Source organism: Miscanthus floridulus, chromosome 7 (genome assembly GCF_019320115.1).
Source record: "Miscanthus floridulus cultivar M001 chromosome 7, ASM1932011v1, whole genome shotgun sequence".
NCBI lineage: Eukaryota > Viridiplantae > Streptophyta > Magnoliopsida > Poales > Poaceae > Miscanthus > Miscanthus floridulus.
In genome coordinates, this window is record NC_089586.1 from 126,968,747 (window position 1) to 127,039,855 (window position 71,109).

The 71,109-nt window shown below is 47.1% G+C and overlaps 5 protein-coding genes and 2 pseudogenes across 6 annotated transcripts; 3 read left to right on the top strand and 4 right to left on the bottom strand.

Moving 5' to 3' along the window:
- Nucleotides 1–15,187: 15,187 nt before the first annotated feature.
- Nucleotides 15,188–18,112, bottom strand: LOC136466232 (pentatricopeptide repeat-containing protein At2g13600-like; annotated as a pseudogene).
- Nucleotides 18,113–27,901: 9,789 nt separating this feature from the next.
- Nucleotides 27,902–28,474, top strand: LOC136466233 (NDR1/HIN1-like protein 1). Its single transcript, XM_066464647.1, has one exon. The coding sequence runs from the start codon at nucleotides 27,914–27,916 to the stop codon at nucleotides 28,472–28,474; it is 561 nt and encodes a 186-aa protein (XP_066320744.1). The 5' UTR covers nucleotides 27,902–27,913.
- A 123-nt stretch (nucleotides 28,475–28,597) lies between these two features.
- On the top strand, nucleotides 28,598–31,602 carry LOC136464682 (uncharacterized). 2 transcript variants are annotated; one of them, XM_066463645.1, is made up of 4 exons: nucleotides 28,598–28,824; nucleotides 28,898–30,286; nucleotides 30,380–30,455; nucleotides 31,250–31,602. In XM_066463645.1, exons 2-4 carry the CDS (start codon nucleotides 28,989–28,991, stop codon nucleotides 31,253–31,255), a joined length of 1,380 nt encoding a protein of 459 aa, XP_066319742.1. In that variant the 5' UTR covers nucleotides 28,598–28,824; nucleotides 28,898–28,988; the 3' UTR covers nucleotides 31,256–31,602. The 2 variants fall into 2 exon arrangements, with proteins under 2 accessions (XP_066319742.1, XP_066319741.1); XM_066463644.1 differs by having other exon boundaries at nucleotides 28,598–28,820.
- A 4,345-nt stretch (nucleotides 31,603–35,947) lies between these two features.
- On the bottom strand, nucleotides 35,948–37,237 carry LOC136464684 (NADPH-dependent aldehyde reductase-like protein, chloroplastic). The gene has a single exon (XM_066463646.1). The coding sequence runs from the start codon at nucleotides 37,026–37,028 to the stop codon at nucleotides 36,207–36,209; it is 822 nt and encodes a 273-aa protein (XP_066319743.1). The 5' UTR covers nucleotides 37,029–37,237; the 3' UTR covers nucleotides 35,948–36,206.
- Nucleotides 37,238–46,206: 8,969 nt separating this feature from the next.
- On the bottom strand, nucleotides 46,207–48,164 carry LOC136464685 (putrescine hydroxycinnamoyltransferase 1-like; annotated as a pseudogene).
- A 16,922-nt stretch (nucleotides 48,165–65,086) lies between these two features.
- LOC136464686 (malonyl-coenzyme:anthocyanin 5-O-glucoside-6'''-O-malonyltransferase-like) lies at nucleotides 65,087–66,633 on the bottom strand. Its single transcript, XM_066463647.1, is given in 2 exon segments — nucleotides 65,087–65,308; nucleotides 65,310–66,633. Coding segments are annotated over 2 exon segments (1,410 nt in total). The 5' UTR covers nucleotides 66,630–66,633; the 3' UTR covers nucleotides 65,087–65,218.
- A 186-nt stretch (nucleotides 66,634–66,819) lies between these two features.
- On the top strand, nucleotides 66,820–68,068 carry LOC136464687 (protein CDI-like). The gene has a single exon (XM_066463650.1). The coding sequence runs from the start codon at nucleotides 66,959–66,961 to the stop codon at nucleotides 67,766–67,768; it is 810 nt and encodes a 269-aa protein (XP_066319747.1). The 5' UTR covers nucleotides 66,820–66,958; the 3' UTR covers nucleotides 67,769–68,068.
- The last annotated feature ends 3,041 nt before the right edge of the window (nucleotides 68,069–71,109 follow it).

Genomic DNA, 71,109 nt, shown 5'->3' on the forward strand with positions numbered 1-71,109 from the left:
CCTCTCAGGTCGAGGTCCAACGCCTGAAGGAGAAAGCCGAGGCCTCTCGGGTCGAGGCCCAGCACTAGGAAGAGAAAGCCGAGGGTGAGTCCCGTAGGCCCTAGCCCCTATTTGGCTTGTTTCCCTTTGCGCTTAACCCCATCCTGCCTGTCCTGGCACAGGGTTGGAGAAGGAGGTTTCCCGGGTCACTAAGGCTTTTGTCGTGGTGCAGGCGGTGCTCGATGCCGAGATCAAGGAGCACAACGCGCTACAGAGCGCCGCCCGTACCGCCTGCGAGGCCCTGGAGGTCGAGGGGGTCCAGTTGGGCAGCTCCCTTGGGAGCCACTTGATCGCATTGAGTGGCCAAGTGTGCGAGCGCCTCCGAGGGGCATTGCACATGGGCATCAAGCGCGCCCTAGCCGTCATCGCCTCGCACTACATCGGTGTCAACCTCGAGGCCATCAGCGATGGCTATGTCCTGCCCGATGATGACGAGGAGGCCGACGAGGAGGTCGCGAAGCTGATGAAGGTGGCTGAGGGCCCTGGCACGATGTTGGCCAAGCTGTTCGAAGAGGAGGTGGTCCCTCCCATGTCGTCCACCGATGCTGGAGGCCCTGAGCCTTGACCTAGGCCCAAGAGGCCATGTAAATAGAATAGGGATTATTTTTGTATCGTAACGCTTGTGGCCGTCGAGGCCTTTTTAAAGTACTCATGCTTCTTAATCGTTTTTATTGTATTTCTGAGCCTCTGCCCTCTGTCTCATCTCTGAACAGATCTCTTGCAAAAAACTTCCTCGGAGCCTAAGCTGCCCCTTGGGCGAAAGGTGGTGAGGGAGTGCCGTAGCCTAGAGGTGTAGGCCGTCTCGTGACTCGACCGGCCTTCTGGCCTTGAGACAGACTTTCGGTCCTTAGGTTTTTTACAACTGATTTGTCAGAGCGCGCTAGAGAGTTTGGCGTAGAAACTTTTTTGAAAAACGATTAAAAATGGTGCGTGGGACTTAGGGGGGGAGTCCGCCCTTCTAGCCCCCGAGGGAGGCTCGGTTCTGCAGAGGCAGAGCCGTGTCCTGTTCGAGCCCCACAGTGGGCACCTCTATAGAGGTAGAGCTGAGTCTCCCTTATGGTGTTATCGTAATGCCGAGACCCGCGATGGGCTCGGGGGGTTTCTCGAAAAATTAGAACAACTAAAGAACGCTTCTTAATTGTATTTCAAGAAACAATGTATACAATGCTTGGAAATTTAAGGGTAAAAGCGACGTAGCTATTCTATGTTCCAAGCGTTGGTGAGGATTTTGCCCTTCTCGTTGGCTAGCTTGTAGGTCCTGGGCTTCAGCACTTGGGCGATGATGTACGGTCCTTCCCATGGTGGGGTCAGCTTGTGGCGGCCCTTGTTGCTCTACCTCAGCCTCAGCACTAGGTCGCCCACCTTCAGGCCTCGGCTTCGAATACGCCGGGCTTGATAGCATCGTAGGGCTTGCTGGTACTTGGCTGAATGTAGTAGCGCAACGTCTCGAGCTTCCTCCAGTTGGTCGAGGGCATCCTCACGGGCGGTGCGGTTGCTCTGCTCGTTGTAGGCCTGAAGCCTTAGGGAACCGTATTCCAAGTCAGTGGGGAGGATAGCCTCGGCTCCATAGACCAAGAAGAATGGTGTGAACCCCGTGGCTTGGCTCGGAGTGTTCCTCAGGCTCCAGATGACCGACGAGAGTTTGGCGAGCCATTTCTTGCCAAACTTCTTCAACCAGTTGTAAATTCTTGGCTTGAGGCCTTGTAGGATCATGCCGTTGGCACGTTCTACTTTGCCATTTGTCCTAGGGTGTCCTACGGCCGACCAGGCCACACGGATGTGGTGGTCGTCGTAGAACATCAGGAATTTTTGGCCGGTGAATTGTGTCCCATTGTCGGTGATGATGGTGTTCAGAACCCTGAACCTGTGGGTGATATCTATGAAGAACAACACCGCTTGCTCGGATTTGATTCGATTGATCGGGCGAGCCTCAATCCATTTGGAGAACTTATCGATCGCTACCAGCAGATGGGTGTAGCCCCCGGGGGCCTTCTGCAGAGGCCCAACCATGTCGAGTCCCCACACGGCAAATGGCCATGTAATGGGGATGGTTTGGAGGGCTTGGGCCGGGAGATGTGTCTGTCGCGCGTAGTACTAGCATCCCTCGTAGGAGCGTACGAGCTTGGTGGCATCAGCAACTACCGTTGGCCAGTAGAATCCTTGGTGGAAGGCATTTCCGACAAGCGTCCGAGGCGCTGCATGGTGCCCATAGGCGCCCACGTGCAAGTCCCAAAGTAGGGCTTGGCCTGCCTCGGTGGTGATGCATCGTTGGAGAACGCTAGACGGGCTTTGTCTGTATAACTCGCCATTGCAGAGGATGTAAGTTTTGGCTCATCGCGCAAGCCGTCGGGCTTTGGTCCTGTCTACAGGAAGCTCTCCCTGAGCGAGCCAATCAAGGAATGAGACTCGCCAGTCCGTGCCCTGGTTGGCCTTAGGAGGCTCCGTGTCGACTTCCATGACCTTAGGCTTGGCCGAAGGAGTCTCGGCGGCAGAGGGGGCCTCGAGCCCTACGGTGGGTTCGACCGGTGGACCCTCTTCCGCTGCCGAGGCATAGTCGATGGAAGGCTTGTGGAGGTCTCTGGCGAAGACGTTCGGGGGGACCGGGGCCCGCGCCGACGCCATCTTTGCCAGTTCATCTGTGGCCTCGTTGAATTTCTGTGCGATGTGGTTGAGTTCGAGACCGTCGAACTTGTCTTCTAGGTGATGTACCAACTTGCAGTACACCTCCATTTTGGGGTCAAGGCAGTTCGACTCCTTCATCACTTGATCGACAATGAGCTGCGAGTCGCCCCAGACGTCGAGACGCCATACTCCAAGTTCGATGGCGATCTGCAAGTCGTTGACGAGGGCCTCGTACTCGGCTGCGTTGTTGGAGGCAGCGAAGTGGAGCCGAATTATGTAGCGCATGTGTACTCCGAGGGGCGAGATGAAGAGCAGACCCACGCCTGCCCCGGTCTTCATCAGGGACCCATCAAAGTACATGGTCCAGCACTCTGCCTAGACTTGAGCATGTGGCAGTTGGGTGTCGGTCCACTCAGCCACAAAGTCAGCCAAGACCTGAGACTTGATTGCCTTCCGAGGCGCGAAAGCCAGGGCCTCCCCCACGAGTTCGATGGCCCACTTGGCTATCCTACCCGAGGCCTCCCGGTTATGGATTATCTCTCCCAGGGGGAAAGACGACACCACAGTCACCGGGTGGGACTCGAAGTAGTGTCGCAGCTTGCGTCGAGCTAAGACTACGGCATAGATCAGCTTCTGGATGTGGGGGTAGCGTGTTTTGGTCTCAGAGAGCACTTCGCTGATGAAGTAAACGGGTCGTTGGATGGGTAGAGCATGCCCCTCTTCCTGCCTCTCCACTACTACGGCTGCACTGACCACTTGGGACGTAGCGGCGATGTAGAGTAAGAGGGCTTTGCCTTCGGCTGGCGGTATCAGGACAGGAGGATTGGTGAGCAGTGCCTTGAGCTTGACGAGGGCTTCTTCGGCCTCGGGGGTCCAAGAAAAGCGTTCCAATTTGCTCAAGAGATGGTACAGAGGCAAGCCTTTTTTGCCAAGGCGCGAGATAAAGCGGCTCAGGGCCGCAAGGCATCCCATAACCCTCTGCACTCCTTTGAGATCTTGGATTGGTCCCATGCTGGTTATGGCCAAGACCTTCTCTGGGTTGGCCTTGATGCCGCGTTCCGAGACTATGAATCCCAAGAGCATGCCTCAGGGAACCCCAAAGACACACTTTTCGGGGTTGAGCTTGATGCCCTTCTCTCTAAGGCATTTGAAGGCTATCTCTAGGTCATCGATGAGATTCCCGGTCTTTCTGGACTTGACAACGATGTCGTCCATAGGCCTCGATGGTTTGCCCGATGTGCTCGCCAAAGACCTGGGTCATGCACCGCTGGTATGTGGCCCCTGCGTTTCTGAGGCCAAAAGGCATAGTCACGTAGCAGTACATGCCGAATGGTGTGATAAAAGAAGTCACGAGCTAGTCGGACTCTTTCATCTTGATTTGATGGTAACCGGAATACGCATCAAGGAAAGATAGGGTTTCGCATCCCGCGGTGGAGTCAACAATTTGGTCGATTCGAGGTAATGGGAAAGGGACTTTTGGACAGGCTTTATTCAAACCGGTGTAGTCTACACACATCCTCCACTTCCCATTTTTCTTTTTGACTAACACAGGGTTAGCTAACCACTCTGGATGGGATACTTCCTTGATGAATCCGGCCGCCAAAAGCTTCTGCACCTCCTCGTTGATGGTCCTGCGCTTTTCCTCGTCGAATCGGCGTAGGCGCTGCTTCACTGGTCTAGAGCCGGCCTAGATGTCCAAGGCATGCTCAGCGACCTCCCTCGGTATGCGTGGCATGTCTGAGGGACTCCACGCGAATACATCGGCATTCGCGTGAAGAAAGTCGATGAGCACGGCTTCCTATTTGATGTCGAGGGTGGCGCTGATCCTCAGCGCTCGGTCGTCGGGGCAGGTGGGGTCGACCGAGACGAGCTTGATGGCCTCCACGGGCTCGAAAGTCCTGGTACGATGCTTGGGCTCGGGCAGCTCGCTGCCCAGTCGGTCGAGGTTGGCGATGAGGGTCTTAGCCTCCACGAGAGCCTCGGGTACTCGATGCATTCGACGTCGCAGTCGTATGCATGCTCGTACATGGACTCGATCGTGATGACGCCGTTGGGACCCGGCATCTTGAGCTTGAGGTAGGTGTAGTTGGGGACTGCCATGAACTTGGCGTAGCATGGCCGCCCCAGGATGGCATGGTAGGTTCCCTTGAATCCAACCACCTCAAAGGTAAGGACCTCCTTGCGGTAGTTAGAGGGGGTGCCGAAGCAAACGGGCAAGTCGATGCGCCCGAGGGGTCGCGTGCGTTTCCCCAGCACGATGCCATGGAAAGGCGCGGCATTACCCTTGAGCTACGACCGGTCGAGCTCCAGGAGCTCCAGGGTGTTGGCATAGAGGATGTTGAGGCCGCTGCCTCCGTCCATCAACACCTTGGTAAGTCAGGTGTTGTCGATGATCGAGTCGACAACAAGTGGGTATTGCTCGGGATTTGGGACATGATCAGGGTGGTCATCCCGATCAAAGGTGATCGCTTCCCGAGACTAGTCGAGGTATCGGGGAGTGGCCACCTTAACCGAGAAAACCTCCCGACATTCCCTCTTTCGCTGGCGCACCATGAGGCACGCTGAGGGCCCGTCGAAGATCATGAAGGCGTTGTGCACCTCGGGGAACCCGTCGTCCTTGTCATCGTCCCTATCACCGGCGCCCCTCTTCTTGGCATCGTCATCGGGGAGCCTGAGCTTGGCGTAGTAACGCTGGAGCATGGTGCACTCCTCGAGGGCGTGCTTCACCGGGCCCTGGTGGTAAGGGCAGGGCTGCTTCAGCATGTCGTCAAAGAGCCCAGGGTCTCTAGGGCCTCGGGGATTCTTGTGCTCCGCGGTCGTGACTAGACCGGCCTCGAGGACCTCCTATTTCCCCTGGCGACCCTTTTTCTTTTTCTTGGGGAGGTGGGGAGCCGAGGCCTCGGGGGCCTCGCCTCTCCGCTTCCCCTTGGCGTCGCTGTCGGGGAAGATGGTGCCGATGGCCTCTTCGCCCGAGGCGAAGTTGGTGGCGATGTCGAGGAGCGCGGCAGCCAAGGTTGGCATGATCCGGCCTAACTCTCGGACCAAGTCTCGACAGGTGGTGCCGGAGAGGAAAGCCTGGATGATTTCTGAGTCACCGACGCTGGGCAACTCGGTGCACTGCTTGGAGAAGCGTCGGATGAAATCTCAGAGAGACTCATCCGACTTCTAGCGACAACTCTTGAGGTCCCAGGAGTTCCCGGGACACACATATGTGCCCTGGAAATTCCCGATGAAAACCCTCACCAAGTCGCGCCAGTCATGGATCTGTGAAGGAGGAAGGTGTTCGAGCTAGGCTCGCGCCGAGTCTGACAAGAACAACGGGAGGTTGTGAATGATGAGCAGGTCATCGTCCGCGCCGCCTAGCTGACAAGCCAGGCGGTAATCGACCAGCCAAAGATCGGGATTAGTCTCGCTGCTGTATTTCGTGAGATTGGCCGGTTGGCAAAACTGGGCCGGGAACTAAGCGCCGTGGATGGCTCTGCTAAAGACTCGAGGACCAGGTGGCCCAGGGGAAGGACTGCGGTCCTCCTCGCTGTCGTAGCGATCACCTCGGTGCGGTTGGTAGCCTTGGGCGGGCCCCTCATTGTTGTGGCACCGTCGTCTGCCGACCACATTGTGGTCTCCTTGTCCCTCGCATTGGCCGCTAAGGCGCTCGTGCACCGAGAGGGTTCTGTTGGCCGTTGGTGCCCGAGCAGGCTCGGGATGAACCGAGGCCTCTCTATCCTGCCGAAGTGATGCCGTGGATAGTTTTGAGGCGCCCCCATGCCGTCGAGAGGCAGAGCTCTCGGCCTGCTGCACCACAGCGGTCTCGAGGAGGTCCCGGAGCTCGTCGTGGACCCGTCGCCCGGTTGTGGTAGAGGGCTCGGGCATCGTTCGAAGAAGCATCGCCGCTGCCATGATGTTCTGGCTAGCACGATTGAAGATAGGGGGCTGCTCGCCCCCTACGTCATTGTTGATGCGGTGGTGGACGTTGCGAGCCCTCCGCCGGGCTGCTTCGCGATCACCGTGACCTTGCTACTCTTGCTCGAGAGTGTTTTGGAGCTGCTGCAGAAGGAGTCGGTCTTGTTTGACCTTGGCCTGAAGTTCGCGAAGCTGCTCCAATTCAAGGCGTCGATGTTCCTCAGGGGCGAGGTTCTCATTCCGCGCCACAGGGTGCTCGTTCCATGGAGGTGCGGTGCCGCTCGCCCCCGCGGGGGGCGGGGAGCGAAAACCTGTCCCTTCATCCTCATCGCCCATGCTTGGCATCCCAAGCCCGACGTGGAAGCACTCATGAGTGGGGTCATAAGTGCCTTCGTCATCGGAGTCAGAGAAACCAAAGCAGTAGTCGCTCGTGGCCAGGAAGCGGCGCATGGCTTCAGGGTCGTGGAGCCCGGAGAAGTCCACTCCGGTCCACGCCTTGTCCTCCTCCGAGGAGTCAGCGTGGGTGTGGATCGAAGTCATGGCGTCGAAGTCGAGGATGAAGCACTGGTGGTGTCCTGAGGGCTCTGCATGAGTGGAAGCGTAAGCGGAAGCATAGGCGGCGGTGGCATTACGCAACCCGAAGGGGTACGGGGACGGTGCCATCGCTGGGTTCTGCTCTACCGGAGTCGACACCTCAGGACGTGGCGGGGCAGAGCTTGATGATAGGGCATTTCTACACACCACCGGCGTCTTTCCCTTGTCCAGGCTCAGGCTAGATAGGTCCCCAACCAGGGACCTGGTGCCAATAGCTGGGCATGGGATTCCGGCAGAGCGCGGTGCATGGCCCTGAACTTGCACGGTGTCATGGTGATCCCGCCCGCGTTGCTCTTGGCAGGAGTGATGAGGGCGGCGGCCCTAGCACCGCCTGCGCCTGGGCTGCTGGTGTGTGATGTCGTCGTCGGTCGGTGGGGCTCGGGGTGTGAGGAGTACCATGTCATACGCAGATCCTAGAGACATGAACTCTAGGCTCCCAAACTAGATCACCGTGCTGAGACGTAGCGGTCGTACGGGGTCTGCCATCCGGAACTTGTTGGGATGACGAAGCTGACACACAGTAGTTCCCCTACCTGGCGCGCCAACTGTCGGTGTTTTGGACCGGCGAGCCCTCAACCAACTAGTAAATTTGTATTGCATGTTCCCAATCCCGGATGGTGATGCAAAGAGACACAAGGTTTATACTGGTTCAGGCAATAGGTGGCCTATGTCTAGTCTAAGAGATCGATCTTGTATTCCTTGCACCGAGATGCTCGTAGTAGGGGGTTACAAGCAAGGCGAGAGAGGGACCTAGTCCCAGGTCTCTGCGCGGAGCGGCGTGGATTGCTTGAGATGTTGATCTCAGGCAGCGAGGAAGCGTGCGTGTTACAGAGTGTCGAGCGTGTATTCGTCTATCTCGTGAGCCTGTGAGCCCATTGCATGGGCGTAGGCCTAATCATAAGTGTCCGATTCTATTCGTCCCCCTAGAAACGGTCCCGGTCTCTCCCTTTTATAGTTGAAGGGGGACATGGGTGGTACATGGGGTTACTACGTAGCGTCGTGCGAACAGAGGCGGCATGCTCGAGCCCTGTAGCTTGTTGCTGTGGTGGTCGACGGAGTGGTTCTGTCCTTGATGCACTGGGGCGACGCGCCGGTCACATCCGATCCTGTGCGACGTGGGAGCTCTAGTGATAGCTTGAAGCAGGGCGTGGCGGTCGATGTGCCGGTCACTGTGTGTTGACCGCGTGAAGAGCCGAGTCTCAGTTGGTGCCGAGGCCGAGCCGTCGTGGGGGCTCGGTGGGCACGAATCCCGAGGTTGCCGAGACCCTGAAGTGGATTGCCAAGGCTTGGAGGGAGCAATTGGTCCTGTACACTGATTATGAGGCTATTGTGACCCGGACTTGACTCCCCATGCCGCGTTGTTCCTGGGGCAGGGGTTAGGTAGCATAGTGTAGTACGGGCGCCGATCGTGGGCACAGCACCAGAGCATAGTGGCCGGTAACCCCTGCCCCGTCCTGTCCTGGATGGTATGGCGTTGATGCGACTTCCCATCTCATCGGCCGCTCTGCAGTGTCGAACCGTCGTCCAGCTGATATCGCGGGAGTGGTTGTTCGCATTAATTAGACGCGACGCTCTATCAGGGATATCGGTCGAGGCAGAGGCGGCGGGTTATTGCTGAGCCGGCCTTGAGCGAGATGGAGAATCGACATCTCGTCCGAGGCTTTACGCGTGGGGCCTCGGGCGAGACGGAGAATCGGTTCCCCGTTCGAGGCCTTTCGTGCGAGGCCTCGAGCGAGGCGGAGATTCGGTAGGCCTTCCGAGGCCTTTCGTGCGAGGCGGAGATTCGGTAGGCCTTCCGAGGCCTTTCGTGTGAGGCCTCGAGCGAGGCGGAGATTCGGTAGCCCTTCCGAGGCTGGGGGTTAGCCAATGGTTCATCTTTTAGCTTTGATTTTGATGGGGTCTAAGCGATTATTTCGGTATACGCTTAGGGGACCCCGTTTTATGGTACCCGACACTCGGTGAATCTCGATCCCTAGAATGAACGAAGCTTCACCAAGATCTTTCATATCAAATTTTGAGGATAAAAACTTCTTTGTCTCCAGTAGTAGACTGACATCACTACTAGAAAGTAAGATAACATCCACATACAGGACAAGGAAAATAAACTTCCCATTCTTAAACTTTGCATAGACACAATTGTCCTCTACATTCTCTTTAAACCCAAAATTCTTTATTGTCTGATCAAACTTCAAGTACCACTGTCTTGAAGCTTGTTTTAATCCATAAATGGATTTCTTTAGGCGACATCCCATTCGTTCTTTTCCTTCCATGACAAAACCTTTCGGTTGTGCCATGTAAACATTTTTCTCCAAGTCCCAAACTTTATTGGCATTCATAGATTTCATTTCATCTTCCATGGCCTCAAGTCACTTTGATGAATGATCACTTCTCATGGCTTCTTCAAATGAGGTGGGATCATCCTCCATTTGAAATTTCTCAGTGTTGTATACTTCATAGTCAGTAGGAATAGCTGATTTTCTAACTCTTTGAAACCTTCTAGGGTCCTCCACATTTGGCACATCTTCTGTTTGATGCTGTTGTTGCTCCCCCTCATGTGTGGCAATAGGTTCTATAGGATCCTGAAGAACAAGTTTCTCATCATCATTCATTGTTGCCACAGGCGGAATAACAATAGGTGCTGGCACCACAGTATCTTGCACTATCGGTGCAGCGACAGCAGGTAGTGAGAAAAATGGCTCATGAATCATCGGACTGAGCGCATACACCCACTTCTCTTCAAGGTCAATTTCTCGAGCTACCATGCTCCCCCTCATCATTTCATCCTCTAAGAAGACAGCGTGTCTCGTTTCCACAAACTTTGTATGTCTGTCTGGACAGTAGAAACGAAAACCTTTTGACTTTTCTAGATAGCCAATGAAATGGCAACTTACTGTTTTGGGATCTAGCTTCCCAATGTTTAGGTTAAATACTTTAGCCTCAGCAGGACTCCCCCACACACGTAAGTGGTTTAATGAGGGTACTCTTCCTGTCCACAACTCAAACGGTGTTTTGGGCACCGACTTACTTGGTACTCTATTGAGAATATGAATGATGATTTTTAATGCCTCCATCCATAGGCTTAACGGTAAGGTGGAGTAACTTATCATACTACGCACCATATCCATCAGGGTACGATTGCGTCTTTTAGCTACTCCATTCTGCTGAGGTTCGCCCAGTGTAGAATACTGGGCTACTATGCCATTCTCCTATAAGAACCTTGCAAAAGGTCCAGGAACTTGGCCATATGGGGTATGCCGACCGTAGTACTCCCCCCACGGTCGTACCTGACTATCTTAATATTTAAATTGTGTTGGTTTTCAACTTCTGCCTTAAATATCTTAAATTTATCCAATGCTTCTGTTCTTTCTTTGATTGGATAAATATAGCCATAATGGGAGTAATCATCTGTGAATGTTATAAACGAATCATAACAATCCACACTCTTTACAGGAAACGGATCACAAATGTCTGTGTAAATAATCTGTAAAATTCCTACGCTTCGTTTGGCATCTTTCTTAATTTTCTTTACATACTTTTCTTTTATGCATTCTCTGCATTGTTCTAAATCTGAGAACTCTAATGGAGGAAGAATATCATTCTTAACTAGTCTTTCTATTCCCCCCTTGAAATATGGCCTAAACGATAGTGCCATAATTTCGACGACGCATCGTGAGCTCTCTTTCATGTTCTATTTATATCCGCAGACGAGGATACATTCTCATTGTCGCATACAACATTCCCATTATCGCATACAACATTCACATCATCATGTAGTGATAACAAATAAAGCTTATTTTATAAGATAGCAAGACCAACACATGCATTATTAAATGTTATCTTACATTTGCCATTTCTAAAATGGTAATCATATCCATCATTGTCCAAGCATGAAACACTAATCAAGTTTCTCTGTAAAGAGGGAACATAAAGTATATCTCTAAGTAAAAGTGTGAAGCCATCAGCAAGCTCTAGAGAAAGATCGTCAACGGCTTCAACATCTGCTCGGACTCCATTTGTAACTTTAACGTATCTTTCTCTTCTTTGTGTAGTCCTCGTTGAACGGAGTCCCTGTAAGGAATTAGCAACATGAACAGTTGCACCTGAGTCAGTCCACTAAGTAGATTTCGAATATTGTACATACAGGGATTCATTTATGAACATAATAATGTTCTCACATTTCTTTGCCATGATCATCTTTAAGTAATCAGGATAATCTTTCTTATAATGTCCCATCTTCTTGCAATAGAGACACTGGTCTTTCTCTACTGTGAACTTGTTCTGCTGAGGCTGACGCAGCATGGGACCCTTTCCCTTTGATTTTGAGGAGGAGTTAGCATTATTATTCTTTTTCTTGTTGTCTTTCACATAATTGATAGTGCCACCATTGACAGCTTTCATTCTCTCCTCTTGTACACACATAGCCATGAGTCTCTCTAAGTCTCACTTCTCGGGCTGTATGTTGTAGTTGACAACAAAAGTGTCAAATTCCTTTGGTAAGGAAGCAAAAATAAGATGGATAAGGAACTCTTCCATGAGAGCCAGATCCATTGGTTTTAGCTTGGAAGCCAAATTGCTCATCCTTAGTATGTGCTCTCTTATGCCACCATTTCTAGAGTACCTCTTTGTCACCAGCTGCTTTATTAGCTGGGTAGCATATGTCTTTGAAGAGCCAGTGAACTGACTCTTTATTCTATCGAGGTACTCGGTGACCGTGTTACACTCTGGGATTGAGCCCACAATTACAGGCTCAATCGTGTTCTTTATCACAGCCAAATATTTTTTTGTTGACAGTGACCAACTTCCTATGCTCAATGTCATAGGACATCTTTTGGGATACAAAATCTCTCTCTCTCTAGTTGCCCAAGCGGCATCAGCCTCGTTTGTCTCCTTCACCGGTGCCACAGGCTCAGTGGGACACGGTGAGGTGACTACCCAGTCCACCTCAGCCAAGATGAAGGCCAGGTCAATCTTTTTCTTCCACTCCATGTAGTTGTCACCTTTGAGAGTGGGGATCTCTTTGATACAACCCATCAAGTTGTATCTGCCTGAAAACACAATTCATATAGGGTGAGAACATAAATAATAACAACAATTGCATGCCTTGATTCCAACGTTGGTCAAAATTAAAATATACAACTGTTTATACATTAAATCTACATCACCGTTGGGCAGAAATAAAAATAATGCATAAAATCATTAAAATTACGATATTGTTATTAACAACATTGGTCAGAAAATAACAACATCATAATCATGTCAAAATCTCTTTTTCTCTAATTAAATATCATGTTGGTTCAAAATAACCGGAGCATAAACTATTTCTTTAGCAGCGGAAAAACTAATTCAATTTAATGAATTTTGCCCACAGGAAAAATCTCTTTTCTATTTTCTTTGAGCCATTTATCCATTTTCCAGGAAATAAAACTTTTACTGGAAAAGGAAAACAAAAAAGGAAATGGCTCAAACTGTTACAGTCTTCGGCCCAAAACAGCAAAAAAGGCCCGGTCCATAGCAGCAGCGCGCGGCCCAGCCACGGCCCAGTCCGCAGCAGCAGCGCGACGCGCGCCCGCTCCTCCGCGCCTAGGCCGCAACCTGGGCCTGGACCGGGAATGTCCTTCCTCGCCTGGGCTGAAAGCGGCCCAAGCTCTGCGTGGTATTCGCTGGAACAAAACAACGGCAACGGCGCCGAACCCCCAAACCCTAATCATTCGTCTCCCTCTCTTCCTCTCTCAGCCCCGCAGCGCAGAGAGCGAACGACCATGGCGCCGTCACCGGCCCCCTCGCCGGCGCTCGCGCTCCCCAACGGGTGAGCGCGCCGCCGTCGAGCGGCCTGACGGCGGTGCCCTACCGCACCCGTGAGGGCCGTGCCCTAGCGGCAGCGGCGCCTTCTTCTCCCGCGCCGGCGAAGCGGCAGCGCGCCTGTTCATCCCGTGCGACGGCGGTGTCGGCAGCGGCGAGGTAGGCCTCTGCCCTTCCCTTTCTTCTCCCCCTTCTGGATCTGGGTCTTGCGATTGGGGATTAGGGTTAGGGTTAGGGTTTGACTCACTGGAGTCACTATTCATCTTCCCCAGCAAGTTCTTCGTGGGTTTGAGCTCGGATTTAGGTTCTTCTTGAACCGAGTCCTTCTTCTTACTCCTTTCCTTCACCCTATTAGGGTTAGGGTTCGGTGACCCTCTGTCTTTCTGTTTCTTCCCCGATTAGGGTTAGGGTTTCAATCCGAACCGGATCGAACCCTCTATTACTCTTTGATTTTTTTCAATTCTCTACCCCATACTAGATCTACACACTGGCAATCCGGCTCTGGTACCATTGTTAATTATATAGGATCATTAGGAGCATAGATCTAGCCGGTAGAGTGGTTCTATTCGGGATAAAAGACGCAGCGTAACCTAATACATGTAGAACTAGAGAGACAGAGAGGGAAGGGACAAGAACGTGTCGAACCTGACACCGCAGAGGGAGATGATCCAGAAGCCGCCATCTCGTTCGTCGGTGAAGTCTGCGCACAGCAGCGACGTTCGGGGAAGAGGTCGATGAAGCCGTCGACGTCGGTGGAGCGGGGGCGCGGCTGGTGGCTTCTCGTCACTGGCTGCGCCCCTCTCTGATCGTGATTAGGGTTTAGGTTTCAGTGGGGAGCTCGGCTCAGGCCATGGTCTAAATCTCAAATCCATCTATCATTTGTGTGAGCCTCAGCCATTCTATTCTTCCTTCTGCTGTGCGCAAACAGGGATGGGAAGAGTGCCGACAGTGTGTCTCCTCGAACCCAACTGGATGTCCAGAAGCATGTTGTGACCTGTGAGGCCGCTGTTCAGTTGGAGAACCATTGCTGCATAATATTAGTAATAATGATCTTCAGGCAGGGGCATGCCAATCCAAGGACGCTCTAGTGCAACCCATTCAAACCACAGCCACCATAAGCGTTGAGCTCGCGCATAGCATTCAAGGTCCAGTATGCCAAGGGCGCCTATTTCTAATAGCTGACACATTGTTGTCCATGCCACCTTGCATTTTACCGGGGAGAGTTGCTGATCCCTCGAACAAAGGAAACGTCTCCATAGCTTATCCCATTCTTTGAGAAATCCTTTTATCTGGTTGAGGACAGTGAGCAGATAGGTTCCCTGGGATCTTAAAATTGATTCTGAAAAACCACCCTTCTCCTTTCCTGGGTAAGAAGAAGACCCTTTCAGTCAACCACCAAGAGTGCAGTTCTTATGGCTGCTAACACAAGAAAGGGTGCAGTGCAGAACGAACCTACGTAAAAGGAAGATTGTGGAGTCCCCAACATGTGAAGTATGCAACCAAGCAGATGAGACGGCTACCCATATAATTGCAGAGTGCCCTTTTGCCGATCAGTTCTGGAGAGTGCTTGGGATCACAATGCCAGTACCCAGTGCAGAGAGCTCCCGCTCTGTGCGGGGTCTGGGGAAGAGTGTCAGTGGCAAGCCTTACCCTCGCCTGTGCAATGCGAGGAGACCGCGACTCGAACCCGGGACCTTTCGGTCACAGGCGATAAGACTCTACCGCTTGCACCAGGCCGCCCTTCGCTTGGGATCATAATGCCATCTTGCCCAAATGGGATTCGGTCTATTCACTTCTTGAACTGTTCCCCACACATACCAGCAAAACATTTCAGCACTTTTGTTGCTTTATGCTGCTGGCAATTGTGGAAGCGATGAAACGCTGTAATCTTCAAAGAGGACAGGGCCAACCTGTGCAGAACGATGATCGCCTGCAAAGATGAAGCGGCGCTATGGATGCATTGCTTGCCCAAGCGAGACAAGGCGATAGGAGAAGACTGGTGTGCAATTTTTTGTTTGGCAATGTAAACTTCCACCCCGAAAAACACTCTCCTGAAATCTGTAATGTCCTCAAATACTGATAGGCTCTTTTGAGCCAAGATCAATGCCCCCCCGGTAATCATAAAAAAAAACTTGCTTTTGGCCCTATCCTGTAAGTACTATGGATTTATTAACCTCGCCAATATAGTATCAAGTTGTCAACACCTACTTCTGAAGTCATCTGACTTTCTCTTTTATCCACAGGCTTCAGAGCAGTAATTTATCAAGCCACCATCAGTTTCATCTATACTCGTTCTTTCCATCTCCATCTGAATTATTCTTATGGTGTATCTCATTCCTGAATGGATGTCGATTATCTCGTGCCAGAAACACATTCATTTTCCTTCCTATCTCAATCCAACTACAGTCGGGCCGCTTACTGACACCTCTGTCCTTCATGGATCTCCTCACTCTAAAAACTTCTGCCCATTTCCCCATCTCAGCGTACATATTCAAGAGGACATAGGGTCCAGAGTTCTCAGGATCAAAGCTCAAAACAATGTCCCAGCTGTCCATCCCCCCAACGCAACATTCTTATGCAGCCTGCAAGCACCTAGCAGAGAAGCCCAAAGCACAAAGTCAGGTTCCATTGTCATGTCCTTTATGAGCTCAGAGAAGCTCGACCGGCATGGCCAAGCAAGTCAACCATGCATGTGTAATGATCTCGGGATGGCGTTATCCCATGATCCTTAGTTATAGAATGGAAGCATCCCAGACCCTCCTCCGCCAATCCAGAGTGCCACAGGTTGAGAAGACCCCTATCATGATTCATGGTGACAGAGTCTTGGCTCTCATTGCTGCACAACATTCTCTCAAAAAGATGCAACGCATCTTTTGCACGACCATTCTGTGCATAACCAACAATCATCGCATTCCACGACACGTTTCTAGCTGCCATTCTCTCAAATAGTCAAAATACCATAGCACTATCATTTTTTGAAATAAAATACCATAGAACTATCATCGATGGAACCTGTTTTCAGGTACATGTCTATGAGGGAGTTCCCAACAAACACATCAGATTCTGGCCCAAAGTCAAAGCGAATATCTTCCTTGAGGGCATGCACATGAGCTTGCTGACCAAGCTGAAGGTCAGCAATATTCCCACTTGCGTTCAGAAAATTTCCATACGTGTAATGTGTTGGTTAGATGGAGTCTCTTTTCAGCTGGACAAAGAGCCTAATTGCTTCTTCCTCCTCACCATTCTGGGCATATGCTGCAATGAGCATATTCCTAGCAATGACATTCTTCTCGATCATCTGTGAGAACACCTACTTGTTAGATTGATCTCCACCAGTTGGTCCAACGGTCAATTGGGCTCTTGATCCGCGCCTTGATCGGGGGCGTCCAGCCGTTCTCCTGGCTGATGGGCCCCGTCGCGCAGCGCTATAAAGAGGAAGGTGGGGGCCGGGGCGCAAGGTACGAGGTTCACCGTAGCCGCCAGCGCCCCGTCGAGGTTCCTAGCCCTAGTCGGATCTAGAAGGGCGCGCTGTAAGCGACGGGAAGTCCACACCGTCTTCACCGTCGCCACTGGTCCGCGTCTACGCTGTTGCTACCGTCGACGACCTAGCGGGCGCCTGCACGGCTTCCCCTACACCGACACGTCGCGGCCACCTTGTTGGCGGCGCCACGTCCGCGACTGCACTCGACGAGGTACATTACCAAGTCTGCTTATCTAAGTTAAGAATTTCTCCACTGATCTGTATCTAGAGGTCCTACAAGTCTATCACACCTGAATACCTTCCTTGCAGACTTCGCATACCTAGTGAATATGGATGTTTTCGAGACAATACTCCTGGAAGGCATGGAATCAAAGATACACCTTGCGTCCTTGCTTCCCACGTCCTCCGGTCCTCCCACACTTCGCATACATGTCCACTAGGGCATTGTTCAACACCATGTTATCCCTAAGTCTGTCGCACTCAACGCCGGAGCCATGTATTGGCCATAGAGGGCTCCGCCCCCCCCCCCCCCTCCTTGCCCCGTAAAAAAATGAGGATATATGCTGTGGATGTGCAAGCTCCGCCATGCTAGCTAATGCAAAGCTACATGACTGTCCAAGCAAACAAGTTAGTCATACAATAGTAGAGATGTAGTAGTAATAATATGAGTATATCCGTGCCAGTAATAAATAATACACTTGCAGCAGAACAACCAGCTGCTCTTAAGTGGTAGTTCAAGGATGCTACAGTATAATGGGCCCCTCCTTACCTTTGATTCACGCTACGCCACTGGCACTTCACCGTATGGGCATGGACCTGCCGTCCTTCCCTCTGCGCAGCAAGGCCCACACATGCACTCATGACACTTGAGAGTGTCACCTCATCCGGAAAGAAACCAGCATCCAGCATCTCGACAAACAGCACGAGCGCCTCATCCACAGGACCGTTCTGCTCGTAGCAAGTGAAGTTGTTCAAGGAAGGCCTTATTTAGATCGTAAATTTTTACAATCTGGATACTGTAGCACATTTCGTTTGTATTTGACAAACTTTATCCGATCATGGACTAACTAGGCTCAAAAGATTCGTCTCATGATTTACAACCAAACTGTACAATTAATTATTTTTTTTACCTACATTTAATGCTCCATGTATGCGTCTAAAAATTGATGTGATAGAGAGAGTGAAAAAACTTAGAATTTGGAGGTGATCTAAACCAGGCCGAAATGAGGTTCAGCTCTGGCATTGCATCGAACACCCTGCGCGCATCCTCCGGGCGCTCGCACTTGGCGTACATGTCCACGAGCGCGCTCCTGATGTGCACGTCGTCCGCGTGCGGCGACCGGGCGATGAGGCGGTGCACCTGCTCCCCAGTCCACGGTCCTCGAGTCCTTCTCAGCGGTGCACGCGCTCAGGGCGCTGGCGAAGGAGTAGACATTGAGCATGAAGTGATCGGCGTGCATGGCGGCCAGGAAGCGAAGCGCGTCCCCGGCGTTGTATGAGCACTGGTCGGGGTCTGGCATGGCCTCGAAGAGAGCCAGCGCCTCGTCGGAGCAACCCCAAGGGAGACTTCAGAACGCACGCGTGAGCAGCTCGGGCGCCGGGGAGGTTCGGCGCGGAGCGGAGGAGGTTGGCCAGCGGCGACGACGCACGGAGGTGCGCGACGAGTTCTTGGCACATAGGCCGCTCCTCTTATAATTCATACTTTCTAGCTTATTTTTTAGTTGAATTAGTATTTTTCTCTCATAATAAATCAGTCAGAATAATATTTATTTGTTTTTTCAGCGAAGCGAACGGACCAATAGTCAGCTCGGTAGGTCACACTGATTGATAAGACAACACAGTTCTGAGTACAGAATGACTACATGCACTCAAGCTCCTTCCGTTTTTATTTACCGAACGTATTAGGTTTGTGCGTATATTTGATCATTATGAGTCTTTTAAATATATATAAATTCATAAGATAATATTTATGTTTTTAGATTCACTATAAAAAATTGTTTCATAATACATAATTCATAGTTTGTAAAACTACAGGAACTTTTTAAATTGAATGATCAAAAATAGTAATGTTTGACTTAGGACAAATCTGATGTGACCAGTGGCGAAACCAAAACTTTTTATAAGGGTTTTTATAAGGGGGGCTAGACAATACGTGACACCTCGTAAACATGATAAATATATTTGGAGAGTTGGGGATGGATCTTAGATAAATATTTGGGAAGATAGCTAGATTCCGTCAAGCCACAATCTTATGGTTTTAACACCTCGTGGCAATAATTTGGTTACGTCAGTGAAGGAGCTCATTAATCTAGTGACCGATGCATGGTACGAAAAATTAATAAACGACCTATTCTAGCCTGTGGATGTACGTCCACCGAATTTTACAAATCCCCCTTAGATCTGGTAGGGAGGATGTAGTAGCATGGCACTACAATTAGAATGGTTTCTTCTTTGTCCGATCTGCTTACCATTGTCAATGGTTGCATAAATTTGGGAAAATAGAGTGAATGAACAAGCAAGTGTAGTTGTCGATGAGGAGGTGTGGGCGAATTTGTGGAAGCTTAATGTCCCGACCAAGATAAAAAAAAATGGGAGGCGAGTCCTACATGGCTTGCTGCCATGTAGGGGTGTCCTTGTCAACAGGCACATCGAAAATTCAGGGACCTGCCCAGCGTGTAATGATGCTTGTGAGGATATCAAGCACCTTCTGCTTATGTGTAAGCGTGCAAGAGAGATTTGGGAGACAATTGGAGTATGGCAGGAGATTGAGAGGGAGGTAGGAGGTGACCGATCGGTGTCTATGGTAGTGGCTGAATTGATAAATAGATCAAGAACTCTCGCTTTCCTTAATCATTTGGGGTTGGCCGAATTGATCTTAAGAGGTGGCTGGTTCATATGGTGGGAGAGAAGGAAGTTAGTTCAGGGTGAAACCATCCAATCCCAAGGGAGAGCAACTTTATCCATTGTTACTTTGACAACAAATTATCAAAGAATTTTGAAGAAGACTGACAAGCATGCTGAGGGATGGAAGAAACCACCTGAAGGAATTTTGTTAATAAACATTGATGCTACCTATAGACCTCAAAGGGGTGACAGGGGTACAGGAGGGGTTTTGAGAGATACAAATGGCGTTTTCATAGCGGCAGCTCATAGCTTTTATCGAGCATGTGGTGGATGCACCAACTGCTGAAGTGCACGCTCTTAGAGAGGGGCTCCTACTAGCCCACCATGTTGGATGCAGCCGAATCATGATTGAGTCGGACTGCTTGGAGGTGGTAGAGACTATGAAGCAGCGGGAACACCAATTTATTAAGAATGTGAGATGCTTTGGCAGGATTTTTCTTTAATTTCCATTGAGCATTGTAATAGAGATATTAATAGAGTAGCGCATAATTTAGTAAGTTTAGCTATTCAGTCAAATCATTCTTGTATTTGGGTCGATGAACCCCCTAGATTCATACTTGAAGCCCTGGTGATCGATGTAACACTATTTTCGAATCAATAAAGTGCGTCAGGTGGCTTCCTAAAAAATATATATGTTTCAATAGCTTTTCAATGCTTTTACATATAAAGCATAATATTTATCATAAAAAAGAATGAAATAATAAAATTTTTACTATGCAATTGATTTTTTATAGGTACTTACAAAAACTCAATGTGCTTGGGGGGCGGGGGGGGGGGGGGGGGGGAGGAGGCACGGCCGGCCCCCTGGTTCTGGCAGTGAATGTGACATATAAAAAAGAACCGGAGGAGTATTACAGAGAACAGGTCACCTCTCCACATCAGCTAACTGATAAGTAAAAAACAACTCATTAGAACACCCGCAATAGTAGAGCAAGTTACTAGCTCTAAGATAAACTCTCCAATAATATTAACTTTTATCAATGTCTCATAATACGTTTAGAACTGCATGACAACCCCACGTGATCTTAAAATATATGTATAAGACTAGTTCTTGATTAAGAGCTAGCTTTTCTCGCTCTTCTTTTAAAATATGAAATAAAATGCTTAGAGCTTGCTCATAAGTCATTATTGGAGCTGCCCTTAAAGCGCACAAATCTTCCTTAAAGCACTGCACAAATCTTAGAACAAGGTGGACAACGAGGATCAGCATTAGGGATGGCAACGGGTCAGATAAGGTGCGTATGGGGTAAAAATCTGCCCACAATGACGCCCTCGATATTTAGCTACGCTTGTCCTTAATGCGACCCGCAAGTCCAATGTCACACCCGCACCCACATCCGCGGGTCCCCGGTTACCCGCGGTTGTGTTAGTAAGAAGCTAACATTTAACAAAAAAAAGTTATAGAATTGAAAGAAAATAACACATAATTATCAATTTATCATCACCAATGAATCAGAAGTTCACAGCAACTTAAATCTTGTCTAGTACATACTATGTAGACAATAGTCCATACAAATCATCCAGAGTTTTACATACGCTTGTGCCATATTGGAGAGGGAAAATAGAAAAACATATGTTTCGGGCCTTGCGGGTCACCCGCAGGCAAACTATGACACCCGCACATTAAGCCATGTTGTCTCGCCATGACACCGAGGCCTTGAAGCTCGACGCCATGGGCCATGGCTCCAAGACATGTTACCCATGGCGCCAAGACATGTTACCTCGATGGCTGAGCTCTAGGGTCCAAAGAAGGAAATAAGCCATCCTGGAATGTAAACACGATTTTTTTGTAAAAAAGGAAAAACAAAAAGTCACCAGGGATGCGGCCACGGGCGACCTCACGAAGCACCTAGGAGGTGAAGAGGGAGAGCACAGAGAGTCTGCAGTAGGCAATGCATGCAACAGTGACCGATATTGTGGGTGGCCTTCAGTCGAGAATTGTGCTTTGTTTAGGAGCTGGCCATCTTCACTCAGCCTTGCATCATCTTCACTCAAAAGTCATCGTAGAGGTCACGCCATGATCCATTCACCCATTCCTTCGTAGGGCTGCCGTCGCACCCTAACTACGCACGCATGCACCGGGACACATTTTTTCACCAACGAGCCCCACATCTGAGACTTTGACAACGCGGTCGGTGGTGACAACGTCCCCTTACATCACCGCCACCACCAACAGAGAGACTGCCCATACCCATCTCATGACCTGGTTTGCCCTCGTCCTTGCCAGATCTGCCTCGTCTCCACTGGATCGGGGCGGCATCGTTGATGGAGGCGAAGAGGAAGGGTGGGATGGTTGACGTCATGGTAAGACGAGGGTTGAGGAGCGGGTGGGCAGTGGGGAGTCGTGTGGATGCGGAGAGCCAGAGTAGCGATGAAGCATGGGTGCACGGACGAAGGCCAGAGTAGCGAGGTTACCGAGAGGCGAGAATGTACTGGTTAAATTTTCTCTTATCTTTTGTTGTTGCATTCGTAATAGGAAATATGAGCAAGTATGTATTACTACATGCATGTGCAAAACTCTTGGATGGACACATACAACCAACCAAACATGACCTTGTACCAGATCATACAATTCCATACAACCAACCAAACATAACCTTGTACCGGATCATACCATTCCATACAACCATCCAAAGAAAAATCATGTATCATCATGCACATGTAACCAAACAATGAACATGTAGCATACTATTCAAACTTGTCTTTTGCATAATCCATCAATCCAGGATGATCCATCCCATTCATTTATATACACCTAACCAAACACTACCTTACTTCCTTGGCGGTATAGGGCGTGGAAGAGGAGATGATGACTCATGGCGGTGGATGGCCAAGGGCAACACAAGATGGAGCGAGGGCAAGGATAGGGCACGATGAAGGAGCGAGTGATGAAGGAGATGGGGCTTCCTTTTTCATAGTGGGTTGATTTGGGCAAACGAGCGCGAGATTTCTGGAGGGAACAAATGCTGGGTGCAAGCGAAAGTGCCCAAAGGCCCCAGTCAGGAGAGCGAGGGAAAACGCCGGGTGGACGATTGTTTTTCTTCCTTTTTACTTGTAGAGATATGGAGATAAAGATGAAATCAATCCGTTGTAGTATGCTATTTTAAAACACCACTATAAAAATATCCTTCATTTTAGCATAAGCTACTTTTATTACTGTAGTCTTTTCCAACAACTCAATTCTAGGCTTTATAATAACATTGAGTCGAGTTCAAGCAAATGAACACTTGTCCCAGGTGGGATGACTTTGTCCCTGAAAAAAGAGGGGCGGAAGTCACAGTATATATAGGAAGCATCTCATAGTATATAGGAAGCAAATGAACACTTGTCCCCGTCCCTCGAACTAAATACTACCTAAGTGCTAAACATATTGTATGGATTTATTTGTAAATGTCTATTTCAGAAATGGTACAAATGATGGTCCTAAATAGTAAGTTTGTGTAAGATTGTTGTCACTATGGGTTCAAATTGAACAACTTATATATTTGTGCTTGGTTCTGAGACCTGACGCCATCTCAAAGTGGAATATCCCATTGGGATGTTCCCGTTCCTCGAACCAAACACTATCTAAGTGATAAACATATTGTATGGATTTTATTTTAAAATATTCTATTTCGAAGATGGTACAAATGATGGTCCTGAATAATAAGTTTACTATAAGATTGTTGTCACTATATGGGTTCTAGGGGTGGGGAATGTAACGACCCGAATTCGTTGCAACCTAGACAACCGTTTTGGTTTATCAAACGGAGACAGCCACCAACCATCCGTGAATACTTACAATGTGCAACGCAACACTCGACATCAAGAACCCACTGAAGCACCTTGTGAGAAAACCCGGATAACCATGGTTAGGCTCATGTCCGGAGTGGAAGAGAACATCTACGTGGAGTAGCAATCCTTCTATTGACATCATCAACACCACAATCATTTCTAAGGACGTACCTCAACGTGATGCCATGGTCATTGATAACATTCAGTTAATGACTTAGCCAATTCAGCAGAGACATGGAATACCAGACCGTCCGCCAACACACTGGACCATCTGATAAAAGTTAGGATAGAACAGAGCTAAGTGGAAATTAAGTTGTTTCTTATTTGTGGACTTGGACCCACATGTTAGCATGAGTTGGAGTACTTCACCAGCTGAAGGAACACTATCCCACCCACCCTCTCACTTATCCACTCATTTGCAAACACCCTCTCTCTCCCTCTCAAGAACAAGGAAGAGCCCTAGAACTAGAGAGAGAAAGCAATGAAGAGAGGATTGGAGGAGGACAGGAGGAGGAAGAAGAAAAGCATCAGCACCTTCCCATGGATTCCATCAACCTCTTCAACATAGTCACGGTGAGCTCAAGAGAGCAGCTCTCATTTTGTGGATTTTGCCCAAAGTAGTTAATATGTGGTTTTTTATGGAGGTTGGAAACGATGGAGACTTGGATGGAAGAAGAGTTGGATCTTCAATCTCTTGGCTATGGAAGCTCTTAATCTCAGAGCTAAGGATCTTTATCCCGATCTCAAGGTTTATCTCTTATCTCATGAGTTTTGGTTTAACCCCTTAGCCTTAGGCCACACTTAGTGAAACTATCTTACAACCTAGCCGTAGTGAGCCTAGTAAGCCACCTAAACTACCATAGGAATGTTTGGCACATGCAAGATGCACAACTCCATAAATCTAAGCTTGAAGTCTAGGATTTCCCTAGAGCATAGGTTCTGTCGCCCGTGTGACAGAGTGTTCGTCAAACCGACGGAGTATCCGTTAGGCCTAAGGAAACCACTAAGGAACCTTATCCCCCGTCAGCTTAGCACATCGGAGCATCCGTCAAACCATGCAGAGAGCGACACAAGCATTAGAGAGCACCTAACCGCACAACCGGAGCGTCCGTCACTCGTAGCAGAGTATCCGTTGAATTATAGAGAACAGTAACCCAGCAACCCAAGAGCACCTAGTTCATACCAGAGTGTCCATCGATTGATCGGAGTATCCGATGTGGACAGAGAACTCTAGATAAGTCTAAGTCCCAAAACCTATTGGAGTCTCCATGAGCTCCATGGAGCTTTCTTCGATCTGTATAGAGCAAGACCAGAGACAACACATCTCGATATCTAGCACAGCGGAATGTCCGTGGGTAGGACAAAGTGTCCGCCAGTCACTGGAAGACCGAGCTCGCTTAAGCAACCTACCCGAGTAATCAACCTACAACCAAGATAGCTTAGTCATACCCAATGCAGTAGTAGAGCCATAGTGATATGACTCTCCCTAGGTTCTAAAGTAGTAACCTAATCCTATCCACCCATGTTCCTCCTCACCGTTTCGATCGTCGATGAGTCTCTTAGTCGATCTCTCGTATTCTTTCAGGACCGTCTCAAGTAAGGAACATGTGTAAGTCTTCGTCGTCATCTCCTAAATGTCTAAATATCAACACCACTAGGCAGGCACCCCACTATTATGAAACCTACTTTGGATACTTATCAAGTTACATTATGAGTCATGCATTACACATAGTCTTGGATGATGATCACCTTCACACTACACCTAGAGTAGCTTAATAATATGTAGAAGCCTCTCATCTAAACAATGGGAATGGGGATGCTTAATGCTTATTGCTTAGTTGATTGGGCAACAACAGAAGTCGAGCATGAGAAGGGAACTCATACTCGCGCGTGTAGGATGCTACACCTGGATAATTAACTACTAAAACCAATGAGGGTACAACTTGACTTACCTGACTAATCTGGTTAAGGACTAATGTTCCTATTATGATAATCCTAATGATAACTTGGATATCTTGCTCATGCGAGGGTTAGGTCGTCATGAGTGTGGGATCTTAGACGACATAGCTTGTGGAGCTATAAGGACCGTGTATTGGGATACATAAGTTCGAGTAACCACTCGTACAGACCACATGTCACGGATAGGGTCGACAAGCCGAGTAACTAGTTGTGACCTGTTTATCCGTGAAACTGGCAAGGGGGATGTCATTGGTCGGGAATGTCCGGGACATTGACTAGGAACCTAGTCGAACCTTTCGTTGGACATTCGGGCCGGATTAGGGAAAGGTTGAAGACGTGAGGCAACCCTAATCTCCGGTGCATGAGATATGGAGGTTTGTCACGTTTCTCCGTGTGGGTACAGTTGTACACCTCTGTAGAGTCTTGAAAGCCTGAAGTCCCTCGAAACAGAACTATTCGGTTGTTCTTTCTTTTTATACCCATGATAGAATGGAAGATGGTTTATGAGCACCTTGCTATAATGATAAATACCTTTACTTATAATGTCGAGCATAGCATGTCATAATCTTAATGAACATCATTGCTTTTCGCACTTACACAAATGTCTGATAATTACCCTGTGCATCCACCAAATATTATGTGTTGGAATTAAGTCCTGCGAGTACGCAATGTACTCACGGTGCAGCCGTTAAGTTGTTTTGTAGGAACGATGTAGATCAATGTGAGTCGAGTCTCCATCACCGCTGCCTAGTAGCGTCAGGGAAGGGCGACCCGAGCATGCTACAAGTTAACTCCATAGTTTGTCCGAGTGACCTTGAGTGATCAACTCTAGAATGGATTCTGGATCTCACCTGATGGTTGGATTAGACCACGTAACTTATGTAAATTTTCTCCTGTACTTTTATCCAATATAATCCGTTTGAGCATTATTCATTAGCCTGTGCCTTTGGTATGTGAACTATTGTATGCCACTCAACCTGATCCTGAAGAGGAGTTGCTACGTACGCTCCTAGGGCCCGCGAGGTTGGTTTGCCTAAATTTAGCCAGTCAAGTGGATGACACTCGATTTAGGTGAGTTAACGTGGCGGGATCCCCCCGACTAGGAAAATACCCGATACTCAATCACCGAGTCTGAATTACCCAAACCCGTACCCGATGTACCTAAACCCAAAATACCCAATCATAATCCGAATTTAGTTCGGGTAATATTCCTCAGTATCGGAATTACTAGATATATCTCAAACCTTTGCTCTTCTATTCCTAATAAATATGAAGACATTAAGTGGTTTAGTGCAATGTAAATCTATTATTTGGAATGGCTCGATGTAGATCTATATTAACTGAATAATTGGTTTGTTGTTAATTAAGATGAAGACATGATGTAATTTGAAGGACCGGTGTTTATTGGTTTAAAATGCTACTAGAATTCTTTAAAAACGTTGGTTTTATCAATTTTAGGTATATCGGGTAAAACCCGCACCTAAATTTTTGGGTAATACTTTTTTCGATACCAAAATCTATAGCAATTTCTAATACCTGAATTTTCAATTACCCAAATTACCCAACATGAAATTTTCGGGTAACCCCGAATGCCCACCCTAATGGATTTTATCATGCTTTACCTTTTTTAAGAAGCCTCTTCAATGAGGGCAGAGAGTTCCTGCTATTCACTTAATAAGAATAACAAAATTGACCTTATGTATTGAGAAAATTGGGAACAAAAACCTTACAAAAATTTGGCCCAAAGAGCCTGGTTGGTTCGCTTCTAAAATTTTTCATGCCAGATTTAGCAAGCTATGATTGTGCATAGTATTTGGTTTATAAAAAAAACTTATATAACACTCCTATTTGACTCGTCAAATTTATAATAATTTTTTATTCAATTTTGACTAACTAAATCTTTGGCACGACCAATTTTAGAAATCATGATCCCCCCCCCCCCGACCCCGAGCACGATCGAACGGATCAACGAGAATCGAGAACCCCTCTCGCTCTTTCCCCACCGCTGCTCCTGCTCCGCGGCGGCGTCCCGCACGCCATCAGCGCCGGCTCACGCATCGCTCAGCGCCTGCCCCGCCGGCTCGCCGCGCCTCCGAGCGACGACCGGCACAGCGCGCCTCCGCTGCGCCGCCCTACGTCGCCGAGCAAAGGCGCCGAGTTCAGCAGCGCGTCGCCGAAAGGTGTCGCCATTGTGGGAACCCTACCGAGATCTCGGGTGAGCACGTGTTTTGACAGGGGATTTTGCAAGAAGTTATTCTGTTTCCTCGACCTATCTCTATCTGTTCTAGGTCTCCTTGTTTTTTCCTATTCCGTCCGGAAAGAGGAATCCGTTCTCTGCTGCAGTCCTACTCTTATGATTCCATCTCCGCTTTGAATTCGATCCGATGGTACATAAATCTTCAGTACCGGACTTATATTGAAGAGAGAATTATTTATTTGGCACTAAAACAAATCAGTCTTTCGTACGTAGCACTAAAAATTTTGAACTTTCTTATCTAGCATCGAGTTGAAATTTTCTTCTCTAAATAGCACTGCCGTTCATTTAGAGCAACATTTCGTTAGTTGACTGTATTGACCGTTACACTTTTCTTTAAGAAGGACAAAAAAATACCCTTCTACTTATCACGCAGCTCGTCTCCTCTCCGACCACGTGCGCACACAGTCCTAAGCTCGCTAGTAGCAAGGCAGCTGAGCTCCCAGTCCCCGTCCTAAGCACACAGTCTTAAGCGCACAGTCCCAGTCCAGCACATGTGCGCACAGTCCTAAGCTCGCTAGCCATCTGAGCTCCCAGTCCTAGTCTAGCACCGCAGCAGGACAGCAGGTCGTCGGTCTCGTCTCGCCATGAGCAAGGAGAAGCACCACCGCGACTGGATCCTCCGCCGCTGCTGCGGCGCCATCGCCGCCTGCATCCTCACGCTCGCCGTGGTCGGCTTCATCGTGCTCGTCATCTACCTGGCGCTGCACCCCTCCAAGCCGTCATTCTACCTCCAGGACGTGCAGCTCCGGTCCATCGACCTCAGCGACAAGACGCTGGACGCGTTCACGACGTACCGCGACGAGCCGGTGACGGTGCCGGTGTCGATGCCGTCGATCTACCAGGGCCACAAGGACGTGTCGGTGTGGTCCCCCGTGATGTCGGGCGACGCCGTGCCCGTGGCGCAGTACGTGGCGGACGCCATGAAGCAGGACATCGCGGCGGGCTACGTGCTGCTCCACGTCAAGGTGGAGGGCCGCGTCAAGTGGAAGGTCGGCATCTGGGTCTCCGGCGGCTACCACTTCTTCGTCACCTGCCCCGCGCTGCAAAGAAGGGCATTCATATCATTTTACCAGCCACTTGACGCTGTTACTATCCCAAATGAACGGCAGTGCTATCTAAGAAAGGAAATTTCAACTTGGTGCTAAATAAAAAAGTTCAAATTTTTTAGTGCCACAAATACAGAAGACTGATTTGTTTCGGTGTCAAATACATAATTCTCCCTATATTGAACTGTGCCTCCAGGACACAATCGATCGAGTCCTCTCAGGTGCGTTCGCCATCGTTTACAGTCGATACAAATTTCGCTAGCGGTTCCTTATTTCGCCTACATTTCCGGATCGAGATTTGACCTATCCCTATCTGTCTTCTCATTTCGGAATCCGTTCTGTGCTGCAATCCTGTAAGGATTTCGATTTCGTATCCGCTTCGAATTCCATCCAATGGTACATAAATCTTCAGCAATGTGTCTGCTGGACACAATCCAGTCACGAGGTCCGTTCGCCATCGTTTACAGTTCATATAAATTTCGCTAGCTCTGGTTCCTGACTTCGTTTGGATTATATTTTCAGGTTCGAGATTTGTGACATCGAATCTCCTCTAAACTGCTGAATCTCCCCCTGTAAAAGAGAGTGTTGGTGAACCAGATCTGTTGGATCCGGAATGTCACTGCTGGAGCATCAGAAGCGATCATCGGCTCAATGTTCCTTAACTGCCTGTAGCAGCACCAGCATCAAACGCCGTCGTTACCTCACAGCGCCTATATCAACTGATGCACCTGGTGCAGCGTCGTCTCCCTGGGCATCAATGAATGAAGACTTGGTTCGCCTGATTGCTTGGCGTGTGCTGGCCGGCGACTTGCTGGACTATGTCCACTTTCGCGCGGTTTGCACCCACTGGCGGTCTAGCACCGTTTGCCCGCGCGGCCACAGCATCATCGACCCGCGCTTCCACCCGTGTCGCTGGATGATGTTGCCGGAGGGCCACGGCCTGTACCCGGCCCATGGCAAGCTCCGCGGCTACATCCGCTTCTTCAACCTCGACACGGGGAGGTTCGTGCGAGCCAAGCTCCCGGTCTTTCAGGACCACTGCATCCTCGATTCGGTCAATGGCCTCCTGGTCATGCACCGGGACCAGGACACATTCATCCGTCTCTTCCATCCTTTCACTGGTGACGTTGTCGACCTCCCACCGCTTGTGACCCTTGTGCCGCATATTGTTAACCGAGACCTGCTCGGGGCTTCGCACCTGACACAACGCTTCGTCTACCTCAGAAGAGTCTGTGCTTCCTTCAATGTTAGTGCCACTGGAGTCATCACTGTCATGCTTGCACTTCATCGGATGGGCTCTGTAGCCTTTGCTACCACCCTGCATCAGCAATGGCACATTTCAACCTGGACATTACGTTGTGATAGGCCCTTGTCGTTCCAAGGCAAACTATACATGGTGCGATTGAGTTTTATACCTGAAGAGAACTCGGATATATTCCAAGTTGATCCTCCACAGGAGGACGGGGACCATGTCGCAGGCTTAGGTTCTTCATTGCCAGAACCCAAGTTGATCGCCACAATTCCAAGTGACAAGCTCGCCAAACCAATCTTCCTAGTAGAATGCAACTCGCAGATCCTTGTGGGTGGCTACACTGATAGATCGCGTTCGCATATGGTGGTTCATAGACTTGAAGATCTTAAATTGGAAAAGCTGATTCCGTTAAGAAGCATTGGAGATAAGGCTCTGTTCATTAATGATAGGTGTATATCTGTTTCCTCTAATGGGGCATTGCCTACTGTTGTCAGCGACACCATTGTTCTGCGCAGCATGAAAGATGGGTCACTTGTTCAGTACCACCTTAATACTAACACTTGGTCACGGGCTATGGACGGTTGCATCCGAAGGGGTCCGGTGTTTGGCCCCTGTAGCCTTATCTATCATATTTACACCTGTTGCCGACGTGAATATTGGTGAGGGGATCAGTATCTCTTTCTCTGTTTTTTTTTTCATCTTTGCATTGTTTTTGGTCTTTTGTTACAAGCTAGGCGATTCTCTCCTTTCAGGAACAAAGGGCAACTATACAACCAGAGCAAAGCTTGCAAGTGGAGAGCGAAGGGAAAGTGGCAGTGGCGCCTTGGGGTATAGTCTGCCTTGCTTAAATGTTTAAAGTTTCTTTAAGTTTCCTCTTTTGATGTGCTGGTGCTCAACACGTTTGCTGCTAATCTACTTATCACTCATGCTTAGTGGTATTAACTGCTACCGACTTTTGGTCTTTGTATGATGCTGGTACATTGATATTGTTCTTATCTCAAACCAGCAGAGCTTTTATAGCTTTATTATCACTATTTTCTTTAGATTTTAGGTCATTAGTGTAAGAGTCATAGTTGTTTTATCAGGATATATTTTGTCTCTTTTGTGAGTAATAATTGCCTACCCCAACTTGTTTGGGACTGAAAGGCTATGTTGTTGTTGTGAGTAATAATTGCAAGTAGTGATAATTTCTCATTTTTTTAAAGATAATGGAACCTTTTTTATTTTACTTTGAAATGTTTCTGTCAAAGGGCACTTATACTGTTGACTGTGCATTTATTATTAGTTGACATTCAACTAGAGAGTTCAGTTATGCATGCATGGAACACATTGTTTTGATTGCAGCTACAGACTACAGTTTTTCATGTGAAACTATCCTGTGCACATTTGTTGATCGTTGTCTGTTGCTCCTTTTATCGACTCCAGCTAACTGAATGTGCAATATCATTTTCCGTTTCTGGATGAATGATGTTTCACTTTAAGGGCTTGCTTGTTGCTTTATTTTCTTGTGTTGTATATTTTATCCATGGTTACTTTTCTGCATTCGTATTTGTACATATTGACTTGTTTTTTTTTTGTAATTACCCCTTTGACTTATCGAGCATTGTACTTTGATTCATCAGGCGTAAATGATTTACTATGAAGGTCATCATGATTCATTTGTTATTGCTCTTTGTTATTCGGAATGGTATCTTCAAATCTTTACCACAATCAAGAGGAGAGGAATCTTGCAATCAAGAGGAGAGGAATCTTTACCGCAATCAATTGCTGGATTCCATAATATCATGTAGACGACAAAGAAGAGACAGGCTTTTAGATTATGATGAAGTTGCACACTTGTTGCCAACAAATATGTGTAATAATTTGGTATGTATGCTAGCTTAGTGATGTATTTTCAATTATTTTGGCCATCTTATCCTGTGACGGATGTGCATAACATATCTATTGTCTATTGTCGGTTTGGAATGTCACGAGATCAAAGATTTGTATGAAATTTTGATGCATTTCTTAAGCTTTATTTGTTTTTAAGAAATGTTTAAGTTTGGAGTTACTTTGGAAAGCATGACTGTGTTGTTACCATCAGCCTGTTCGGCTGGGGCTGAAACGATCGTATACGATCATGGATTATTACTGCTGACTGGTTTGGTGTGAGAGAAAACTATTGTTCTGGCTGGAAATTTACGATCGTTTACGACCAAGCGAACAGGCTGCATGCATTTTGAAGGGAATGTAAACGCCACTAAAGGTGAAACTAACGATAAGGCATTAAGGCTTGGTTGCTCGAGTTAGACAATACAAATAAAATCTTGTTTTATGGAAAAGATATAATCCATTTTTTTTAGAAAAAGACAAGTATTTGTCTTTCTCCTTGAAAAAAAAAGAAGATGCTCTTTAACAGTTGGCAGGCTTGCCATGGAGTGCACAACATCGCAGGAGGATTATGTGACCTGAAAAAAATCCACATTATCTCTCTTAACTTTTACGAAAGTCTGTTTTTTCTCTTTGAATTTTAAAATTGGGTAAACCACCTCCCTAAACTTTTAAAACCGTTCGTTTTACGTCCCTGACCGGTTATAAGCGGTTTCAAAGACGGTTTTTTCTTTTTATTTTTTATATTATTTATTTTGGCTAAATCTTTAAAAAATCATAGTAAATCGTAGAAAAATCATAAAATGGAAAATCTAATTTTATTGGACCCCACATGATTAGATTTACAGAGTGAACATATAATATGGTATGCTTTAGTACAAAAGCATAGATCTAAATCTACAACAAAAAATTTGTACTAAAACATAACATATTATATATTCACTGTGTAGATCTAGTCGTATGGAGCCCAATAAAAATAGATTTTCTATTTTATGATGTTTCTGTGATTTGTTATAATTTTTCAAAGATTTAACCGAAATATATAAAAAAGAAAAAGACAAAATCGTCTTTGAAAACCGCTTATAACCAGTCAAGGAGGTAAAACAAACGGTTTTAAAAGTTCAGGAAGGTCGTTTACTGGTTTTAGAGTTCATGAAGGAAAAATAGACTTTTGCAAAAGTTAAGAGAGGTAATATGGATTTTTTCCTATGGACCAGCAGACGAAAAGCCCAACCAGACTCTATCGATAGAAATCTATCCAAACTGCAAGCGTTAAGCCCTACGTAGCGCTCGGCGTCTGGAACTGGGAAGCAAGGCCGCGACGGGTCTAGACTCTATAGAGGGCACTGTCTAGGGAACTGGAAGAAAGTTATGCACACAGGGCCTTGGCTCTTCTATATATGGATCGAGCGTCATGCTGGAGGAGTAGGATTCGTGTGAAGAAACCAAACACATCCCAATGGATCGATCGGATGGCTGTCTGGACTCCAATTCATGGCAATGGCGTGGCAGATCTACCGCAAGCGGGAACACTGGATATCGCCAGTCAGCTAGCCGAGAAGGTTGGTGCGGTTAGTCATGGCGCCAATCATTATTGGAGGAGAGGACGATTACGTCCGAATCAGATCGAAGCTTGAATGCTTGTGATGTCGATACCATAATGATCCTGTACGGGCGTCCATTCCGTTCGGATGGACCCGCACACGGAACGACTTGACCGGACGCGCCCACCGACTCCTTATCCCTCCCGTGACCCCTAGCGTCCACTCGTCCGCTCTCCCCCCACTCCTCCGCACCCACTCGCTGCTGCACCGTGCACCGTTCTCTGGGCCGCGCCCACGTGCCAGGTCGCCACCGCCCCTCCCTCTCTCCCTTCCTCCCTCCATGCGACCCCCACCGGAGACGAGGACGACGGTGGCGGCTCCGACGAGATAGGTCGGGTTCTTCTCTAGATCTGAGCCCTCCTCCTCCTCCTCCTCTGGATCTGAGGAACGCGGCGGTGGTTAGGGTTTCGACAAGCTCTGGGGTTCTATTCCCTCCTTCCTCCGGCGAGCTCGAAGGTGATGGGTTAGGGGCTGTTTTGTACGCTTTTTTTTTTTTGCTGTTTCTCCTGTATTGCAATGGGTTTTTTGGGATATTGCAACAGATGATTTTTTGAATGTTGCAATGGGATTTTTTGGTCGTTGTAACAAACGTTTTTGCGATGTTGCAGTACTACTGCTTGAGATGTTGCACTACATAATTTTTTATGTTGCAGCACATATTTTTCGATGTCGCAGTACATATTTTTTCGATGTTGCAGTACATATTTTTTGTTGTTGCAGTACATATTTTCGATGTTGCAGTGTATGTTTTTCAATGTTGCACTACATATTTTTGCAATATTACAATATTTATATCCCAATGTTGCACTATATAGTTTTTCCGTATGTTTGTAATGTTGCACTTGAAGTGTTTCATTCTCTTTTGGGACAGAGGTGCGTTGGGGGAACGGGGTGCGTTGGGGAAGGGGGGACAGGAACGCGGTGGGGAGCGGAGGACAGGGGCGGGTTTCGTTCTATTCCCTTTTATAGGTAGGGATGGGCGGGGTTCCATTCTATTTCGTACGTGTGGTGGGCGGGCTTTAGGAAGGACCGACGTCCATACGCACTCGCGCGCCGGACGTCGATAAGTCCCTCCTAGACTTTTGTCACCTTGACATGCCGAAGGAGGAATTAGTTATCCCGGTTAAGTATGAAAAGGGTCCCATACTTTTGTAAGGGTGTGTGGGCCATGTGGCCTCATGGGCTAAGAGTCAGAGTTTGATGACGAGAGGGAACTCGCCAGGATATGGGCTGCTACTGGAGAAGAAAAGGATCTGGTCGCCGTAGAAGAGGAAGAACCGAATGAAGAAGGCAAATACATTTGTTATCTCGAGTTCCCCTAAAAAAAGATCTGGAGTGTTTTTTTTTCCTTTTACCGATGGAAAAGCTTTTGTTTACCGATAGATGTAACATTCTTTCTTCACCGATGGAACAAATTTTGCCCATGGATGAAATTTTTGTTCTTATATGCTGAACGAACACTGATGGGATATTTCCATTTTCATCAACGACGGAACAATTTTTTTTTTTTACCATGGAAGGAACATTTTTTTCCGCAAGTGGTACAATTAATTTTGTTCACCGGAGGAACAGTACTAGCTAGGATCATCCAGGTGGTCGCTTAAACGCATGTGGTTGCCTTAAGTGGCGTTTTTTTAATATCCTTATAATAAGTGTTTTTTTTTTGTTTTACCTTTAAGTGGCGTTTCTTGTTGCATATATGATTTCTCTGCTCATATTTGTGTCTTCTGGCCAATAGTCATGGACTGCAAGGCCGTTTAACATTTAAATGATGGCGTGGTAAAACTGTGTGAGCCAAACATCATTCCTAGACGTTCAATTTTAAGCGCCTCGTCAGATGCGCATATCGGATAGACGTGACAGATCGGGGCTGCATCTAAACAAGTGCTAAGGAGTAAAGACATGTTTATTTGTGATTGTTTGCATGCGTTCGAAATCGAATGCCTGAAAGCTAAGGATTTGCCACTTGCCACGACTAGGGAACTTTTTTAGGTGCAAAGCAAACGTCTTGAAATCCGTCTAGCTACACATCAGAAGGTCTTTATTCTCTTGATGATTTTGGTGTTGCTGAACTTTAAACATGTATGGTAGTTGGGTTTGGGTCCCCGGCCCTAAGCTACTTTCCTCGCTTTCAGTACGTGTCGATGGTTCACTTCTCCCAAACGGGAGCCAAATTGCTAGCATGAAATGAATTTTATTGGCTTGGATGAACGCGCTATCGAGTGCCAAATCGCTAGTCTCGCATGTCTCTCAAGAAATGCTCTCTCATAGCTCACACGCCTCTTCACTCCGGTTCTGTTTTTTTTATTATTTCTAGAGCTCAAGTCGCTAGCGTTTTGCTCCTCTCCATTGAGGACACCCTTAACGTCTTCCTCTGAGGACCTGTTCGTTTGATCCAAAACCAAGAGAATCGGAAGGATAGAGGAGAATTAAACCCTCTACGAGTCATCTCCCTCAACCCTCTCCAATCCCCTTCAATCACTTTGATTTTGACAACAACCGACCAAGGCCTGAGTTGGTTTCCTATCACATCCTCCAGCTCGTGAGGGTCCGATATTGACGTATTATATTTTCTTTCGCCAGCAGGACAATGTCGTTGTTGCACTTTTGCTTTATAATCCTCAACCTCAATCACACACTGAAAGGCACACAAATGTAATGCACAGTGTTAGCTTAATTATAGAGGAGTTCAAAGGAATGGCTCAAACGATGAGTGAATGGAAGATTTTCCAAAAAAAGAGAGAGACCGCAACCAAGTAACAAATGCTTTAACTTCATTAGCTAGACGATGCAAACATTCTGTGGCCTGGCAAGAACTAGCTTCTGCGTGTGCTTGGAACCTTCTCGAGGCCGATTGTAATTATGTCTAGTTAATAAAGCTTTCTCTTTGCTAAAAAAAATAATGCACACTATAAAAGTCTTCTCACACCTTTTTTTATTGAGGAAAAGGAGTTCGTACAATTGTCTTGTCCGGCGCCATGGTTAGTGACACTGCGAACGAAGCACAGCAGAGTTTTGTTTAGGGCGAACATGATGCATACTGTATGCATGAAACCCGTACGTCCAGCTCCCAGTCCCACACAAGCTAGCTAGGCTCCTTAAACCGTTACACGTAGCCGCCGTTGACTCGGATGACCTGCCCGTTGATCCACCCGGCGGCATCGGTGCAAAGGAATCCCACCACGGGCGCCACGTCCGCCGGCTCGGCGACCCTCCCCATGGGGCACTCGCGGGCGGCGGCGGCCACGCGCTCCTCCGACTTGCCCGCGTAGAACATGGGAGTGGCGACGGGCCCCGGCGCGACGGCGTTGGCCGTGATCCCCGTCCCGCCGAGCTCCTTGGCCAGCACCTTGGTCATGGCCTCCACGGCCGCCTTGGTGGCCACGTACGCGCCGTACCCTGGCCTCAGCGACGCCACGTTGGAGGACGAGAAGGTGACGATGCGGCCCGCGCCGCCGCGCGACAGCCGCCGCGCCGCCTCCCGGCAGCACAGGAACGTGCCCCGCGCGTTCACGCCGAACGCGCGGTCCCACTGCTCGGGCGACGTGTCGGCGATCCGCGGGTACGACGCGTCCTGCACCCCCGCCGCGGCAACCAGCACGTGCAGGTCCGGGCCGAACGCCGCCTCCGCCGCGTCGAACAGCTGCGCCACCTGCGTCGGGTCCGACACGTCCACGGACACCGCCACGGCGCGCGGCGGCGGCCTGGAGTCGTTGTCGGCGGGGGCGGGGGCGGACGAGGAGTTGAGAGACGCCACGAGCTGGTCCGCGGGGGCCGAGTCGCCGATGTAGCCGACGACGACGCGGGCGCCGAGCGACGCCAGGTGCGTGGCCACCGCGGAGCCGATGCCCCCGGAGCCTCCCGTCACGATGGCCACCCGGCCTGCAAGAGGCTCGTGCGCTGGATTCATCTGTGCCTGTGGGAACATGTTATCTACCAGGCTACGTCCCAGTTACTGCCTTTGGCTGTGTGTGTAAGTGGTCCGAACTCAGAAGCGTCCATCGAGCCGCTTTTATAAGCAGAATGCAACTCATCATTTGCACTATAGTTTCTTGAACTTGTACAGCGCCCACCAAGCTAATAAAGCTAAAAACTTCAACTTCCCTAGCTACAAAATGGAGACTTTGGGTTCAACAAATTTTATCCACGCGAGCCAAACATCTGGAGTATTACTTAATTGTACTTCTAGATCTTCAAGTAGAAGAAGAAGAAAAAGAAGAAGACGGCGACATTCATGGCAAGGAGATGCCCTATCTCCCTAGGCCGACGTTTTACGGCAGATGCTCAATGCTGCTTCGAGTGAAATTGTGTCTTCGAGGTTTGAGCACCCAGTTGTTCAGGGAGCACCTTGTCCGGTTTCACTACTGGAAACAGGGTCTTTGCCGAGTGTTAAAAATCGGGCACTCGGCAAAGACCTTCTTTGCCGAGTGCCGCACTCGGCAAAGAATTGCACTCGGCAAAAAATGGCACTCGGCAAAGGATTTCTTTACCGAGTGCCAGGCTCTCATCAAAAGTGTGGCACTCGGCATAGGCTGCCCCGTGTAACGGTGTTCGGCCACGTCCTTCTTTGCCGACTGCCTGCTGTTAGGCACTCGGCAAAGATTTTTTTTGAAAATACTTTGCTGAGTGCCCCTGACACGGCGCTCGGCAAAGATTCAATATTTTTTTTGAAATGTCTTTGCCGAGTGCCCCTGTGAAGGCACTCGGCAAAGAGAAAATTTCTAAAAAAAATTCAAAGACCCCCTTTGCCGAGTGCCTTATTCTTGGCACTCGGTAAAGTTTTTTTTGTTTTTGGCCTCCAATTTTTTTGTGCAGCTCTTTTAAAGTACCAGGAACTCCTCGTTAGAATTTGGAGATTTTTTGTGGCTTTTTGATATATTTAGTTATTTTATTTCGTTTACTTGAATTTTTTCGAAAAATATAAATTTGAAGTGGTACGAATAATGGAATTTAATGATTCAAAAAATGATAGTCATGTTACTGAGTGTAGTGTGAGGCCGTATCCAGGAACGGACCCGAAATTTCGGACATCTTGTTCACGAAACATGACCGCGAACTTGCGTGCGAAGTGTTTTTAAATTCTATAAAAAGCAAACGAAGTCTGAAAATCATGAAACTTGTTGAGAGGTCGTGATATCGTATGTGGAGGCTATGATAAAAATTTCAGAAGATTTCGTGCACGTTATCACGTACGATGCTTATAAACCAGGACATACAAATGCTTGAGCGATTACGTTTAGGCAATGACAATGAAGACAACATTCCTCCTTCGGATAGTGTTGATGAGTTGAACAATGTTGATAGTGATGACGAGACCTATGATCCAGCTAATCTCAATCATGAAGATTATTTCTAATACATGTAATACTATGTTTTTTGTAATTATGTTTTATTCATTTTTGCATATATTTCTAATACATGTATTACTATGTTTTTTGTAATTATGTTTTGTTCATTTTTGCATCTATTTCTAATTACGTCTTGTTTTTCTTTTTTATTGCAGGTGATTGGACAAAGATGGCGGGCGATCGTCATAGATCCGTGAACTCGATTTATCAAAGACCACGTCGGCTGCAGGAGGAGGCGGAGGGGGCGGCGGAGGGATCAGACAGGAGGAGGAGGACCGCCAGCCGTAGGAGGGGGCCGTCTCCTCCCACGCCGCGTGAGGAGGAGCTAGAGGAGGAGGTGGCGCCCGTGGACGAGTCGGACGAGGAGCTGGTTCGGCAGACGGACGAGGAGGAGGAGGTGGTGACAGGCACGGGTTCTGCTTCCTCCGACTCCTCTTCGAGTGTCTACTTGCGAGGTCCCGCGAGCCTCCTATAGGTTTCGCTTCCTCACCAACACCCAGTGATTCGCCCCGAAGGGCAAAAGTAAGTAACTTTATATATTATCACCACTACTTCATATGATATGATGAAAAAACTAATAATTTTTCTTAATCACTTGTGTAGGAACTGGGTGGTTGTGTCGGGTGGTAGCGTACGGCTAGTCAATGGCATCCTGGGTCTTCTGTGCAGGCAACACTTCCCCCGCATTGTCACGTACGCATCGAAGACGGAGCCGGCCTACTCGTTTGGCCACTACGCCATCGCCCTCGATGCGGAGTACCCCAACAAGGCGGCACGGGTGAAGGCAGAGTTTTGGGTAAGTCTCCCTCGCACAACATTGCTCAATACGTCGCATTCATTGGACTTTTCTTGAAATAATGAATGGATACATCGCTTTTGTATGCGGACTTATTACAGATGCGAGGAGGGATTTAAGGCCAGGGCGAAGCAGGTGACTACCAAAGCCTATAAAAAACTCGTCACCGGCATGCATCACGTGGTGCGCATCCAGGCCATCGTAACCTACTACGGGTCGAAGCTTGGAGAGAGGAAAACCAAGAAAGACGCAAGAGAGATGCAGCTGACCCGGGAGCAGTACCTTGAGGTAAATGAAGAACATCAATATTGATTCGTCTTGAGATTAAGTTGGTTGAATTTGATCTTCTTATATGTCCAATACTTGATGATGTGTAGATGATTCTCTGGTGGTGCCAAGCATATCCCGAGTGCTGGGCGATGATGATGGAGAGGTGGTTCATGGAGAAGTACCTCAAGATGCACAGGGATGCCCGGGACAGTCGTTTGCAGATGCAAGGTCCAGCACACCATCAAGGCAACCGCAGCCTCGCCGGATACAAACAAACATGGGTACGCGAATTCATTTATCTATTGTGACGCTCAGTTCTGTCTGATTTCTAATCATCGTGCTGTCTTTCTCGCGGTCGGCGTCACATAGTGGCCCGGCTTGCTAGGACTTCCAGGCATGGTGTATGGCCCATAAGGGCAAGGCGATGTCCGACGTCTCCTTCAACCTAGAGGACCCCCCCCGAGGCATACACGAACCCCGAGCGTCTACTCCCGCATCAGTGAGTACACTGAGGTGGTGAGGTCGCTCCATGGGTCAGACCACGATCCGAGCACCCAGGGCTTCGATGGAGAGGCCGTCATGAGGGCGGGGCAAGGCAAGAAGCATGGGCGGTTCTGGCTTGGCGACGGCATCATCGACACGACCTCTACTCCCTCTCTCTCCCAGATTCGAGCACGGAGCACAAGCGAGAGCCCGACCATTCGCACATGGCCGACCGCTGCACAGCACCGGGTCGACGCACTCGAGGTTATTCCTATTTTACTCGTCATACATTGATCTTTACACATCTTAATTAACTTTGCATTACTGAAACATTAGAGTGAAATATTGCAGGCCCGGCTGGAACAAGAAATGAGGCAACGTCAGGAGCTGGAGGCCGGGCAGCAGAGAATGGCGGCCCAGCTGGAGGCTGAGCGGGCCAAGCGGTAGGCCCAGGCGCAGAGGCTGACGGATATTACAGAGTTTCTACAAGGGCTTAGGCAACGTGTGGGCTTCTCTCTGCCAGCTGGGCTGTTGGTTCCACCTCCGCCTCCGCGTCCTGCAGCTGCAGCTACTCCTATGAGTATGAAAGTTTTTTACTTTCGCTTGTGCTTTGCTTGTATGGCCTCTACCTTCCTAGATTAGCTATCCAAATAATCTTGTCTCACATGCAATCTTTTTTCTTCTTTGTGCAGTCTCCATCTGACGGTGGTTCGAATAATCCACCTCATGCACCTCCGAATGATGAGTCGCAGTGGCCGAGATGAGTGCACGTTGTATTTTTTTTATTTGTTGTTCACTTGGTGATGGACTTGTGATATACTTGTGATGCACTTGTGGACTTTGAAGGACTTGTGGATTTATTTGGATGGACTTGAGCACTTATTATTATATATGTGATATATATTGTGATGGATGTGATATGTGCGGATGGATGTGTGGATGGATGAGATATAGATGTGATGGATGAGATATATATGCGATGAATGAGATATATATGTGATATATGTTTGTATGAATTTATTTGTCATGATGGAATGTAAAAAAATTTAAAAATTATCGTTTTGGGACACTTTGTCGAGTGTTGCTCGGCAAAGGACCCCGTTGCCGAGTGCCATGGTCACAGCATTCGGCAAAGCTGAAAAAATGGGCGCTTGGAAAACCATTTTTTCAGCTTTGCCGAGTGTCATGACCATGGCACTCGGCAAAGATTTTTTTTTAAAAAAATCAAACTTTGCCGAGTGCCGGCCAGAGGGCACTCGGCAAAGAATTTTTTTAAAAAAAAAATTCAAACTTTGCCGAGCGTCGACCAGGGGGGCACTCGGCAAAAGGTTTTTAGAAAAAAAATAAAACATCTTTGCCGAGGGCCGGATAGAGGGCACTCGGCAAAGAATTTTTTTTTAAAAAAAATATAAAATCTTTGTCGAGTGCCTGCAGGGTTGGCGCTCGGCAAAGCGACCGTCAATGGGGCCGGCGCCGTGACGGTCGCTTTTCTTTGCCGAGTGACCCCGGGGCTCTCGGCAAAGTCTTTGCCGAGTGCCCGATAAAAGACACTCGGTAAAGAGGGCTTTGCCGATTAATTTTTTCCGTGTGTTCTTTGTCGAGTGTCGCACTCGGCAAAGGCTTTGCCGATTGCAATTTGGTCTTTACCAAGTGCCTCAGACACTCAGCAAAGAACCTGAATTCAATAGTGTTTTGCATTTTGCTGGCGATACTACAACCATTATTCTCAAAGGCTCAAAGCAAAAGAGGACCAACTTTTCTCTCTAATCATGCCTTCTGATCTAAAGCTACTGGCTTGTGCATTGACTTTACGTTCCTCGGCTCTAGAACGTCGTGACCTCTAGGCACGCGAGGCATGCATGTCGAGCCTTGTCGTGGCAAGACATGTCTTTGATTCGACCTAAGCACGACTTATGGTATGTCTTTGCGTCATGTTTGTCCAAACGCGGCCCTCAAAAGATCTTCATTAGTTTTCTTTGTCCGCTTATGGCATATACAAACATATATTTTATATGTAGTATTTCATGAGAGTTTCGATAATTTTTATAATTTATCAAAAAATTACATGAGAGTTAGTATAGTAAATACTAGAAGATTGCATTTGCCTATGTGCTATTTTCGTGCCATGTTGGCCTAAGCACAACCAAAAAACAGGCCAGGCTATACAACCCATCGTGCCAAGATTCTAGACATGACAGGATCGTTGCGTTCGTGCTATGTTGCAACACGATCCAAAATATTTCGTGTCGTAAGATCGTTGGCCTACCTTAAACGGCACAGCCTATTCGTAAGTTCCAACTCCATTCCTGCTATTTTTTTATAAATGCGACCCAGTAGGCAATTATAGTATAGATCCTAAAGCGCAATAAAACGTATAGAAATCTGACAGATTTATTAGAAAAAAAATCTGTCCATAACAAGTCATATAAATATAATATATGCTTGTATCATGGTGCGTGGCCACAATCTCTGAGTGTCACGTTGCCTCCTTCCACCGTACTATCTTTATCCATAATTTCTGAAGTTGATGATTTTGGAGATGACATCCCTAATAGTATCCCGGTTTTGGAACATATATTGTCCTGTTTGCTTGGCTGATAAGTCATGGCTGAAAATATCATTAACTGATTTATTATGAGAAAAAAATAGTATTCGTTAACCGAAAAAGTGTGGCTTATAAGCCTAACGAACATGGCGTATGGGCTGAGATTCCTTCTGTCCACAACGAAACAAAAGTGGTACTGTAGTTCGTAATGGTAATTGGTATAGTTAGCATGCATGGCTGTCTTCTCGCTTCTGGGCTGATCTTCATTATTCACTGTTCATTATTCGGTGTGGCTCTCACGCCTTATTAATAATGGATTATATTATTCTTCCGGCGCCAGATACTTTGAAACCGGACACCTCTGTCGCTAGTGTAGTGTCCTCCTGGGGTCCTCACGCAGTCAGTCAGTCAGTCACCCTTACCTAGACGTTTGATTGACCCATTCTGCCACAGTGCTACTCGTGAGTTTTGATGAACTTGGGCCACTCCTCTCCATTCATCTGGGTCCTGGTTTAGTTCCAAAAATTTTCACCTCAAACTATCACATCGAATCTTGCATCATATGTATGGAGTATTAAATATAGGTGAAAAAAACTAATTGCATAGTTTGATTGGAAATCACGAGACGAATATTTTAAGACTAATTAGTCCATGATTAGCCATAAATGCTACAGTAACTAACATGCGCTAATGATAGATTAATTAGGCTTAATAAATTCGTCTCGCAGTTTCCAGGCGAGCTATGTAATTAGTTTTTTTTTATTAGTATCCGAAAACCCCTTCCGACATCCCGAAACATCCGATGTGACATCCAAAAATTTTTATTTCGCGAACTAAACACAACCAAGATGACCCTATGAAAGAATGTAATTTAAAGCCCCTCACTACAAAAGAACACTTGATCCTGTGTTTTGAATCTTGTGAAGATGATAACATTGTTGCTTCAACAAAATTTGTAGTAATCATGTAGAGTAGAGGGCTGGAATTATTCTCATTCCTAAAAACCTGAGTCCCGTCGAACATATTGAAGTGTAGGAACTCTGAAGTCTTCAGTCACAAGGATGAGAAAAGCTTGCCACGAGTACCACTGATGCATATGCCCTTGTGAAACAAAAAGAAACAACGAGCCTTAAGGAGGGCTATCATGTTGTTGACTGATGGTGAAAAGAGCTTGTTCACTGGTGAAGAAAGCTGTTGAGGTGGACAGCGTAAACTGTAAAGTACGTACTAGCATGGAGAATGCTTCCCTCCCCATGGCGAAAGGAGGGCTTGGTGTTGCTGAACAGTGCTTCCATCTTTTTGTGTCATGTTACTTTCGGGAACAAACAGTCTTGTACACGATGAGGACCCTAAGATCAAGAGAGTTGTGCTAACTTGCGTCCCGTACGTGTGGACTTTGCTTATAATTTTCCTTCTACAATGTGCTCTTTCCCTTTATTGGATAATTAACAACTTAACTATGCTGAAAAAACTTTGTAAGAATTGACTGGTGTATGCTATAGACGCTGGGATTATTCGCTTTTCTAAAAACTTGTTATGTCCCGTGGAACACAAGGAAGAATAGTAATTCTAAAGTCTTCAGTGACAAGGATGAGATTAATTCTCGAATACAGCATCGCTGTCATGATGCTCTTGTCCTCTGGACCTATAGATGGCACGATCAAAGAGCAAAAGATCGGCTCTGTTTGTCTTTTTTTTATTATAATCGAATTCTAGATCAACATCGGTTAGATTCTCACCCAAACGCATGATCATTTCTCGATTGGTTGGACCGCAGCGATGAAAAGAACTGACATTTCAGTACACTCTCACGTTTTTCTATACCGCAGGCAAACCTCGCGTTTCTTCCACCACGGAGGTTTTTCCTCCTCTTGCCGCTCCTCCACGCTCGCTCGCCCGTCCGTCCTCTCCGTGCACAGTCAGCCGGCCCTCCTCTCCACTCACTCGGTGCAGGGGAGCCGACGAGCTGCTCGCCCGCCCATGCTCTCCATGCTCGCCCTTTCACTCCGCGGCGGTAGTGGGCCATGGAAGGCGGTGCTGCAGCCGGGGCCTGGCAGACGTACGGTTGCGGGGTCGATGGAGGAGCAGTGCTGAAGGCCGGGCGTGTCACACATGAGTCGACAGAGTGTAAGAGGCTTGATATTTGATTCTGTTCACGCAACCCTAGTGGTGGAGGAAATGTCCGGTGGTTTGAGGAAGAAGAAGACATAAAGGTGTTTTTACACTTAGAGTTGTTATAATAATTAAGATTGTCAAACACCCTGATTTTTCATGCTTAGATTTTTTGGATCACAACCTATTAGAAAATCCTGATCAGATAAACAGTTTCAAGCATGGCTAGAAAGAATTATTTTACATATCTTTTTGTCAAAATGAATTATGGACTAATAAAGCCACTATTTTTAGCTCGCCGGCTTTGACTCCTTCACATCTTTAGACAAGCCGCAGTGGAGTCGATGCTAAAAAGAATATGATATATCACCTCATGTCCTCATGACGATGCGAAGCAACATTATGCTTTTTTTTTTGTGTGTGTGTGTGTGTGGGTGAAGCAACCGTCTATCGATAGTGTGTTCAGCATACTCTCTATCGAAGTATACAAGGCGGAACTACTTTTTCACTGGTTAGCCTTTTCAACTGAGCATTGTTCTGTGTAATAATATTATGACCCGAGGCTTACCGTATCGTTTTCTCATCGCATCGTGGCTATTAGTCTGAAAGCGTGGAGCCTTTTCTTCCTGACGTAGCTTTGTCATCATGCAAGTAGTTTTAGTTATTGTGTTTGTTTTTGTCTTCTTGCTCCTTTCTAGCGTCCCTCTCTCCTTTTGATCTGTATGCCACTCGCCTGACTTCTGCAAATCGTACCCGAATCTTATGTGTAGCTTCTTTTAAAATAAAGTTTAGGCAATCAGACCAGAATAATTGTTGTCGGTATTCCCTCTGTCCACGTCCACGAAAGAATGAATGCAATCATAAGATATGTACAAGTAACTTTATTCGGGTTTATAGTAAATAATGTTAATACTTTGTCTCTAATTTAATGGTATTTATTTTTTAGTACAATTGTTAGTGAATTATTATATAATTTTAGTCAAACTTTAAGTTAATTGATTTAAAAAAAACGAGAATTACATTTTTCGGACAGGGCCGCAGGGGAGTGTCGTAAAAAACGAATAAAGTTGCAACCACCCCCAACCCCACACCCACTTTTTCATGACCAGGAACGGTCTCCTACTTTTGCCAAATGCTGCAGTACTAGCACAGCAGCAATGCATTATGCATGCATCGAGCGCCACGTGATCACCACAGAGAGACCCTGGATCCAAACAGGGCCGAAGGAAGGATGTCGTCTGATGGAGGTCACAGTGACGTCTTCGGAACGTTTGAGCGGAGATATACCAAAATAAGATTGAAGATTAAGTTTTTGAGAGTGGTTGAGTCGGCTCATTATTGAGCTTTGTTTCGGTGTGTTTTTTCTCATTTTTAACGAGATTGGTCTAGTACCAGCTGATACTTGTATTGGACGGCTACGTACTATCATTAATTCACTTGGTAGATGTTGGAAGCCAGATTACTTTTATTCCTTAATTAATATAAAAACAGTAGTATACCGTACCGTTGCATGATAGCAGTACAGTAAAAAAAAAAGTAGAAACGCAATGCGTTGCAAGGAAAAGTCCGGCGAACATCAGCATGAACACCAAGGAACCAATTTCAGGAGTTGCATTGCACCTGCACAAAGACAGCAGCTTATGCGGCTATAGCTAGCACTTGAGCTCATAGAACAGATCCAGTAGAAAACTACTACGGCCTTGTTTAGATTGCAAGTTTTTTCACTCTGTCTCTATCACATCAAATCTTTAGACACATGCATGGAGTATTAAATGTAGATAAAAAAAATAACTAATTACACAGTTGATTGTAAATTACGAGACGAATCTTTTGAGCCTAGTTAGACCATGATTGGACAATAATTGTCAAATACAAACGAAAGTACTACAGTGCCAAATACTGATTTCTAACCCCAATCTAAACAAGGCCTACGTACAATAGAGCTGCATGCTATCTCTTTATTTTGCCAGAGATGTTGTACAACAGAACTGCATGTTATCTCTTTATTCGGCCATGCACGGAACACCTGCACCCTTGATGAGCTCATAGAACAGCTCCTTGAACCTGGCCAGGCTCTTGGGCTCCGTGGCCACGACAACGTCGAGGCGGCCGTCGCCGTCCGGGCCGGGGACGAGGTACACGAGGCCGCTGAACTGGAGGCACGCGCGGCCCATGAACGCCGGCCGGCCCCAGCCGAAGTCGGCGTCGTAGATGGGCAGCCCCTGCCAGCTTATCACCCACAGGTCGGTCTCCGGCATCACCCACTCCCCCTTGCGCAGCCCCGCCGCGTCGCTCATCACCTGCTCCAGGCAGTCCACCAGCGACCGCACGTACTCGTCGTCCAGCTGGGCGGTGGCGCCGGACACCCTGCCCGCGACGGCGTCGAGCGGCTCCGAGACGACGTCGCCCGCTTTGGCCACCGCTGACGCGCGGAAGATGGCGTTGCCGAGGTACCCTGCCGGGAGCGGCGGGTGGACGCGGGAGCGCGCGTCGGTGGTTATGTACAGGCGGGTGTCGTCGTCTTCCGCCAGCCCGCGCGCCATGCACGCGCACCGCCACACGTGGGCGACCACGGCCTTGAACGTGGATACCTTCTTATTGCCTTGGCCACCGCCGGCCTTGAGAGCGTCCAGCTGGGTCTTGGACATGGGCAGGACCGCAGGATGGCGGAGTCGAACGGGACCCTCGCTGTCTTTGGACCGCCGCCGCGGCGCCGGGCGTACTCGCTGCGGTCGAAGCGCACGTCGGGAGGGGAGCGCGCGCGGAGGACCGTGCGGTCCAGCCATGGGCGCGGCGCGGCCTCGTCGACGCCCTTGCTCGCGATGGCGGCCCACGTGTTGACGAAGTCGAGCGCCGCGAGGCCGTCCGCCGCCGTGTGGTGGATCGCCGCGCCCACGCACACCCCGCCGCACTTGAACGACGTCACCTGCGTATACGTAGGCAGACGCAACAAGCGTCAGCTAGCGCTGCATGTCCGTACAAAGTACTACTACTAATCCGTACGTGCGGTCTGACTGATCAAATCATCACGGCGCGACGTGACCTGGAACATGGCCAAGATGCCGGCGCGGTCTTCGCCGTCAGCAGCCGAGGGGACAAGCATCTTCCGCAGCTCATCCGACGGGGCGAACCCGCCGCCGCCGGCGAGGTCCTGGAGGGTGACGTCGGCGCGCGCGGTGACGAAGAGCGCGCCGTCGCCGGTGCAGTGGATCTCCGGGCGGCCAGCGCCGTCCTGCGCGAGCCGGCCGGCGAGGGGGTAGAAGGGGACGAGCGCCTTGGACAGGGCGGCCTTGAGGACGTCCGGTGAGAAGAAGCCGGGGACGTCAGGGCTGGGCCGCCGGTACACGTAGACGGTGGGCGTGTGGCTCCTGGCCACGAGCAGGTCGAGGTTGGAGAGCCAGACCACGTGCATGGGCGTCGTCGTCGCCGCGTCGCTGGGTTTCCCCATGCAGGACTCGAGGGTCTCCACCGCCATTGCTGCTAGTGCTAGGAGAGAGGTGGATCGGTGGCCTCAACACTGCCAGTGGCGGAGGGGAGGGGGGGTGGGGGGGGGCTGAGGGGGGCCTGGCACCCCCAAACCTTCCCATAACTCCCATAATACACCCCCTAAATTAGGTGCTTAATTATCTAATTAGCTAGTTAACGATACCATGGCCCCGTTCGGCTTGCTGAAACTTGACTGAAATTGGTTGGAAAACACTGTTCTGACTGAAATGTTGTGAGAGAAAAACACTGTTCCGGCTGAAAAAAGAAGCCGAACAAACCGGATTTAAGGTAAGCCAAACGGGGCCTACTAGTACTATAATTTTTTTGTTCTTACTCCATATTAATATCTAATAGTATTTTAGATAAATAAAAGTTAGGTCTTTCTAATATTTTCTCCATATCTTTTTGTTTTCGTTATTTCTTATCAAACATTAATTTGTCCCCGTACCACACACTCTAATTAGCTAGTTAATTGAAATCAGTGCTTTTTCTTGTTTAATCCTTCAAAATTGATCTTCAATTGGCATTAGTGAGTTTTGTCAATATTTAAAATTTAAATGCTACATAGTGGCATAATGTTTTCGTTTAATCGTCTACCATTTAAGTGACCGTTTTGTTTGAGGCTAAACGACAAGTGACCGATTCTTTGCCATTTAACATTTAGGATCCAGTGCTAATTAGTTTTGGCCCTATTTAACTACTTATTATTACCGTAATTCTTTTTTCGGTCAAAGATTAAGATTGATCGGGTAAAGGTTAGAGGCACGAGGCTAATTAAACTCCCTTCATTTTTTAGTTGTTTCTGCTTTCTTTTGTATCGCAACATAAACGTTTATTTGTGTGTTATGTACATCTTTATCGCGAGTATATATTTTGACATGCATGGTTGTTGCCGGTTTGCAGGCCCCCTATGCTCAAATCCTAGCTCCGCCCCTGAACACTGCCGCTGCAACTTTTATTTAGTCGGCTGGTATTAAAGGATCGTTCGACAGGCCCGAGGGGCAGGAGCCGGTGAGGGTGAACCCAAAATGCAAAAAAGTTGGTTTCACGGGCAAAAAGGATCTTTCGACATTGCTACTGCACGAGCTGCCACATTATTATTAGTTGGTATGTTAGAATGAGTCGAACTCGCGAAGTTAAGAAGAGTTATGCCAAACTGAGACATGCATCCACGATTCACATCTCGTCGAGTACCTGCATGCTATTGCTATGTTTTGCCGATCTTCGATCGTGTTCATGGATGGAGATCGATGCTAGCTATTGGCTATTGCATGCATGATTTTGCTGTTGCAGCCAATGTCATGAAACAAGTACACAACGCCACGAGCTCCAGGAGGAGGTGGACTTGATAATTAATAGACTTGCTAGCTGAGGATTGATAATGAGCTAGCTCGACTTCACTAGTACACAAGTGGGCTTCAATCCCGGTTGGAAACTGGGTTTTAATCCTGTTTTTTCAACCGGGATTGCGGATCCGGGCCTTTAGTCCTGGGTCACGCAACCGGAATTAAAGTCCATCATCAGAACTAAAAAAATAGTTTAGTTTATAAATCCTAAAAGACCGCTCTTGCACTGTGTGACATTCGAACCCAAGACCCCTTACCTCGTAGCTTCCTTACCAACTGAACTGCACACATATCTAACAAAGTCCTGGACGCTCTCCTTTTGAATTCACTTGTGGGGGACCTTTAGTCCCAGGTGGGAGACTTTTAATCCGGGTTTGTGACACCAACCGGGACTAAAAGGGCATTTGGTGCCTGTAAAATTTGGACCCGGGACTAATGCTCACATTAATCCCGAATAAAAAAACAATCGAGACTAAAAGTGTGAATCGAAAGTTGTTTCTCTCTAGTGCTTGTTAAGTTAATGATAGCTCGGCTCATTAAAAAATAAGCTAAAACTTATCCTCAGCTTAGCTTATTTGAGTCATATCGTCACGTTAGAGACTACTAACCAACACATAATTAGCTACTACTAACCTTCTCTATGGAATCAAATAAAATAACTTTTAGAGTTGTATTAAGTCAAACTTTTTAAAAGTCGGTTGAGTTATAGCAAAAGTACAAATATCTATGACACCAAATAAGCACACTCTGTGAAAATATATCTCATAGTGTACCTAAATATATTATTTGGTATCATAAATATTGATTTTTTTTTCTAATTCTATTGGACATAAAAAAAACTTTGACTTAAGACAAACATTAGAAGTTGATTTTATTTGGGATGGAGAGAGTAAGTAAATACAATGCATAGCATACAGTCATTTGTAGACTTCAATAACTTGCATATATCATAACAAAAAGCCTGTTGTCTGAGAGGGCTCCTCCGGAGAAGCCAGAACCGTTTTGGAGAAGCCATCTTTTTTCACTAGAAAAATGGTGTAACACCTCTGGAGTTACGGGCTTGCTTAGCACCTAGGTTAAGGCCTAAGAGAAATTAGCAAAACAAGTTCTCGAGTTTTAAAATTTTAAAACACACATGAAATGATAAACAAACCCTACGCGACTCACTTTTATGGTTGAGAGAAATCAAATAAATATCTAAGTTAATTTACTCAGTGCGTAAATGTGCTAATGAAAATCCTAACAAGAAGAATAAAATAAGTAGTTTTAATTGTTTGGTACAAAAAATAATTTCTATAAACAAAAATAAAATATAACTTGTGTATAGTGCTTATGTAAATATGATGAGCAAGTGGTGTAGGTGAAAATGTAACTTTAATTTTTGGAAAATAAACGAGTTAACTAATGTTCTTGGGAGCTCCAAAAATCAAATTGGGAATTAAAATCAACCTTTTCGTTAAGTCGGCAAAGATCTGAACTTATATTAAAGTACTATTTTTGGCAAGTTATATTGAGCAAAATAATTAAATAGTGCTTAAATATTTTGTTCCAATGGTTTAGTATAAAGTATGGACTATTGCTTGGAGTACTTGTTGGTTGAAGCTAATCAAGATTAGGCCTTTTAAAAATTGTTGTAAAAGTGTTCATGGTTGTTAAGTTCAAACTGAACTCTTATCTTTTCTAAGTTTGAAAGAGTAGTAGACAATGCATTTTGACGTTTAAATTCTAACTAAAATGTTTAAACACTAGTTTCATATCCTTTATTGTTGGTTGCATCTAAGTAAGCTCTTGGGCATGGGTTAGGTCGTAGTTGCGTTGGGTGTCGCGTTGCTCCCTTGTAACACCTCTGGTGTAACGAGTTTCCTTAGCACCAAGATTTAGGTCCGCGGAGGATTAGCCTAACAAGTTTTCGGGTTTTAAAATTTTGTAACGCACGCGAGGCGAAAAATAATTTCTATGAACAAGGATCAAACATAACTTGTATTTAGTACTTAAATAAAAATGGAAGTACAAGTTTAGTAGATGGAAATGCAACTTTAACTTTTAGAAAATAGATGTTGTTAACTAGTGTTTTGGGAGCTAAAAAATCAAATTTGACGTTAAGATAAGCACTTTTCGTTAAGTCGGCAAACACTTGAACTATTGTGTAAAATACCATTTTTGGCGAATTATATTGAGCAAAATAGTTAAATGGTGCTAAAATACTTTGCTCCTATGGGTTAGTATAAGGTATGGACTATTGCATGAAATACTTGTTCGTAGCAGTTAATAGGGTTTAGGCCTTTTAAAAATTATAACAAAAGTGTTAATGGCTGTTAGTTTGAATTGAACCCTAACTTTTCTAAGTATGTGAAAAGTAGTAAGACAATGCTATCTTGACATTTAAATTCTAGCTAAAATGTCTAAACACTAGCTGCATGTTTTGGTATTGTTGATTGCATCGAAGTGAGTACTTTAGCATGATGAAGTCCACAGATGAGTTGGAGTTGTCGTGACGTCGCAGAAATTGCCCTAACTTTATTAGAACACGCTATCAATCTTGTTTCGGGCATTGGTTGGGAACTGGTGTTCAACGCGATGAGCTCCTGTTGGCACCTCTCTATCTCCCTCGATGCTCACTCCCGGCCATGCTCGTTGCTCGACGAGAAGCACTTAGTGGCTACTAGAATCTTGACCTCTTGCTTTAATCTCAACTGGGCTCTAAGCGGTTGGTTTTGATGCTTTAAAATTCGTGCTTCGCACATGGTTCGACCGTTCGGGCCTAGGGACGCGGTCACAGCGGTCGATGTCATGCCGTCGCGGGCTACCTACACTGCTGTCGTTCGCTGCTACCACGCACTGCACCGCGCGTTGGCTGGCGTACCCTATGGCCGCGATCGTTGTCCCGCTGACCAGCCAAGTGGCGTCGGCTGCCCGCCAGGCTAGGCGTGGCCACAGCCATTCTCCGTCGTGCTCGGGACGCTGCCGATCGTGGCGCTGTCCAAGCGCACTTGCAGGGTTGCGCCTTGTCCTCTTGTTGTTTTGGTTACTGCAGCGCTCACCCTCAGCCGTACAACCCACCTACCAAGCCCGAGCTCGACGTCGTACGTAGTTTATTGCATCACGATGCCGTGCTGCTGCGTGCGCGTGGCCGCACGCGGGCACACCTTCAATGGCTCCGTCCAAGCGCTAACCGACGCGCCGCCTATCCTTCGCTCGAGCGGTCATATCCCAGCGCTGCCGTGCCTCGTCGGGTCGTGGCCGGGCCATCTCTGTCGGGGCCGCTTCCCGCGATGTGGCGGTGGCAGTGCACCGCTCTCCCTCTCCCTTTCTTAATCAGCAGCCTGAGGCTTCCCATTCCAATTCCTCTTACCGGTGGGTAGCTTAGCAAGTTAGCTAGGTGTCGCATTCTCATCGAGCCCAGCCGTGGTCTGTCAATGATTAATTTCGGTTTCTCCTCGCCGCTGGGCATGTGCGCCGCCGTGACCAGAGGGTTGGGGGTATGGCCGTAGGAGTGGTAACAGTTTAATTGCTCGTAACCCTGAACTCGCCTTGATTCCCTCCATCCGGTGCTCGTGCTATTTTGGTCAGGGAACTCATCGGCGGCGTGGTGACACGTCGGTGTCCATCTTGGAGCACCGCCGCCCCGACGTTTCGCACGTGGCCAGATCGTCGCAGCACTCCCCTACTTCAACCGTCAGAAGGGCGCACACCACGTTGGGCCACTGATGCTTATCCGCCACTTCTGCTCTGCCGAGCGTACGTAGGCTTGCCGGAACAGTCGCGTCGCCACCGCGGATAGCTGCTCGCCACTGCAGCCCACGACGGTGCGCCTCAGAGTCCCTAACCACCACCCATCCTTGCGTGTTTAGATGTAGATGGTGGTCGGTCCCTTAATTCTGTCGTAGCGAGCCTAGTTTTCTCGGCATAACCGCCTTGTGCCGTCGGCCACCGCGTCGGCACGCGCGGGGATCCTAGAGACCTCCCCGTGATGAAGGAGAAAACATCCGAGAGTTTAGTTACAAAGTTACCATGCCCACGTGAGGGGACTGGCCGCCAGCACCAGCCAGCCAGCCAGCCATCCCAGCCGAACGGGCTGAATTAAAGACGAGATTCTCCACGTCCTTCTCAGGACGCGAGAGCCACTCATTCATGAACAATGCTCGAATCGAATCGGTCCATGCCATAGGTACCCTTCTTTATCTATCATCGAGTCGGTGTCATGGCCCCTGTTGCATGGTCTCAGATCAGGTAACATTGATCTCATCCCGTGTTTAGTTCCAAAAGAAGTTCAAAAAAAGTGTTATAGTTTCCATCACATCGAATCTTGCGATGCATATATGTAGCATTAAATGTAGATGAAAAAAAAACTAATTACACAGTTTGGTGGAAAATTGGGAGACGAACGTTTTGAGCCTAATTAATCCATAATTAAATACTAATTGCCAAATAAAAACAAAAGTGCTACCGTAGCCAAATTCCAACTTTCACCTCAACTAAACAAGGGCTCAGTTAGCATTTATTACTCTATAAATAAACAATCAAAATCAGAGGCGGCCATGGCCCCCTATTTACGGCATGTTTAGTTCCCAAAATTTTTTACGTAGTACCCATTACATCGAATCTTGCGGCACATGTATGGAGTATTAAATGTAGACGAAAAAAAACTAATTGCACAATTGGATGAGAAATCGCGAGACGAAACTTTCGAACCTAATTAGTTCATAATTAGACATTAATTACCAAATACAAACGAAAGTGCTACCGTAACCAAAACCTAAAAAATTTTGGATCTAAACGCGGTCATATCACTGTCCAAGTTGCTCAGAGGCCCGTCTCAGTGAGTTTCATGAAAGTTCTGTCCGTACTGAGTAGGTTGTCGCATAGATATTTTTGATTATGTCCAACAAATCAGTGATTAAACTTATCACCTAAATTCTGAAAATCAACCGGATCCCTCGTGTAAAGATTTTTTTAATGATGAAATTCTAAAAATCTTAAACCATGGGCCTAAGTGACGTTGGCAATTTTTTCGTCTCGCTCGTCTTGCATGATTGCTGGTACAGCCAGGCGTTGCATCTCTACATAATAGCTCTCAGAATTTGCTTCCTAGTTCAACGGCCAGTTCTTCTGGCTTCTGACAAACATTTATGCCGAACTAGCAATGGCAGGTTGCTAGGCCATGTTTAGATTGCAAAAAATTTCAACCCGATAAATAGTAGCATTTTCGTCTTATTTAGTAAATATTATCCAATCGTGGACCAACTAAGCTCAAAAGATTCATCTCGTGATTTTCAACTAAACTGTACAATTAGTTATTTTTTACCTACATTTAATGCTCCATGCAAGTGGCTAAAAATTGATGTGATGAAGAGAGAGTGAAAAAACTTGGAATTTCGAGGTGATCTAAATAAGGCCCGTATGAATTTGTAAAAATGATGCCTTCGTGCTTGTTATTCTATTATTTTTTTAGGATTCTTGTTATTCAATTAATTGTTCATTGAATGTTGTTTTCTGCTGGCCATGGCTCACCAGATGTGGGGTATCCGGTGCCCGCATGAATAGGGACACCGAGTGTACACAAATTGGCTCGGTTCGTTTATCTTATAATCCGTATTTTTCAGCTGAAACAGTATTTTTCTCTCACAACAAATTAACTGAAACAGTGTTTTGACTTGTTTTTTCAGCGAAGCGAACAGAGCTATTATGGGTCCGACATTGGGTCATTCCTGTTGCCATCCTTAATTATCAAAGTGGAGCAGTGTCAACCTACAAATCAGAGATAAAACTTTTACTTGAAAAAAATCAGCAATTGAAATGCAAATTTTGGAAGTGTTCAAAGTTACCTTCTACTTTGAAAAGCTGGGAATATCTACATTTTGTAAGAAAAAAAAATACTAGCAAAAGTTACGTTGTAAAGACCTTGGTGGATGGCGTGCTAGTGTTGGTTGAGTCTCCCAAAGGTTTTGTGTACACACTTTATTCTAGAACACTATCCCCTTTAGCTTAGGGGCTATTTGATACAGGGACTAAAGTTTAAGAGGTGTCATATCGGATGTCACATGAAGTGTCGTATGGGGTATTCACATACTAATAAAAAATAAATTATAGATTCCGTCAGTACTCCACGAGATGAATTAATTAAACATAATTAATTCATCATTAGCACATGTTTACTATAGCACCACATTGTCAAATCATAGACTAATTATGCTTAAAAATTTATCTCGTAAATTAGTCTCAATCTGTGCATTTAATTTCGTAATTAATCTATATTTGTGTCCAAACTCCGATGTGATATGAGCTAAACTTTAACAGCAGTAACCAAACACCCCCGTATGCACTACTAAACTATGCCCTATGCAAGATTCAACATGGCTAGGCCTGGCCAAAATATCCAATACCCATTATCTGTACCCGAATTATTCGAAACCGAGGTACCAGATCCTAAACTCGGATAGCAATCCTGATTACCCGAAATTAGTTTGGGTAATTCGGGTAATATCCCCCGGTACCCAAACTACCCAATATGTGTATGTTGTCTTTGTGTTTGTTTTGTGTTGTTAGTTGAACACTTGAACTTATCACTTAATTAGCATATGATTCTCTTTGTTTGAACAAGTGATTCTCTGCAAATTGGTCCTGAAATTTTATACAAATTGCTACTAAAATTATGTATAAAGTGCTACTAAAGTTTTGTGCAGTTTGTTGTTTCATGTGGATTCAGGTTTATCGAATACCTAAATCCGAATTATCGGTACATGAAATGGGTAGTGTTTTTTTAAGGTGAATATCGACCGAAAAAAAATCGGGCAACCGCAATGCCATGGTCTAGACATGGCTCTTCTGAAAACTGATAAGTGGTACAGTAGGTAGTACTGTAGTGTCTTGTAGAGTTGCAGGTCCCAATCACGTGCATCATCGTGCAGACAGGAACGTGCCATCTGCAAATCATTGTGCTCTTTTTTCTTTTTTTTTTGTGACTACAAATCAGGCCTTGTTTAGTTCTATCCTCTAAAGTTTACTCTGGGTTCATCGAATGTTTGGACACATGTCTAAAGTATTAAATATAGACTAAAAAATAACTAATTATATAGTTTACAACTAATTTACGAGATGAATCTTTTAAGCCTAATTAGTTCAAGATTTGATAATGCGGTGCTACATTACGCACATGCACTAATGACGAATTAATTAAACTTAATAAATTTATCTCACATGTTACTGACAAATTCTATAATTTATTTTTTTTATTAGTATCCAAACATACACATCCCTATAATACCCGACGTGGCTCTAAATTTAAAGATGGCCTCATCGTGCTCTGGGCCCTCCGCTCAACGCTATTTCGAGACAAAAGAATCTTATACGGAGTACTATATGGAAAGGACCGTGATCAGTTCGGGTGCTGGCGACGAATCATATTCGTTGCTCGAGGTCTATAGAAAAATAATACTATATTCGTTGCTCGAGGTCTATAGAAAAATAATACTTTCTCTGTTCTAAATTCCATTTGATATATATAGACTTTGATATGTATTTAGACATATATTATATCTAAAAATATAATAAAATTAATATACGAAAAAGTTGAAGTGACTTATAATTTAGAACATTTGTTTATGTGTTAATGCATATGATAGAATGTGTAGATAAATTTTTTGCAACTTAAAATGATCAATAACAATATTAAATGAAAGTTGATTCAATAGCTCATGTATATTAAGTTGGGTTGAAAACTAATTTTTATTAAGCGAAAATACTATAGAACATGTGTGTGACACTTAAATAAAGTTTGAAGTACAAACTTTGTAGGTGACAGTGAAATACTTGCTGTCGAAAAATGATATTACTAGCTAATATTTCCACTAGCTTAGAAATCGTAAATTGAAATCAAATTCAGCTCAAAACTTAGAAAAATTCCCAAGTTGTCAACAACTAAACATTGTTATGTTTAGCAAATTATTTTGAGAGATCGGGTAAAAGGGTGGTGTAGTGTTACAGCTCGATTTGGTAGTCTTATATACCATCTTGAGCATGGTGAAGATGGTTTGGCTCCTGAAGCAACCATTTAGTCGTTTTGGGCGCTTTAAAATTCGTGCACGACACAACCTCGGGATGATTGGCGCCGTGTGCGCGGTCACCGCGTGGCCTTCCCGCGCCACGCACATGGCCACGTCCCACGCGGTCACCATGTGCCATCATGCTGGGTCGGTCGGGCCACCTGTGTTTGGCCGAGGCCGGCCGCAGTGAGCTGTTGGGCCGCGCCATGCTGCCTAGCCTCGTGCTGCCGCCATTGGTGCCGCCGCGGCCGCACTGTGCTACCGTCGCGTCCACCCACTGCTGCCTCGCCGCACTATCGACCCGTCTCGCTCCACGACGCTGTCGTTGCCGTGGCATCGTCGTCGCGTCCACGCCTGTCCGCTGTACTCTCTACGCCACTGCCGGCCCAATTCAAGGCCACCACTGTCACGCGCACGTGGTTGAGCTCGTCAACGCCTTATCATTTAAGACACTACGGCCGCGCAGGCCACGCCTATCTGCTAGCGCCTGCGCGTGGATCTTCACAAGCTCGCCGACCGTGTCCCGCCAAGGCGAGGACGACCCGAGCCCACCTACCGCGCCCCATCTCTCTCTTTCTCTTCCTCCGCTGCCACCGCCGAGCCGCGCCATCAATTGCCCTACGAGCGATCACCTCCATTCAATTAAGCGCGTTCATGTCTTCACCATCACGTCCTCTTGCTGCCCGACTCCACCCAGCTTTGAAGCGAGCACGACCAAGCTCTAATTTGGAGTTTCTTCTACCGCCGTGCCGTTAAGGCCGCGTCCGGCCATGGGTGTGGGCAGCTCTTCTATCATCCCTCCTGAGCTAATTCACCTGCACCACTAGCATCGCCTTGACTCCATCTCCACCTTACGCACCTTAGTCGAACCGCTACCACCTCTCCTTCATTGCTGACGCGACCGTGCCACCGCGGTGCACCACCGCACGGCTCAATCGCACGTGGCCAGCCTTCCTCCATCATCCTCTGCCCCAACCGTCACCTCGGCCTAGTCCAGGGAAGCCTTCTGATGCTCATGCGCTAACCGATTAGGTCTGTAGCTGCTCTAGCTCACCGGAACAGTGGCGCCGCCATCGCTGATGGCCGCGCGCCGCTGTAGCCTTCCCTAGCCAGTCGTGTCACCCTACACCGCCTCTTAGCATAGCCGCTCGGGTCAGAGATGGTGATTGACCCGTTAGGTGGGCCCGCACAGGTCCCAGGTGGCCGGCGTAGGCGCTCAGTGCCGTCATTCGTCGCGCCGCTGTGCACTGAGTCACCGAGGGTGTGCACGGGTGAATTAGGGAAAGGCCAAGGGGTTAAGTGAGAAGTTCTTGGAGAGGAGAAAATAGTGTTAGCACTTAGTTATAATTCGAGAGAAGTACGGGGTCTATTTTACAAAAACATCAGCGCGTGCGGGATTTCACCACCGTGGCCTGTCTCCACGTGGGCCGCACCGCGGGCCTCCGCGCGCTCACGTGCACGCTGCGTCGTGTGTGGGCCGCGCGGGAGAAGTCATTTTTCTTTTTTATAAGGAATTAGAAATAGTTTTCTAATATAATTCTTGAGCTGATCTTTGGTAAATCATATAAATCATGTAGGTGTCCAAAAATTATAAAATAGATTTTATTAAATTCCTAAAATTATGCTCTATCTGTTAGTGTATTTAGTTCATATATGTACATGTTGATACCAGGAGCTATTAAATCATTTAAAAATATTTAATATTGTTAGGAGAATTATTGTAGAAATTTTTGTTGTAAATTGGTGATAGCTTTAGTCCTGAAATTTTTATGGTAGCTTCATTGTATTATTATGTGCTCACTATAATTTTGTAGCTTTAGAATAGACTAAGCATTAGGGTAGTTAAATGCTCTTTGTTTCAATATACATTAAATCATTAGTAGAAATAAAGATATATCCTTCATTTGTAAAGGTAGGTGTTTGTTAGTTGAATCCAACACTTTCCTCGATAAAGATGATAGTTCGCTTAGTGCCTTAGTCATTTGAGCTAGCTTAGTAGCTTAGTATGTGTATTCTTATTTTATGAGTTACTGTTACATAAATGCTAAGTGTTGCATCATCATCGCATGCATGTAGAGAATGAGTTGGCGGAGATCGGAACCACCGGCGATCACGAGTTCAAGGAGATTATCGACGAGTATGAGAAGGAGATTCTCATGCAGGAGGAAGTCCCGGAGCCGCCACTGACTGACTCAGCTGGCACCACGCCTGCCCAAGGCAAGCCCCGATGCATAACCCTTATTTTTTATAATCACTTAATATATATGTGTGATGTGCATTTATGTTACAGGAATTTTATGAAAATCACATGCATAGATATAACTGTCCTATGAGTCCTACTAGTATAGTTTTGAGTAGCTGCTATGCTTAGGTTTTTGATAGTGTGAGTAACCTGCCGTTACTCACAATAGGTGATTATTATAATTACTCTCATGATAAAATGATGAAAGGAAAAATGGAGACAGAGCAGGGATATGGTATGGATATTGGTGGGTGTAATAGGTTGTGTCCCGCGACTAATGGGGCTTAGCTTGGTTACACTGTTTTTTCTGTTCGTGTCGATTAAGGACCGTCCGTTGCTATAGATGGTAGTCAGGTCATAGGCTTATTATCCTGAGCACATAGTTGCTTATGAGAGCGAGAAGGCTTGTTACGCTCTTGTCGTGGATTCCGACTCTTTCTGGACCGACTGATTAGAGGCGGGGAAAGATAGAGGTCTAAGCACCATACTGAGACCGGGTCTCAAGTGTGGGGGCTTGGAGTCCAAGTTTGGACAGGGACCTGGACCCCATGATAGGAGTGGAATGGGTTAGTCTTGTTTGTGCCTAGGGTATAAACGGGACGTGTGTTTTGGGGTACCCAGCTGGGATACATTGGTTCGCGAATCACTGTTTCTGTGAGATGGTACGACTTGGCTATGGTCTAGCACCGTAGTAAGAACTGAAAGATGAAAGATGATAAAATGGTTCTGATGGCCCACCTTTGCTTGAAAGTAGAATAGGTGCTTACCTAGAATGGCTAGCTAATGAAGTAATCATGACTACTAATAAAACTTGACTGTAAGGATAAACTATTCGTAATGCTTTTCGTAAACAAAAAGAAAACGACAAACCCATATTGCCTATCATATTCCTTGGAGTCGGAAAACTATTCCCACTAGTCGGGTAAGTCTTGTGAGTACATTGTATACTCAGGGTTTATTTTACCCCTGTTGCAGGTGCATCTTGAGAAGTAGCCCTTGTGTGGAGGATTCTTCTGGTGGGCACAGACGGATCCTTGTATCGTTTCCACTAGATGTTTATTTTTATTCCGCTATTTAATTCTTGCATTCTAAACTTTGGTATTGTAATAAATAATTTCTAAGAACTCTTGTTGTATGAAATTGACTAAGTATTGTAAGCTCGTACTCATTATTGGATTCTGGATGTAAAACATGGATTGTTTCGAGTTCTCCCTTAGGGTGTGCTCGATGGAACTGTCTGATGTAGCTCCCTTTCGAGGTGCTTAGTGTCTAGTGGAAGAGGAACGCCTCCGGAAGCGTGTTATTTCGGACGGTTCTACCATAACCCCGAGCTTGCCGGTTCAGGGAGGCTTCTTTGCAAAATATAGGGTTAGGAGTCGTGTGATGATAAAGGTTTGAGATAGGGTTTTTTAAGTAGGCCTGGGTTGAGAGAACTTACAAAATGACCGACACACAAGCATGCCTTACTACCACACGGGTAGGGTTGAGAGACGGGTGATGACAGAGGGTAAGCGAGTCAAAGCTTGATGTCAAGAGGAATTCCTTAATATTGATTGGTTCCACACCCCGAAGCTAGGAGGTGATGGTTGGGGGTTGGGGTTTTCAATGGGATTTTTGTAAAGTTTTTGTTGTTACGACGACCGTCAGGTCATGACACTAGAGATAGAAAATTTTAAAACAAGTTTTGAGATAGCCACTTGGGCTAAACTTGAGAGCCACTTGAGCAACTTTTGACTAGCAACTAAATTTGTTGTGAGTATTTTGGTGACCTTATTAGTGACTTTACTTCGTGCGAAGCTTACGATTTTGCATTTTGCCTAGTTTAGTTAAGCTAAAGCATGATCATAAAGAGATTAACTGGTCGGAAAAATAGTTAGGCATCATAAGATGAGTGAAAAGTACTTACAAGGATGTAAGAACCTATGAAAAGGAAAGTGCCTTTGGCACACATGCAAAAGGTGAGTAATTTGATCCATGGATAATGCAATCTGAAAACAGAGGATTCAATGTTTAGGCACTAGTTACATATACTTTGATGATCACAGTAAGTGTCAAAGCTTGTGTGTTACGTTGACAGAATCATAGGTCCTGTAAATTGGAGGAGAATGAAGAAATAGGACCCTTGAGCGAGGTGTTAGATAATGCACTCATCTTAATATAGAATGTCGACCTGTTTATATAAACAAAGTAGTTTTTTTTAGAATTACACAGTACAACATAGACGTCCACAATACGCACGCATACTCACCCCTATGAACACGCGTACACAAACCCTTGTTAATACATTAAGGCAAGAATTATTTTCTAATGTAATAACATACTTTCGTTTTTATTTGGCAATTAGTGTTCAAACATGGACTAATTAGGCTCAAAACGTTCGTCTCGCAATTTCCCACCAAACTGTGCAATTAGTTTTTTTTTCGTCTACATTTAATGCTCCATGCATGAGCCACAAACATTCAATGTGATGACTACTGTAACACTTTTTGGGATTTTGGGTTGGAACTAAACAAATGGGCTTACATATAACTTTGGGCGTACTTAGCATTGGAACTCTGCCACTCTCATAGCCTTTATACTTCACACTTGGAATATCTATCTGTCTTTGTCAACTCCACGTCTCCTTTATTCCAATTTTCCAACACAAGCGAGAAAGGAACTCTCATCTGCATGAGTTTTGTTTTTTCAAAAAATTAAAAAAAAAACACGAAGAAAGATGTCCTTCATTTAGTGTTCAAAGGCACTCCGTCCAAAAAAAAAATACAATTCTAGAATAGTGTCATGTTTTAATATATCAATTTTGATCAATTATAAATAAAAAAGTATAAATATTTATATTATCAAATAAATACCATTAGATTAGTTATAAAATGTATTTTCATAATAAATTGATTTAGAGCCATAAATGCAAATACTATTTATTAGAAACTTGGTTAAATATGAAGTGTTTAAATTGGTACATATACCATAGTTGTATCATTCTGGGGATAGAGTAGTACTTTGAAAAAGAGGGAATATTCGCATTTTGTAAAAAAAATACTAGCAATTTTAAAGACCTTGATGGATGGCATGGCTAGTAAGTGTTCGGTGGAGTCTCCGAAGAATTTGGTGTAACATGCTTACGTTTCTCACGTGCTGACAGTAAGGGCCTCAGACTAAAGTAAGCTCCACGTTTGCCGAGAAAAAAATCAAGACCACCATCTGTCCGTCCTTGTTCTTCTCCTCACTGCGATCTTGCAGGAAAAAAGGAGGTGCATGTCACAGAGCAGACTATTGCTTTTCAGCTTTTCTTCTCTCTCTCGTCTCTCAGGCTACTTCTTTTTTATCACAACGTATTCTTGATAGTAGTTTCTGCTCTTTGTCAGTTCAAGCTAATAGTTCCTCTGCAGGATACCAAGGCCACCTGCGAGACCACCAAATTTTATGACATGTAATTTTAATGTACAGTTGGAGAGGCTGGGGCAGCGCACCAACCTGGAGTGTCGGGGAAGCCCTAACATGCCATCTACAATGCGCACGCATGCAAATAGATCATCAGCGATATCATTTTTGTGCTCTGCTGTCTCCACGGGCCACGGTTCCCCACTATTGGACACAAGCACGTCAGAATCCTATCTCGTTTGGGTGCTGTCGAGGAATCCTATTTATTGCTCGTTCCATATTTGTAGAAAACACAAAACAATTTCCGTTTACCATGAGTTAAGCCATTTTTAATTTAGGTCCTCGACACAAGCACGTCAGAATCCTATTCCCGTATATGGGCAACTGGCGAAAAACGTGACCCCCGTTTGGGTGGTGTCGAGGAATCCTATTTATTGCTCGTTCCGTATAAAAAAAAAAACAATTTCTGTTTATCGTGAGTTAAGCCATTTTTAATTTAGGTTCTGATTGCCACGAATCTACTTCAGTAGTGAATCAGTTTTCTTGATTTAGCTCCATGATCAGGGTAAAGCTAAACCTATTTTGATAAATCATTTGGCAAAACAGCTTTGTACATCGATTTTTTTAAAACATGCTCTCACTGAACCTCACACGGAGTACACAAGTGTAAAGGTGAAGCTATGAAGAGCTATTATTTTCTACTTCACCGCATCACATTCCTATGTGAGAGCATGCCTTAAGGAGTTTTATTGGTGAAGCTGTTTGCGAAAGACCCGTTTGTTCACATCTTATGAAACTGGTGGTGAAGTTGTGCTAAACATGCCCTTAACTAAGAGTATCTCCAAGAGCATTTCTAAAATCTACTCTCTAAATCATCATTTGGAGAGTCATTTGAATAAAAACCGTTTTCTATATCTTTATACTCTATAACAACTTTTCTATATCTCGTGCGCTAGCGAGAAATCTAAAATAGAGAGTATCTATATTTGGATATCCAATTAAAGAGGATGTTGGAGGGTGTGTGTGTGTATTTTTTTTTACCAAAATCTCTATTCCTGTAAGTTAGGAAAGATATAAAAAGCCTCTTGGAGATGCTCTGAGTTTATAACAATGACTTTTATTATTTGAGGAAAAATATATATTATTATGAAAATATATTTATAATAAAGAGGAAAATGCACCACGAGTCTCTAAACTTTTGTCGTGATTCTTATCTGGGTCTATGAACTCTTAAAGTGATTATTTGACTAGTTAAACTTTTCAAGTGTACTTTTAAGTTCACTCTATGTCCAATCATGGATCTAATCCACACTTCGAATGAACCACTTAGGGCACGTCCGTTTGTCGTGGATCGAGTGCCCAGAACAATTCCAATGGAATTGGTTCAGTAATTTATATACTTTTGACGGACTGGAATAGTTCCCGGACCAAATCCGGAATAACCGAACGCAGCCTTAAGTTGAAAGACACTTCGAGAATCCATGTAGGAAAAATTTAAAGATATATATTTCTTTTCCTTATCCCGTTCCCCACCGGCTCTGGCTAACTCTCTATCCCCACCACGGCAACCACCCCTCCCGTTCGGCCTCCGATCGGCCGCCTGTCCGGATCACCGCGCACGCGCACGCCTGTCGCCTGTGCGGTCTTTGCCGCTGGCCACGTATGCGTGAGGAGGGAGGACAACGGCAGCGCGTAGGTCCAGGAAGATCGGCGTCCAACAAGCATCCCATGGATGAAAAGGAGCCGGTTGTTCATAGTCATAGGCCTTTTCTTAGCACGATTTTAGGAGCTTGGTATGCGAAGTTGTTATCAGGCCTGGGCCTTGCCTCGTTTGGTAGCGCTGCACCTGAACCTACTCAAGAAGTGCTACTAAACGGGCCGAAATCAGCCGAGCTGTGGAGTCTGAAACCGTTCCGAACGGGGACTAGAGGAGCAATTTGTTAATTTTTTTCAAAAAAAAAGAGAGGAAATGAAAATAGCAGGGTATACAAGCCACATCCACAAATGACACAGACACAGTGCACGTCAACACGACATTGCGTTGCTCTGCACGTCGTTTGCAGATGTTCAACCGAGGCTGGCCAACAGGTCGACGTAAAACTTACGGAACGCCTCCATCTCGACGCGCGGTAGCGCCAGCCCAACCTCAATGCCAGCCGTCTCCGTCGCGGCCGCTCTCCGCCAGCGCCAGCGCGCCCGTGCCTTCCACCGATGCGATCTCCACCTTCCTCGGCTTGCGCCACGCCCCGCCGAAATCCGCGGCCGCGTACACGCCCAGCTTCGGCGACCCGGCCACGGTCACCGCCCGCGCCGAAGCGTACTCCTGCACCCAGCGCACCCACCCACGAGATCCCCGGAACACGCTCCCTGCCTCGGCCAGCCCCTCGATCGCGCTCCATATGGCAGCCGAGGCGGCCGCCGCGGTGAGTTCGCCCCGCTTTGCTTGGACGCGGCACAGACCGAGGCAGTTGCCGAAGTAGTTTGCCGGTACCGGCGGGCTCGCGCGGGGCTTGCACCCCGTCACGAACCCAAAGCGCGCGTCGGGTGCCGGAGCTCCTTCCAAGCCCCTGCCGCCGCCGCGCGCGTGCACGATGCCGGCCCACGCGGCGCCGCACGCCAGCGCGTAGGGTGAGCACCGCGCCGATGTCTCCGACTCGACGCGCCTCCCAAGCGCGCGGAGTTGCTTCTCGGTGAACCGGAACGTGGCGAGCACGACGCCAGGGCGGCGACTGAGGTCCCAGTCGTCGAGGTGCTCGTGGCCGCCGGCTGTACCGAGCGCTCGGTGGTCGCGCAGGAACGCCTCCCGGAGCCCGGCGTCGTCCCGCACGACGCCGCGGTCGAACAGCGGGGGCACGTCCATCGCCACCGCGCTGTTGTACTCGGAGCCGAGGCGGTGGACGGCAGCCCACGTGCTGAGGAAGTGCGCGTAGCTGGAGCCGTCGGCCACGGCGTGGTGCACCGTCGTGCCGATGCAAATGCCGGCGCGAGGGAACACCGTAATCTGGACGGCGAGGACGCCCTGCGACCGAGACGCGCCGTGCTTCGGCAGCGCGGGGAGCAGCGGGCGGAGCCTCGTGGTGCCTCGGGCATGGTCGCCGGCGAGGTCTCGGAAGTCGTCGCTGCTGACGGCCACGGTGAGAGGGACGGAATCGCCGTCGGAGAACACGACCTCCGGCGGCGCCACGCCCTCGTCGACCAACTCGCACGTCAGCTTCCCCGCCAACGGATAGAAGTGGTGCAGCGCGGCGGCGAGGGAGTTCCTAAACCGTGGCAGCTCGCCGAGCGTGAAGTCGGAGATGCCGAGGAGGTCGGCGTTGTCGTAGAAGAAGAGACGCTGCACGGGCGGGATGGCCAAGAAGACGAGGTCGAAGAAGGTGAGCGGCAGCGCCCGTGGCTGCCCCGCCGCCGGTGCCGGCGACGGCGTGACGTGAAACTGGTCCAGGACAGTCACGGGGTGAAGAAGTGGTGTAGGCGCCATCGGTGTCGTGGCCGACAGACTCTTGGCTCTGCAATGGTGTTTTGCTCTGGCTCTGTTGTCTGTGCCTCTCTGTCCCAGTGGCCTATTACTCTGAAATCACATGTGAGCACTCGGATGCAGCTGATAACTCGCCAATCGCCATGGGGCACACCCCCAATCAATCCATGGGCCATGGGGCAAGCGGCCACGGCCTATTAAAACGCAGCACCCCGTGCAGCTGATAAGTCGCACTGGCTATTCTATTCATAGGCTACCATTGAGCAGTAGCAAAGCGCTTCGGCTTATCTCCCATACGTACGCAGGCCGCAGGCGCCTCGCCGCCGGTGAAAATGTCGTCGACGAACCTCGCGGGCGCCGGCGCGGAGCCGTTCCGTGTGTTCGTAGGGTACGACCCCCGCGAGGACATGGCGTACCGCGTGTGCCGGCGCTCCCTGCTGCGCCGCTCGTCCATCCCGCTGGAGATCACCCCGATCGTGCAGCAGGAGCTCCGCGAGGCGGGGCTCTACTGGCGGGAGCGCGGGCCGACGGAGAGCACCGAGTTCTCCTTCACCCGCTTCCTGACGCCCTACCTGGCGGGGTACCGCGGGTGGGCGCTCTTCGTGGACTGCGACTTCCTCTTCGTGGCCGACGTGGTGGCGCTGGCGCGGCTCGCCGCCGACGCCGACCCGCGGCACGCGGTGCTGTGCGTGCACCACGACTACACGCCCACGGAGGCCACCAAGATGGACGGCGCCGTGCAGACGTCGTACCCGCGCAAGAACTGGTCCTCCATGGTGCTCTTCGACTGCGGCCACCCCAAGAACCGCGCCGCGCTCACGCCGGAGGCCGTCAGCACGCGCAGCGGCGCGTACCTGCACCGCTTCATGTGGCTCGACGACGACGAGGTCGGCGAGGTGCCGTTTGTGTGGAACTTCCTCGTGGGCCACAACCGCGTCGACCCCGCCGACGAGGCCGGGACGGCGCCGCGCGCGATACACTACACGTCCGGGGGGCCCTGGTTCGAGAGGTACCGGGACTGCGAGTTCGCGGACCTCTGGGTCCAGGAGCGCGACGCCTACGAGGCCGAAGAGGCCGACAAGGACGTGGATGGATCCATACAAGCGCCACCCGCCGTGGTGTCGGTGGAGGTGGATGCCTGAGATTGAGACGACGTACCATCATCTCCCTGCTGCCCGCGTTAGACAGGGTGTCGTATGGATTTACTCGTATCCTCAGCTCCCGCTTCGTTGTGTGCTGTTTTCGTGTCTGTGGATATATATGGTTGTTCGCATGGTAGCAGTAGTACCGGTACCACATGTCCATGTATCGTCGTCATGTTGGTGAGCTGTCGATGTTAGAATAAAGACGCGTTGGTTGCATGCCCAACCACGCCCTGTTCGTTTTGGCTGGTTTGGCTTATAAGCTATGGCTGAAAGTAGTATTGGCTGATTTGGTGTGAGAGAAAAATACTATTCGTTGGTTGATAAGCCATGACTTACAAGCGAACAGGCTGAAGAGAGGCTAGAACTGAGAAAGAGATGAGAGCCAACGCAAGTTCATTTCATTGATCTCAGTTGTATAAAATACACATGCACAACGTGCAAGCCAACGGCTTAACCAATAACCACAGAGCCTATTCTGTAGGATCTCCATGCTCCCTGGCCCCTGGAGACTAGGAACGTGAGCAACTGTATGTGCAACGGTTCCTAACAAACATATCTGATTGATAGGCCGGATCCTTGATCCTATCCCGGCTGCGTAGTGCGTAGGGATGAAAGACGAGAGGTCGTGGCTTGATCTCACGGTGGCGGTGAGGAGCCGTGCAGGCGTGAGATAGCGGCGGCGGCTGCTTGCTGCGGCTTGCCCTAGGGCACACGTGAGAGAGAGCAGGGAGGCAAGAGAGCTTACGTAGATGGCCCTTGAGGCCAGGCAAGATATTTGCCTTGCTTGATTTATAAGCCAATAAAGATCCTATAATTAAGGAAATAAAATATCTATAATAGATGCAATCCTAAGAATATCTAATTGAAGCCAATCTAGGAGGAGGGGAGGGGAGGGGGATGGGCGGGGGATGCCCCGCCGACGTTGGAAGGAGGAGGAGACACCAAGACAAGACAGCACAAGGGTGAGGAGGGAGATTCAACATCCGATCTATCTTTGAAATATCCAGATATAACACTTGCAACATACGTCTGAAGATAGATGAAACACTTAAAACATGCATCCAAAACACTTGCAAAAACATCTTAAAAACACTTGAAACCATTGTAAAAACATACGTAATATCCAGATAAAACACTTGCAACATGTGTGTGAAACATATGAAACATTCAAATGAACAACTTGCAACATACGTCTGGAAAAACAGATGAAACATTAGGAACAGAAGCTTGCAACATATGTGTACAACCATTGCAACATATGCAACATCACGATCTAGTTTTGCAGCATTCATATAAAACACTTGCAATACACTTCTGGAACATTTGAAACATACAAAGCTCGACATTTGAAACATACATCTAGAAGCATAACACATACAAAGCTCAACATACTTCCAGGAAGCGATGGGCCATCAGTGAAGTAAGGTTAGTTCTATAGTAGTTTGGACAATTTGATTGGTCAACTCCAGAGGAACTTTTATTCCTAGTTAGCTGGAATAAATTTCCATTTTGTCGTGAATAATTTAGGAGGAACATTAAAAGGAATATAGAGTATATGTACACATTAACAGAAATAAATAAATAGCATATGTTTTATTCTTAAATGATAGCAAGAGGCTCCTTGGAATATTACAATTTAATATGAGTTGATTAATGTTTCTATCATCTGTATGACTAATATTGCTATGTCAAATAAACTGAATGCCGAAGGATGCAACAAAACCAATACCGTAATTATGATATTGTTGTCACTGTGGTTGATATGCACAAAATAAGCGTTTGTTGCTCTATAATGAACAAATTATGCGGACAAGTCTCAGCAAAGTCATTGCAACAATAAGAAGTGCGAGCTAAATTCTCGATAGGTTTAGCTCTACATTATCCATATTGCCATGATATTACTTGAGGAGATAAAGGGACAAAAAATCAACCAATAACATAGAAAAAGTTCTACAAAGAAAGCTAATACTCGTGCACAGATCATATTCTCCTTGAATCATTGTATATAAGAAATATTCCCTCCGCTCCAAATTATAAGTCGCTTTGACTGATACATAATCACCATGTTCGCTTGTTGGTTTCAGCCAGGCTTATTCAACCAGCCAACAGTGTTTTCCTCTCACAAAAAACCAGCACCAGCCAGCCTAAATCAGCACCAGCACCAACCAGCGAACATGGTGAATATGTCTAGATACATAGGTAAATTGACGAACAAAAAAGTCAAAGCGACTTATAATTAGAATAGGGGGGGGGGGGGATTACTATTCTATGCTCAGAAGTGAAATGTTCTGCATGCCACTTGCAGAGACATAGGTTATGTTTGGCTCCAAAGCCAGTCTTACCTGGCCTTACTTTGACAGGCAAGCCTTTGCATTGCAGGTAGTGGAGAGTCGATTTTCCTCTCTTCCTTCGGCAAGGAAAAACTCGTTTGCGCAGGCCACAAGGTAACCCAATGATGAATTAATCCAATCACATTTCTTCCTTTGTTATTTGGTTGAGCAAGGCGAAGCAAGAATCACCGGTTAAACGAAACGTGCCCATAATATCTGGGTCTCTTCATCAGGGTCACAGGTCGCTATAGTAGTCCTCTTGAGCCTTCATGAGAGTTGCCATTTCCCTTTCTCTAGGCTAATCTTCATGTGTTATACCCTTTGCAAAATCGGCCTCCAAGAAACCTGAAAGTCAAAACAAAAAATCATAGAAAAATAGTTTGGGGCTCTGAACGATAGTGGTGAGAGGCACAATTTATTCATGGTGTGGGATGCTCAAGAAATCATGCCTCCATGGATCCTAAAATTTTTCTTTATATACTGACAGACAATGGATGAATGAAGGATCAGTGGAGAAACGTTTCAGCTGATATTAAGACTTTTATAGCAGCAGTCTGCAAACTTTATGGCGGCATCCTGCAAGTGCTTGGAAGGAGAAAGGACAAAAGGAGATGGGGAGACAGAACCGTGGCCACCAATGATTGCACATATTGATATGCATCTCGATGAGAATTGTATGGGTTAGACAATTTGATGATATGTGGAACAGTGTGATACAAGAAAGACCTTGTAGTGGGGTTTTGCTTTATAAGAGATATAGATATAGATATAGATAAGATTACACATCAGCAATGTTTACGTGACATAGGAATTAACTATGAGAAGAGAGATGAGATGAGTTTCATCTAGATTACGTGGCATAGGAATTGTGGGTTTTGTTTCATTTTAATCATGTACATGTTATTTTTAGAAACAATACAGTGAAATTTAGCACTAGTTTACAAAGGGGATGCCAAATTCAAGGTACTGACACTCTAGTTTGTTAAACGCCTCGACAGCATGCTCGAT

Bases quoted from the DNA above. Each gene is read 5' to 3' on its own strand.
- LOC136466233 (XM_066464647.1), top strand. From the start codon at position 27,914: ATGAGCAAGGAGAAGCACCACCGCGACTGGATCCTCCGCCGCTGCTGC.
- LOC136464682 (XM_066463645.1), top strand. From the start codon at position 28,989: ATGTCACTGCTGGAGCATCAGAAGCGATCATCGGCTCAATGTTCCTTA. The intron at 30,287-30,379 runs GTGAGGGGATCA...CTCTCCTTTCAG, and splicing joins TGTTGCCGACGTGAATATTG to GAACAAAGGGCAACTATACA.
- LOC136464684 (XM_066463646.1), bottom strand. From the start codon at position 37,028: ATGTTCCCACAGGCACAGATGAATCCAGCGCACGAGCCTCTTGCAGGC.
- LOC136464687 (XM_066463650.1), top strand. From the start codon at position 66,959: ATGTCGTCGACGAACCTCGCGGGCGCCGGCGCGGAGCCGTTCCGTGTG.